Raw genomic sequence first — 72,089 nt, 5'->3', positions numbered from 1 at the left:
GATCGATTGGAAAGGGTAAGGTGTACCCATTCATTTGCAGAAATCAAACACATTTCTGCGTTTTATTATCTGATTACGCTATTGTTTGACCGACACTTTAAAACCCCACGCCACATGAAACAAGCCGCGACAACAAACAAAACACGCCGCGCTTTCGTAAAGAAACACAAAGTCCCGAACAGGTAACGATACAATCTGCCCATTATGCAGGCTTTAAGTGAAGCCATTCTGTCCGCTCTACCTGCGGGGCCCCGGGCCCCGGGCTTGTCAGATGGCTCCGAACCTCGCCTCACAACAAAGAACCCATTCAGCTCCGGGAACAAGAACATTGGCGTCTCTCTAAAAACGTCAAAACCAGCAAATAGCTGTCATTCAGCAGACATTAGGAGCAAAACAAAAAGCATACACCCTTACACAAAACAAAACACGGCCATACACATTATGCTAGCCCATTATAGCCAATGTTTTCCCCATCTCTTAGGCAACTAAAGCGTTGTTTATTCCCTAGAACAGGGCCTGTTGTTGGCGATATGTTCTATAGAGGTATTGTGTTAAGACGGTGAGCAACGGAGTGTGCGCGCGATTGTTTCAATCAGGCTCTATTATTGAAGTGTCAATCATGTCGCGTCTCTATTTTCATAGCTCAAATTGTGTTTTTCCCCTCCTGGTAGTTATGTGGACGAAGTTGTGAGTTTGGCTGGTTTGTCGTGGACGGAAAGAGAAAAGGAATAAGAAATAAGAGATAAAATAAATATAAGGACACATCTTAAGGATCTAGTGTCAATCCACTCATCCAACATCAATCTAATCCGTTCCTCTGATAATAATGGATCCATGCCTTCTATCCCGGTGTTAATTCTCTACATTTGCTGGACTTTGATGAGATCCATGTAATAAAGATGTGAAAGCTGATTGTTTTTCCCCTTCTTTGTTCTCTGAGACACGTATAGCAGAGCGGAGTGACATCAGAAGCATCTCTCCCCTCACCCCTTTGTTGTGAAGGCTCAGCCAACGACCCCTCCATCTAACTACTCTGAAGTCCCCATTATCCTCCCAATGTATCTGCCCATATGCTATTACACCCCCCCCCCCCACACACACACACACACACACAGACGCACAAAACCACACACACGTGTGCACACACACACACACACACACACATACACACAGGCACAAAACCACACACACGTGCACACACAGACAAACACACACACACACACACATTCACACAAACACACGCACACACAAACACACACACACACACACATTATTGCAGACACACACGCAAACACGCACATTTGCCCTCACTGCACACACACACACACCAATGCACCTACTGTATTAGTTTTTTCCAAGAGCTGTCTCGGTGTGAACACGGGTCTACTGGGGGCTGTTTCGGAGGGAGGAGTGTTTCCCCGGGAACGAAGCGGCCGCAGCCAGCCATCGGACAGCGCAGTGTGATTCCACAGCGCTGCTGTTGGGGACAGTAAGGCGTGGACGCTCGTCAGGCCTTGCGGGGCGCAGGCACGGCGTTTCCGCCCATGCCCTCTATCTCTCACTCTCTCTGTGTCCCTTGCTCGCTCTTTCTCCATCGTTGCCTCCTCCTCCCTTCTGAGGTTGTGTGTGTGTGGGTGTGTGTGTGCGTGTGTGCGTGTGTGTGTGTGTGGATGAACCAGAGCACTGTCTCTTTCTGAGGAGGAAAGAGGGATTATGCTAAGCCCCTAACTCTGGGAGACCGGCCTTATCTTGCCTGTAGCAGCTACGGCACCAGAGAGAGAGAGAGAGAGAGAGAGAGAGAGAGAGAGAGAGAGAGAGAGAGAGATGCCTGGAAGAGAGAGCAGCCACAAGCCGAGGAGAGGGTGGTGGTGATGATGGGAGGAGACAGACTGAGCGGGGTGGGAGGGTGCTGGGGACGATGTGGTTATTCTATCCCCCACCCCCCTGCCGCGTCCCAACACATTTGCCTCGCTCCCTTCGTGTTCAGCAGCGTGCCTGTGGAGGGGATGTTGTCTGGGAAAGGCCAGCCCACTGAAACGGCTTCCTCCCCACTTAGACATATTATTTGAGCTCTTCTCGATTCGATTTCTTTCAACCTCCTTTAAGGGTGCTTTGGAGAAAGCTTTAAATGGCTCCAGCCCAAATACCAGAGGTTATTTAACTCGCAGGTGACCCCCCTACCCCCCCCCCCTCCATCGGCAGGCGTCCGCACAGCCGCGGCCTTCGCCCGATCCAGCCCTGCCAGCGAATCTTCTATTACGCCCACATTATACCCAATTATCCCCCCCCCCCCCGCCCACCCACCCCCTAATTAAAGTTCCATCCCCTCCTGCATTTCCTGAATGAAATCATGGCACACCCCCGCCGACGTCCGTTTCCCTGCGTCCTGAAACAATGATCCAGGAGGGAACAAGGCCCCACTGTAAGCAGGCTCGCCGGCCTATTCACCTAGCCTAATTACCCCGACCCTTTGGGGGATAGGCTCCTGGGAAAGGCCCAGGCTTTTTAGAGGGGGGGACTCGTGGCACACTCAAATTTCGTCACAGATGCCGAGGTGGGCCTTCGCTCAGGGCGGATGGGGGGGGGGGGGGGGAGAGGCAATACCAGAAAGGACATAAAGGAAAAGAGTGTCTCCATTTTATGTTTACGAAAGCAAACACAGCTTTCACAGCAGGAGACGCCGTGGCTGAAGTTCATTCAAGGACCGATCCTCTACCCCTCCCTCTCTCTCTCTCTCTCACCCCGTCTCTAGTGTCGGCCACTGTCGGCCTCCAAACCACTCCATTATAGATAAGTGTATCACGGTCTCAGCTTGTTTTAAACTAACCGACAGCCTTCCAGACATTAGACGTCGCCCGGCGCGACAACGCTTTTGACGTCGGACTCCGTTAACTTCAATGTCATCGGAAAAAAATCGCAGCGGAGGCCACGGAGGCAGATTAGCGCAGGGCTTGTGGGACACCAATGCTAACAGAAAATAAGCCTCCCCCATTAAACCAAGAACGCTGCGCAGATAGCAAGCGGAGCCTCCTAGTTAGTCTAAAAGTGCTTCAGTAGGCGCGACTCCCCGGGCCCCGTGAGCCTCTAAGCTCCCCGGACTTGCGTCTCCATTGTACGGGGGGGGGGCCACGGACGACTGTAAGTCTCTGATACCGCAGTATATCGCCGCTCTCCGGCACACACACGCAGCTTGCGGTAAAATGTTGTTCTCTGGTTCTTCCGTTCCCTTCAGGGGATTTGCCCTGCTTACGGATCTGTGATACATATTTGCTAAACAAAGCCGACACATCCTCGGCACACAATGGTGTCGGAGCACACGTGTCGCAAGGCGTATTTCCGTCGTTGAAGACACAACATTCGAATACATGTGAAAGATAATTGAGCTTTATAGGCCTGTTGGTTTATTTCATGTGTAAAAAGGGAGCTGCACGATAGTATATATATTTTCTTTCATATTAAGGTAGATATTTATGAAAGGGCATGGACAAGGAAGAGGAAATTTGATGCCACAGCGAGCCTACCCTGGGTTTATAAAGGTACAACAATAGAGACATAATAGCCGACCGAAAACCGTGACCAAACAGGTTTAAATGAAGCGTAGCGTTGCTCACCCGAACCATGTGGGTACCGTATATTTTAACAGATTTTTCCATCTTACCCGTACAGTGATTTCAGATACGTATCATCAAACCCAGGAACTTAAAGCCTAAAGCTCTTTCAAGTCCAAATTTCACGAACCTTTTAAAAAGAGGTTCTTCACCGTATCAGGGAACGGACATCTTACGGAGACCTCGGTTGCCCCCGGGGTTAGAGAGAGAGAGAGAGAGAGAGAGAGAGAGAGAGAGAGAGAGAGAGAGAGAGAGAGAGAGAGAGAGGGGGATACGAGAGGTTGTGGTGGGAGAGGTAGGGGGGGCGGTTTAAGGAACCACAAAGCTTCTTTCTTCAGTGTTCCTCCTGATCCTATCACTCCATTCCTTGGCCATGGAGATGAAAGACCGGTCTGTAATTGGAGAGAGAGAGGGAGAGAGAGAGGGAGAGAGAGAAGGAGAAAGAGAGGGAGAGAGAGAAGGAGAAAGAGAAGGAGAAAGAGAGGGAGAGGGAGAAAGAGAGGGAGAGAGAGAAGGAGAAAGAGAGGGAGAGAGAGAAGGAGAAAGAGAGGGAGAGGGAGAGGGAGAGAGAGAGAGAGGGCGGAAGAGAGAGAGTAGGGGGGCATGGGGGGGATTGAGTATGGCATTGGAGTAATGAAAAAGATGAAGGAAGAAATAGAATGGGAAAAAGTATAAGAGAAAGAGGGAGTGAGATTGTCGGCGTGAAAGTAGCTTTTCATTCTACAGTAAAAAATTAAAGCCACAGCCGTCACACACACACACAGACACACACGCAGACAAACACACACACACACACACACACACACACACACACACACACACACACACACACACACACACACAGACACACATGCAGACACACCCCCTGCTGTGGGACAGTGTGATCCGGGGCCTTGATTGACAGTGTGCCGGCTTTAATAACTTTCCTTTGTGAGCGGAACTCAACACTTTGTCTTCCTTGTTGACCGGGGCCCTCAGCCCGGGGGCCCGGGGGCCCGGCCTTGACATATAATAACCCCCTTTTGTCCCGTTAGGATCTGTGGGAGCCCCATCTGCCCTCTCCCCCTGCTGTCCCAAGTGGAGACTGTAAACCAAGAGACCCTACACCAGGGGCCCTCCATAAGGGACCCTACACCAGGGGCCCCATAAGGGACCCTACACCAGGGGCCCTCCATAAGGGACCCTACACCAGGGGCCCTCCATAAGGGACCCTACACCAGGGGCCCCATAAGGGACCCTACACCAGGGGCCCTCCATAAGAGACCCTACACCAGGGGCCCTCCATAAGAGACCCTACACCAGGGGCCCTCCATAAGAGACCCTACACCAGGGGCCCTCCATAAGAGACCCTACACCAGGGGCCCTCCATAAGGGACCCTACACCAGGGGCCCCATAAGGGACCCTACACCAGGGGCCCTCCATAAGAGACCCTACACCAGGGGCCCTCCATAAGAGACCCTACACCAGGGGCCCCATAAGGGACCCTACACCAGGGGCCCTCCATAAGGGACCCTACACCAGGGGCCCTCCATAAGAGACCCTACACCAGGGGCCCTCCATAAGAGACCCTACACCAGGGGCCCCATAAGGGACCCTACACCAGGGGCCCTCCATAAGGGACCCTACACCAGGGGCCCCATAAGGGACCCTACACCAGGGGCCCTCCATAAGGGACCCTACACCAGGGGCCCTCCATAAGGGACCCTACCCCAGGGGCCCAACAACAGGGACCCGGCCCACACTAGGGACCCTACAGTAGGGACCCCTACAGATGGGACCCCCTCCTTTTTGCTTACAGTGGAACGTTCCACCATGGACAAGGCTGGAAGGAAGCAACCAACTCAAGGATGTTGGGGGAAAACTCAGACACCAACACATCGAAATACATGGCCCTGTGTAAGCACGTGGGCCCTCATGCACACACACACACACACACACACACACACACACACACACACACACACACACACACACACACACACACACACACACACACACACACACACACACACACACACACACACACACACACACACACACACACACACGCACGCACGCACACACAGAAAGATATAACAGAGAGACACAGGCAGATGCAGAGGAAAGATGACGACACACAGACACAGACAGACAGGCCATTCAGGGATACACATACACACTAAGCAGGTGGATGTGCGGACGGGTAGATTGAATCCTATATCATCCCTAATGATCCGATCCCAATCATAAATTAGCACCTCTCGGTCGACAGATGAATGGCTTCCACCTGAAGGGGTATAAATGGATCCGTCTCTACTGTTTTTTTCCCCGTCCTCCTCTCCTCCATTACCGGGAATGTCTGCCATTATCCCACAGGAATGTCCCGGGCGGTAACGCCGTGCTTATCTCTCGCTTAAATCTGCAATGCTAGGGTCTCCAGACCTCTCCCCACCACCACCACCACCACCACCACCACCACCACCCCATCACTGCTCTGCCGCCATAAAAAAGCGCAATAAAAGAGCTTTTAACCCCCCACCACCATAACCCCCCACCACCATAACCACCACCACCACCACCACCAAGTGCCGCTACACCTGGCCGTCGGCGAGGTCATCAATCTCGGACTGGAGGGGGGTATCAAAGGAGGGGTCACCGGTTTGGAGCGGGAGGGGCGGTGGGAGCTTAAATACAGCGAAGGAGAGAGATGGAGGGCCGACACGGGAGACGGGAGAGGGAGAGGGAGGGATGGGTGGGGGGAGAGGGGAGGGGAGGGGAGGGGGAGGGGAGGCGCAGTGAAAGTTGTTGGGGGAGGGGGTGGAGAGTTTAGGCCAAGGCCGGCCCCCCCCAGCCCTAGGGGGTTGGTGTTGTAACGAGCGTCTCCCATGTTATTCACATTCAGGGCATGTAGCAGACGCTTTTATCGATAAAACGACTTACAATAAGTACATTTGGCAGAAGAAATATATTGTTATATTTACGTTGTATTGGATATCACTAGTGGGGGTGGGAGTCTGTTACATTGTTGTCTACTGGGAGATGGACATTGGACATGGACATTATTTAAGATTTGTATACTAAACTAGCCTTGCTATTGATGTATGCGTTTCGTTTTTACATCGACTCAACATTTACCGTTTTCAGTTATTGTCTATATTAACTTAAACCCTAACCCTTACTTGTAACCTTCAACAATTCCGATCGCTTCCTAACACTGAGTCATTTCCATTTCTTTGTCATTTAAATGTGGCATTCTCAAAAATGTATGATGCATAATAATCTTTGTTGGCTTTATATGCTTATTAGGCTTTGCTGTCAACCTGCAAAGTGTTGACGAGCCGCTGGAGAAAGGATCAAAGAAGCGTTGCTTATTGCACGTCATTTTTGTCATTAATATCCTACTTTGATATCGGCATCAATAGGTTATTCCTGCACAACAGCAAATAAAGGCTGAACAAACCTGCACCGACGCCAAAAAACTGGCAAGCGCACACGCAAACACACCCACAACCCGACACCAAGACACCACTCGCATACAAACGCACACACACACACACACACACATACAGAGACCTAGACACACACACACTCACCCACACAACCACACAGGCATGCACACACACCCAGACACACACCCATACCCGCTCGCACGCACGCACGCACGTGCACACACACACACACACACCATACACACACGGACACACACACACGCATGCATACACCCATACCCGCTCGCACACACACACACACACACACACACCACACACACACACACACACAACCCGGAGACTACTGCTGATATTAATCTCAGGTATACCCTACTTGACTTTAAATGTACCAATTGAATGTAGAAATAAATGAGCGCCCCTGCCCAGAGACTCTCCCCTGCTCCTCCTTGACAACCCAGCAGACCTCCCCACAGCCCTGTCTCACAGGCGGCACTCCTGTTTGGGATCTCATTACGTCTGAACCGGATCAAGTGGACTGGAGGAGAGCAGACAGGCAAGATAGAAAAGAAGAAGAGAAAAACAGAGGCGGAGGGAGGCCGGTAACACAGTCAGGACAGGTGTTCTCTCCAGGGTCCCCGCCAAATGAACACAGGAATGAATTCTAAAAATGCATTCAGGGCCGAGAGAGGCTGAAAGACAAGGGAGGGGGGTGGAGAGAGAGAGAGAGAGAGAGAGAGATAGGGTAGGCGAGAGAGCAAATGAGAGCATGGCAGAGGGAAGGGAGGGAGACAGCCGAAGGGGAAAAGAGAAAAGAGAGAAAAGAGAGAGAGAGAGAAAAAGAGAGAGAGAGAGAGAGAGAGAGAGAAAGAGAAAGAGAGAGAGAGAGAGAAAAAGAGAGAGAGAGAGAGAGAGAGAGAGAGAGAGAAAGAAAAGAGAGAGAGAGAGAGAGAGAGAGAGAGAGAGAGAGAGAGAGAAAGAGAAAGAGAGAGAGAGAGAGAGAACGAGAGGGAGAACGAGAGGGAGAGCAAAAAGAAAGAGAGAAAAGGCGTCGGTGCAGCGGAGGTAATTATTCGCCAGACTCCCTCACCTGTGACAAGAAGCTTAGGGGATTGGTGCGGGAGATTTGGTGGGCTGCCGGGTTGTGGGCAACAAGGGTGTGGTGGTGGAGGGGGTGGAGAAGGAGGGGTGAGAGCGTGAGGGTGGAGGAGGGGGAGGAGGAGGGGGTGAGAGCGTGGTGCTGGAGGGGAGAGGGCTTTACCGTTCCTGAGGAAGTGATTGGCCCAAGACCTTTTGCTGCCACACCACATCCCAAAGAAAAATCTCATACGCCTCTCTTTACCTTTCCCATCGTCTCTCTCGCTTCCTCGCACACTTTCTTTCTTCAAGTCTCTATCAGTATGTTCTCTCTCTCTCTCTCTCTCTCTCTCTCTCTCTCTCTCTCTCTCTCTCTCTCTCTCTCTCTCTCTCTCTCTCTCTCTCTCTCTCCTCTCTCTCTCTCTCTCTCTCTCTCTCTCTCTCTCTCTCTCTCTCTCTCTCTCTCTCTCTCTCTCTCTCTCTCTCTCTCTCTCTCTCTCTCTCAGCACATTATGGTTGGTCTATTTGCTCACAAGAACCTTTACTCTTATCCACACCCCCTCTACCACACACACACACACACACACACACACACACACACACACACACACACACACACACACACACACACACACACACACACACACACACACACACACACACACACACACACACACACACACACACACACACACACACACACACACAGGCTATCTTCACAAAACATAACCCCCCCCCTCGTGTCCTCAAGTACCCTCAGCTCACTCAGGGAAGGAAATTAAAAAACAATTGTGTGCTGGGTTTTGTGAAAGGCTACCACTCCGTGGCAAGGACAAGGGTGTTCTGGAATCTAATGTTGTTCCTCAGCTTTAATCTCACAGGCTAAGGTGAGCCTGTACTTGTGTGAGTTGCTGCCGAGTGGGTTGATGTGAGTGTGTCTGTGTGTGTGTGTGTGGTGCAAGTGTGTGGTCACACACAAGCCACAAAAAGCCACTCCACAGACCTCAATGAAATGCCTTGCCCCTCTCCTCACAAACAATAGCATTTACACCATACATCCGAGCCCACCAACCCCCTTGCCCAGCATCTAGTTTCAGTTTAAGTGTGTCAGTGAGCAATGTGGTCCACTCTCCTCTCTGTAGTAGTAATTATATCGCTTTAGGGGAAGAGAGAGAGAGAGAGGGGAGTTTGTGTGTCTGTGCAGGTTGGTGGAGAGAGTTACGACCAAAAAGGTGAGAGTGTGTGTAAGCTGGTGACCCCCAAGTCATGTTTACAGCACTTGTATTTAATTAAGGGCGGCTGGGGTGGGAGGGTGAGGGGGTGAGGAAGAGGGAGGGGGAGGGGGAGTTCTGGTTACAGCCCCAAGACCAGGGAACCAGTAGATCTTCTTTGCAATTGGAATTTTTGAGTACTTTTACACTCCGGGCCCAAATCCAGACTTGTGTCCTGACGAACATCAACGTGTCACTCTCTCTGCCAGTGGGGGACTGCTCACGTTGCAGGCATATGCGTCTTCTTTTTTAATTAACGGAATTCTGCGGTGTGTCAATATCCAATTATATCCGTGCAGCATGCAGCTGTCTGTGTCTATGATATTCCCTTCATTAAAGAAATTGCATATACTGAGAATATGTTGATTTAGCTTTTTATTTATTTTTTTCGCCAAAAAAAACGGTAGCAAGTCGTGCTTCGTCTCTCCCAGTCGGTTCCATGTTCCCCGCGCGTGTGTTAAATAACCCCCCCCCTATCCGGAGACAGGCCCAGGGGGGGATGTGATGTCATGCTGATATTATCTGACAATTACATTACAGGGGAAATGGCATTTTATTTATTGGCTATTCAAACCGATAAACAGCAGCGGTTGATACCATTAGGGCTCCTGTGGTAAGTGCCCCTAGAATCAAACGACGCTTACGCTTTTAAAAAAACAATAGCAGCTCTTTTTAACATGAGCTCTGAGTGCATCTGTTGTACTGGATGTCTCTCTTTAAAAAAAAAAGAAAACCTGTGAAAATACGGCTCGGGTCTTTCACTTTGTCGAGCGCTACAATAGCAAAGGGAGAAAAAACCCTCGGGCCGAAAAATGAAGTCTAGTCGGAGGCAAGAATGAAGAAAAAGAAAGGTACAGTCTATACAGTTGGCGTGGCGATGAATCAAACCCCCAGTCCGGGGGTCGCCCTGTGATATCGGCGTAAATTACAGTGTCACCTTCTCCTCTGAACACATCTTGTGTTACCGCCATGGCGACCGTACAGGCGGGTCGGGTAGACTGCAGGGATACAAGGAAGGGGGGGGGGGGGGGGGGGGGCAGACAGGACATGACAAGAGAGCAGAGACATACGTCCAGACCGGGACGTGATCGAATGTCCCCAACCTTCCAGAGGGAGCCTCTGAAATAGGCGCTCTGAGACGGCGAAGAGTGGCCGTTGAAGACGGACAGACGGACGGACAGATAGACAGGCCCCGGCGGGCTGAGAATTACGACCTGGGAGAAAAAAGGGGCTCGGCTCGAGAAAGAGGAACGGCTGCGTGTTTTCTGGAGACATGATTGGGGTGGTTGTTGTTGTTGTTTCTTTTTCGGCCGTCATTTGATTATTTCTTTTTATGCGGTTAATCGGAAGACGAAGTCGACGCGGCAGTGTGCTTGGCAGTTTAAACAAGCCCCCGGGCCCCAGACAGTGTTGAGCAACGGGCGGTGGGTCCTCCGCAAAGTGTTGTGAAAGTGGGTTTCTGTGCTGCTAAATTGGCAGTCTGGATTGTATGTGTGTGTTCCTGTGTTGTGTGGGTGTGTTATTTTTTGTGTGGTTGTATGTGAGTGAGCGTGTTTGTCTGCGTGTGTGTGTGTGTGTGTGTGTGTGTGTGTGTGTGTGTGTGTGTGTGTGTGTGTGTGTGTGTGTGTGTGTGTGTGTGTGTGTGTGTGTGTGTGTGTGTGTGTGTGTGTTTGTGTGTGTGTGTGTGTGTGAGTGAGTGCGTGTTTGGTGTTTGTGTATGTGTGCGTGTGTATGTGTTTGTGTAAGTGTGTGTTTGTGTATGAGCATGTGTGAGTGAGTGTATGTTTGTGTATGTGTGTGTGTGTGTGTGTTTGTGTGTGTGTCTGCATGTGTGTGTGTGTGTGTGTGTGTGTGTGTGTGTGTGTTAGCATGTCTAAATAGTTGAAGTGTCAGCACAGAGTGTGACAAAGTGTTCCTTGTGGAGCCGGGCGCCGTGGTAACCAGACTTCAAAGGCGAGCGCAATCTGAATTTTATTCACCGGGATGTTTGTAAGCGTCGACGACGAGCTCACATCTGGAGGTACTCAGTGGATCTGACAAGGAGTGTGTGTGTGTGTGTGTGTGTGTGTGTGTGTGTGTCGGGGGCGTTGCTTGTCTAAATACATGTGAAATATATGCTCGAGTCCCATGCATTCTTTGTGAGATCTGGCCTTTTTCACTACCGAACGGCTGTTTACACTGCCGCGAACGTCGGGTCTCTTGTGTTTGTGTATGTGTGTTTGCGTGTCAAAAATGTGCGTGCACATTTGAAATATTGCACATATGGGGCTCCGTATTTACTGTGTGCGCATGGCCTTATTTAACGTGCAGCCACCATCTCAATGCCCATTGTGATGCATCTGTACACGTGTCACGCTGAGACACAATGTGGCATTTTAAAGATTACATATTTCAAAGGTATTCTCTGTGTTCATTTTCAATGGACAAACCCCTCTTGGCAATTGCCGTTGCATTGTTTCACAAGATAAACACCCAACACAAGTGTTTCCTCCATAATACACTCGATGTTGTTGGAATTGTTAACGGGGATCTCCGAACAAACTGTTAAACCCCTGCAGCACACGTCCATTAACAACCTTGTGGCCTGCGGGGACAATACCCAGAGTAAACAGGAAGGGGTATAGAGGCCGACCCCTGACCCGTACAGGGACAGGAAACGTCCAGGATTTACAACGCCTTGAGTGAGGTTTACTCTGGAGATATTTAACAAGAGAGGCGGGCCCAGGAGCCGGTCCAGGATGGAGTCTGAATGGCCAGAGGGATCTCCTGGACCAACCCCCCCCCCCTGTTTGAGGTCCTAGTTGGGCCTGAATCAGCAGGCAATAACAAGGATGACTTCCCCCTCTTACAACACCCTGGACAGGAAGGACAGAACGGAGATAGACCTGGAGACCGCCCTGCCAAGAGGACCAAGCCACACTATAAATGGAGCGGGAGCCAGGGAGGGACAGACGGAGCCAAGTATAAAAACGCACTTGGAGACGAGGTTTGAATCGACAAAACGTGGATGGAGTGAATGAAGAGATGAGGGATGGACCGGTGTTATTTTTGCCGTTCGTCTGTATAACTGTGGCCGGTCTGAGAGTGTGTTCCCGTGACTCTGCTGGGGCCAAACTCAGCCGTGCAACCGATGAACTGCTTTGCCTGTGTGTTGGCCGAGATACTCGAACTTACACGCAGAAAGAGGCACGTTCACGAGCGTACACAAACTAACACACACAGAGAGAGACGCGTTCACACAAACTAACACAGAATGAGACAATTTCACAAGTGCACACACAAACTAACTCACAGAAAAACAAGTTCACAAGCATACTGACAAAATAACACACAGAAAGAGACGTTCACACATATACTCACAAACTACTAACACACACACACGCACACACACACACACACACACACTCACACATGCAGACACACACACACACTCACACAGGGGTATAATCCAGATAAACACATTAAGAAATTTAGCACAGTAACGCTATTTTCCCTTTCAAAGCACTGTTTGGACCACCAGACTGTCATGCTCAAGTCTCTCATCTAATCAAGTTTGCTTCACAAGTCACCCTCACACCTACACACACACACACACCTACAGACACAAACACACACACACACACACACTCCACGTTGAGATGGGCAGACAGAAGAAGGCAGATGGAGACAAAGGGAGAGACCAAAGCAGACACACACACACAGACGACCACAGAGGACCACAATGAGTCCTCAAAGGCTGCTCTGTGCTTGTGTTTTCTCCTCTGAAGTCGACACGCATGGGTTAGGATGCACGTATCAAACCTGTGCAGCCACAGTGGCCGTGCCTGCCTCTCTGTTACCCCCCACCTCATTAGCAACAGGGAGGAACAAAGCAATCAGCATCCAATTATAATATTTTGTATTGTATATCATGCGGCTATTAAATTGTACTATATAGCCTAATATCCGCTATAAGAGCAGAGAACCTGAAATAAACAAGTCTTCTGTATTTGCTGTTGTGCTGTTTACAAATTAAGCCGATGCTATTATCCAAAGCAATTTTTTTTTTTTTAAATACATGTCATCAATGAGCAGAGGGCGAATTACAGAGTCTTGCTCAAGGATGCCTTTAGGTATGGTAGACATTGGGGATCACACCCAGTAACTGGCTAGGCTGGGGGTCAAACCCCATGAACCATTATCTGAGCCTAGCTGCGGTCCAACAGCTGCATGTGTAGAACTCTATTGATGGGGGGGGCTAGCTTAGATGCTAAACTACCTAAACGTCTCTGAGTAGGTAGGGATGCGTCTTCTCCCTACATAAGCACTAAAGAAGATTTATGCCCCTATGCAAATCGTGTGTGTGTGTGTGTGTGTGTGTGTGTGTGTGTGTGTGTGTGTGTGTGTGTGTGTGTGTGTGTGTGTGTGTGTGTGTGTGTGTGTGTGTGTGTGTGTGTGTGTGTGTGTGTGTGTGTGTGTGTGTGTGTGGACAAGCATATGTACAGTTCAGTATGTTCAAGTCTCATCATTATCATCGCATTAAAGAATGCTGAGACATCTTTGACTGGTATAACAGACCTGGCACTATTATTATAATGATCATACCGTGAGTACGATCAGGGTCCAAATAGCTCAGGACATACCGTCAGGATCATGGGACGTTCTGCGTCATTGACAAAATTAACTCTAAATGAAGACAAACAATTTGTGCTGTAGTTCAGGCTTATCTCCTCATACGGTTCACTGGAAGGCAATTTGAATCCCCACTCAGTTACAGATAGACCACTAGACTGTAAAAAATGTAATAAACATTGAATCAGCCCCCTTTCAGTAATTATACTCGAGGGGCTGCTCGATTTGAAACGCAGGGACATTGTTCCTGGAGCAGATGATCATGTACGTATATTCCCACCACACACCCGTTCCCCGAGGTCATTTCCTTCCTAATCCTTCCCCTCATATGGACGTCTCATCCTTCCTGTCATCCTCTTAAAAGAAAGAACAACACCAGCCTGGAATGCGTCGGAGAGCCAGACGAGCAGACGAACACACTCACACACACACACACGCGCGCACACGCACACATGCGCAGACGCGCAGACTGAGTGGGTGTGTGGTGTATCAGCGGGGTGTCAAGGGGGAAGGCCATCTTTTTCCCCAGCACCCTTCCTGTGTCTCACGAGGTTTGTCTGGAGGTGTTTGGGGACACAGTGCCGCTGCCGGATGACCCACGGCTGTCGTAGGAGTGAAACGTCTTCCTCTGACACCGTCTCTGTGCGCTAAATCCCAGGGGAAGGGCGATACTGAGCATGGAGATAAGATGTTGAAACGCAATGCCTGAAAGCCTGGGCTGTGTTGTAGTCAAGTGAGTCTTCTATTTGGGCTTCAAATGGACTCTGGTTCTCTCTTACTTTCTTTTATTTGTTGTTTTTCTTTAGGTTTGTTATTTTTCTTCCCTCCATGGTTTAGCTGCAATTTCTAAAACGTCTTATATGTGATAAATACTTTCGTTAGCCATATTTAGCTATCTATTATTTAGACCTCGAAAGACATTTTGCACGGCAAATCGCGCACTTTGAACAGGGAGTATCGTGTAGAAAACACAGGAAGTTAAAACAACCGAAGCCCAGACAAATTCCCCGGTGTTTAACGCGTTGAACATCAACCAGTCAAGTAATTAAGTAGTCTCTGATTAATTAGACGCCAATAAACTCTCGTTCACGCCCGTAACGACACAACAATGCTGAGATTCCCCAGTTGAAACAGCTGATAAGGAAGCCTAATGAACAAATGCAATTCACCATAGGAGTTTCACGGAAGAAATTGTGGCTAACAGGAATTTAAATTGCTTCCCTTCCGCTATTAACATTCATTTCATTTTCATAACGCCTTAATTAAGGGAATACCAACAGCAAGGGACCCTTGATATATATCTGCATGAAACATAAACTCACACAAAAACACAATTACACAATTAGTACACAATTTATCCAAAATGCAGATTGACCATTTCTTAGACTTGTTTATGCCTCTGCTTTGCGTGTTGAGGACTGAAGACAAATTGAACGGAATAGAGTGTAATTAGCACAAGATCAACAATGACACAATTGTGTTTTTTTCATAATATTTAGCAGTTTGGGCTGTTTTCAAATCACTCATCTTTAAATGTGAACAACAATTATAAAAAATTGTTTTAGATAAAACCAGATCCCAAACAGAGATAAAACTGAGTTCAGACATGTTGTTCCCTTTATCTAATAACATTTACTCCCATTCAGGGACATTCTCTTAACTGATCAAATTACTTGTGGACCCAGAGACACAGGGACGGGCGATCTGCAGGGTGCTATTAAAATACATTTACTTGTCCGAAAATATAAAAACATAAAAAATAGATTGATTGATTCAACCTGAACGGTACTAAGAGGGACTTTTACATTTCACATCCTGTGGCGAGCAGATATTACATTCCCATTGTTGGACCAGGGGACAAGGGACAAGGAATTGTGGTTGTGTTTAATATATCTTAAATATATTATATAACCTTTAATATGTTAGTTATGGCTACTGCAATACCTTCTAGGAAAATGGGGTTTGGCAAATTATATCCGTGACCTGAGGTGGGGTTTTTGGTAATGTAGCATATATTTTCTGATGCTGCCTAAAATAAAATGGAATCCACCAACTTTGCTAACAATAACTCCTCACTTATTCGTACCCTAGACCCCTACTTTACAAACCCCTATATGTGTGTACACCGCACCTCTGTTATTTCCCTCTCTCTGCGTTCTTCACTATAGCATGTGTCCACCGCGGACAGTGTGTGGGAGAGGGGGGTGTATCTACCACGCATGTACGCTGGCGGAGTCCAATTTATTCGTTCGATACAACTCACGGAGCAACCGAGCGCAATCTTCCCCCCACCGACCTAGAATCTGAGGAGAGAGGCCATCTCCCTGGGCCTCCCGTGACACCGGGCCCCGGAACAGCCCCCGACAGTTTCACGGATCACGGCTTCTGGCATCAAATATACTGTCTCAGATGAAATAACCCCGCTGCTGGCACTCCGTCGATGTGAACCCGACTGTTTCCACAGAGCTGAATTCATCTTTAACTTACAGTCAATAACAGTATGTTCTGGAGTGGCGGTGATAACTGAATATATATCATTTATAAATTTGACGTTTGGTGGACGGCCTCTACTTGTTAATTTGCCATTTATGATTCAGTCTGATAAAGCATAGTGCTTTGGCATTTAGTCACACGTGGTTGTTTCGTACGGAACACAAGGTCAAAGCTAACGCTACAAAATGATGTCAGAATCGTACGCTAAAGGGGCCGACGCAAAGAAAGAAGCCACCGCACTGTCCATCAACTCGACATCAATGAGTCCAACCCCTGCGGAACGGCTCCTCCACAATCCGTCAGACAATACCCGCCTGTTCACATCGGCACGGAGCGCCGGGGCACTGGAGCGGTCGGCGGGGAAGTGGGAAGTCTGCGGGACGTGGCACGGATCCCAGCCCTCCGCGGGCCTGCTGTTCCTGAGAGGCGCCGGGCGCCTTGAAAGATTCCCCACTCGGAGCTGGAGAGAGAGCGAGGGAGATGGGCACCGGAGATACCCATTATCTACGAGCCGATGACCTCCGACTAAAGTCACCGTCCCGGGGGCCAAAATCGCCCCCCGCCAGAACACCGCCGACCACCGCCAACCTCCAGTCCAAACCTCACCGCGTTCCCTTCCACACACACACACACACACACACACACACACACACACACACACACACACACACACACACACACACACACACACACACACACACACACACACACACACACACACACACACACACACACACACACACACACACACACACACACACACACACACACACACAGCCAGAAGAAGGCAGGGGTGGTTGTAGGGGGGGAGGAGGAGGGGAGGGAGCCAGGTTTGAGCCAAAATGGCTGACGTGTGAATGGAGACAGATGCCTGAGCAGAAAAGAACCGTGGCATCGGTGAAGCGGGGCTTTGCCCCGTCCATTCTCACACTGTAGGAGGGGGACGGTGGGAGAGGGGGGGGGGGTGGAGGGAGGGAGGGCGGGAGGGCGGGGGGGGGATGGCAGCGAGAGTCGGGGATGACTGGGGGCAGCCAAGAGCCCAGGTGACGGGCGGGGAGGACAATATCTCAGCGGTGGATTCATGAAAGACGACGGCCTGTTTTGTTGTTCCTCGTCTACCCCGGGACATGAATGTAATTAGAACACAGCTGAAAGGTCACGACTGAGCGTCTGAAGCCACTGGGGCCCTAATGTACCATCGGGGGCAAGATAGCTTGTTCACAACCCCCCCCCCCTAACCCTCCCCCCCTCCACCCTATCCCCTTTCCACCCGCCAAGCTGGGTCAATGGATAAGTGTTGCGGGCGACATTCACGTCTCTCACTAATGCAGCTCCCTACTGGGAACTGGGTCTTGTTGGAGCTGCTGCATGAATCGTGTACAGAATAGACACACTGCGCTTTTAAGTGGCCATGTGTGCATAGAGGAGGCTTTGGAATACACGTTTTTTGGTTATATCGATATTCTGACTGGATGTTGCTGAGTCAGAGTTAATTAGTTGATATTCCCGAATTTCCCGTCCGTGATCAATGGAGTGCTATCTTATCTTTAATCGGTTGTTAACCGTGTCAGGTTTTTCTTTGTTGTATAAATGCGATCATCTAGTACTTTAGATGTGCCAAAATGTGAATGTAAAATAAAAGACAATACCGCAACTTTCAGGACAGTTGGGAAGGACGAAACATGGTTAATATATGCATTTCGCCCTCGCCTTTCGCCTTTTGTCTGAACCACTCATTTGCATCCAATGGCAAGATATGTAAACAACCTAATTTTATCTTTTGGACGTCCCCTATCAGCAGAACACTCTGTCAGAGGGCTCTGCCAGGGAGAGATCTATCTCCCCCCCCCCCCTCATCCATAATTCAAACACTTCTTCCCTGGTTTTCTGGGAGTTTTTTCAGGAGATCCATCTGCTCAGAATGCTATGGGTATTAAACTAATAGTCACTCTGTTTTGGTCGTTGGAACATTTATTGAGAATAAACCTGAGAATGCCATGACTAATAACAGAAGCATCGGTGTTATTGTGAATATAGTTCTTGTAAAATTTTCATGGGCATTTTATGTCATTTTGCAGAATGCACTCGAGATTTTAGGAGGACTTCAGTGTGATGAACCAAAGATTGTAAATGGGAGATATGTGCACAAAATAGTGCACCTAATAAGTAGTCTATGCTTCGACCCATACAGAGTTTTAATTGCTGTTGTCATTTATTCCAAATATCAAAGGTATGGACAGCTATGCAATAAAGTTTCTGGGAAAAAAGTGCTATGCATGCATTTAATGTAATTCAAGAATTTATTTTCAGAATCTTGTCGGCTGAATAACTTCAATAATTGGCGGAACAAGTAACGATGGAGAAAAGTGAAGAAAGGCTTCTACAATGTATGCATTTTCAGAAATAACCTCCACAAAGGTTTTACCTCGTTTGAAATATAGCACTGGTGCTAACAGTTTATGAATCAGGATTCAAATAGAAATACCTTCTCCATCTGAACGGGTGCAGCCATACACTCACCTGCGCACACACCCTCTGTGTGAACAGATTCATATCAAAGGGTTTCTGAATCCAGACACGATCTAGATCCTAAGACCCCATATAAACGGGGGCTATTGTTTCGACGGGAAGAGAAGGGAAAGGTGGTGAGGCAGCAGTTCTGAAACGCCACCTGGATAATATTCAGCCTGCCAATACAGTTTGATCATTACCAGCACAGCAGACATATAAACTTCACTCTGATACAGTGGCTCTATAGGGTTAGGGTGTGTTTGTGGATGGGTGAATGTTTTTTGTGTGTCTATGTGTGTGTGTGTGTGTGTGTGTGTGTGTCTGTGTGTGTGTGTGTGTGTGTGTGTGTATGTATTGGTGTATATGTGTGTGTGTGTGTATGTATTGGTGTATATGTGTGTGTGTGTGTATGTATTGGTGGATCTGTGTGTGTGTGTGTGTGTGTGTGTGTGTGTGTGTGTGTGTGTGTGTGTGTGTGTGTGTGTGTGTGTGTGTGTGTGTGTGTGTGTGTGTGTGTGTGTGTGTGTGTGTGTGTGTGTGTGTGTGTGTGTGTGTATCTATGTGTGTGTGTGTGTGTTTGTGTGTGCGCGTGCTTGCTTGTGCGTATGAAAATGTATAGCTGTGTCTACACGCGTGCGTGCGTACACGTGTGCTTGCGTATGCATGCAGCGTCCGCCTGTGTGTACGTGTGTGTGTATGTGATTTCCTCCCACCGTCTATCCCCGGGGCTATATTGAATTATGTCGCTGTCAGGTCCCTAAGCCCCCCTATATTTCCTCAACTCTCCTCAAGTCCACAGCAGCCCCCTGGATTCAGTATCAAATTCTCCCCACGCTGGCACTCTGTGGATCTCCCCCGGGCCCCTTTAGATCTTTATCCCAGCGTCCACAACCATGGCCCCTGGTCGGACAATGCAGCATTTATAAATATATTTAGGGGGTTGGAGGGGGTTCACCACAGATAAAACATGCAGAGATCCTCATGAACCCTCCACATATAATCAATCAATGGTTTAACACTGCCGGGGTCAAATCGTCTGGCCGCCCCTCCCCGCCCACGCTAAGCAGGCTCACATCCAAAGGCCCGGGGAAACGATGAGGTGACAGTATAATGTGGTAATAAACGCTGTCCTGTTTTTATCATTGCATATTTATATACCTTCACAATATATATATGCATCTTTTTTTTATATCTCTCTGATTAGCAGTGCAGTTCGTTCAAGGCGGCATTCTAAATACCACTTTCCTTAGTTACTTACTATTAATCTCCATGCCCTGGCGCCCTGGCTATCCTAAAAACTATTTGGCTGCTTTCCCTTAGTGATCGAGTTTAATTACGGGAATGGCCAATTAGCTCGGTAAACGTGTAGATTTTCCCATCGTGCGATTGGTGGACCATGGAATGCGGGGACTCGAACCTGAGACGGATTGGCGATAGTGTTTCCGAGCCGGCTCTATTCCATGGATTCTTGTCGGAATCATCAATGGAAAGGGAGCTGGGAATACAGGGGGCAAAGTCTGATTGCTTCCATCTCAAATGAGGCAATTAGGAGGAGAGGCTGAATGTAGATCAGGCTCACTGGGCTACACCCTGCCAAGTTGATGTGTGATGCACAAAGCACTCTAGGGGAGGGAGGGGTGGAGGTGATGGAGGGGGGAGAGCGCTGCACAAAATCTATTGATTTCCTCTTCCACCCGATTGTCAACGAGAGCCCCTGCCAAAATTGATCAGTGAAGGTAGCCTCGTCTGCTATCACTAAAGCAGAGAACCAGCGGGTCTTCGGAGAGTTTCTCCATGGGCTCCGGAGTACTGGTACGAGACGATGATCTTGAAGATGAGGCAGCCCAGCGGTCTCAGCCCAGAGGGTTCAGTCAGGCGTAGAGACGACGATGAGAGGGTTTGAGACCTCTGTCAGACCCGGGACGCTCTCTTCCACCTCCGAGTGCGATCACTCGAGGCACTCGGTATGAAACGGAACAAATCAAAGCCCAAGATCGGAGTGCGATCCCAGCGAAGACAAAAGTGTCTCCGTAGCTCCCGCTAATTAACATTGAGCGTGTGCTACGACTACAAACGCCGGCATGCGTGACTGAAATCTTAAGCTTACTTTTGCTCTGGCTTAGCAGAGGTGAGGCTTCGGGGATGTCAATTATATGCATACTCTTGTGAAGCAGCGAAATTAATTATTATTTTTACTAATTAACATGAGCCGTTATATTGTTTTGTTCTTGTTACATGCGTGTGTTTTGACAAAGGAGAACAATGGTAATTTTTAAATTAATCTTCGAGTGAAAATGTGTAACCTTGAACGCTATCCTCAAAGATTTGGATTTGGTTGAATTGTCAATATCTTACTTAAGCTATTAGAAATTTGATATTCAAAAATCCAAATTAATTTGTATAAAATCATGTATTTTGACCTATATTTCCCTCATTAGCTATTTATAGACGAATACTATGAATTAAAAGTACGTATAAAAAGTCAGAAGTCCTACACTTTAAGGAGTGTAGGAATTCAGACTATTTCTCCTTTTCTTGGAGAGGTAGCAAAGCATATTTTATTCCAGCTCTGATGACTATAGCAGATTAGTCCTCAAGGAACCGTTACCACAAAACCCTTCACCCTTTACACATGGCAATATGAGTGGAACTGGAAGTGTATTTAGGATTTGCTCAATGCCACATTTTAGTACCACTTCATATCATTTTATGGATTAGTTATATTTGTAACTCTGCCATTTTGTCATATTTTAAAGGAACGGGAAATGAAAAATAAGCAATGTGATGACAGCCTTGACCACAAACAAAGATACATGGTAAAGATATCAAAGACAATGCCCTCGGTTGCTTCTGTTTCTTTCATTTAAACATAATGACAAGTTCAGGGAAGGCGGGACTAAACAGTGCACGATTCTCTCCGAGATTAAGCACACCTGCCGTCCAACAGAACATACGACTACTAAATACACGGCAGACAAGATGGTACGGCCCGCTGTAGTGGCAGTCATGGGCTTTGCAAGACCCCATGGAAAACAATACGAGACCAGAAAGTTAATAATCCATAAGGTCTGGCAATACTATTGGATGGAAGGGACATTCCAATAGGTATTAAGTATATGTTTGGTCTTTTCCTGTGTAATAAATCTGAGGGTAAATTTGGTGGAGCTGAGGGGGCTCCGGTAGAACCAGCGACATGTATTATTGCTTTTATGACCCTTTAAAGTGCTTCAACATCAATGGTAGACTAATTCCAAGAACGGGAATCATGGTTAAAAAGTTTGGGAGAAAAAGTGGCCACGTCACAGATTTACCTCATCGACTCATCCGAGCCCTCCCTTTATCCACTTCCCTCTCGGCTGTTTCTCCTTCTTCTTTTCTTTCCAGACTGGGCTGGAATAAAAGCATCCTTTCTTCTCAGGGTAGTCCATTGCTTTTGAATCCATCTCCTCAATCTCTTCCAAGCCACCCTGCTGTGTCTCATTCCTCCTCTCTCATGGCTTGAGACGGATTTTTGGCAGAGAGTGTTTCAGCGCTTCATAAATTGCTGGCTGTGTTATCCCACAGTCTCATTTATTATCTTTTTAGGCCCAGGTGAACTGTAGCCGTGCAGTGTAAGAAGACTCAGGCCCCGTCCCTAGAGGCTTTCCCCGAGCTGAAGGCATCCTCTCGCCTGACAGTCCTCTAAATGATACAACATGTGTGGCATTTACACCAGGAGAAATCCAATGCCCGTAGTTAATTTTGATGGAGGACTCTTATTTTGAAGTTATCCCTAGCCGGCTTCCCTTCACAAGATATTTGGATCATAAAGCCATAAGGGTGCATTTTTTCTACATCTCTGCGTTATAGTTTCCAGATCTAATGCTGGCCTGGTTTCGGGCGGTTGGGTGTGAGGTCATTTATCAGCGCCCCGGCGACGTAACACTGCTTGCAGTGATCTATCGTTTGTGTCAGGTTTTGGGTTTCAACCCCTAATCTAACACAGTGGCCCGTGGTCATCCCATATGGGGACCTGGGAGCAACCAGAGCCCGTAGAGAACCTGGAAGGTCACCAGGAGCAAGGTCGCCCACCCCCGGTTGGGACACTGCTCATTGACCCGAGACTTGCTCTCAGCCTGGCAATGCTAAAAGTGTATGTTTTTTGTAAGCTTAAAAAAGTTTTATTCTTTTGTTTGCATAACTTTTATTATACAAACAAAATCAAAAGAAGATGAAAATTAATAACCATTTCTAAATTTCTAAGGACTCTTTGTTTGTCCTGTGTTGTCAATCGCGGAGAGTTTGGTATTTAGATTACATCCGATTAAGTCTAATAGTCATTCAACTTAAAAGCACGATACGACGAAAAGCATTAAGCATCCAACCACATTCAAAGCAGAATGCGAGTAATGCAAAGGAAAGGCATGGCAGCTTCTACATAGTGTATAACCAGTGCAAAGAAAGAGGTGAGAGCAGGAATGGAGAGGCGAGGACGAAAGGGCAGTACAGTCAGAATGTAAAGCGGTGGGGTGGAGGAACATTACAATTTCATTTCCAAAAAGCAGGACCTAGTCCCAGAGTTCCCACTGTGTCGGAAGCAGAGTGTGATGGGTTTGGCTGCCGGTCGGAACTGTCTCAAGGTGGCGCTGGTGGCGTTGAAAGGGGGAACGCAGATGAAAGAGCCGCCCGGGCATTTCAACGCAGAGAACAAAGGATCTGATATTATATAGGCTTACCCGCGTCTGACACGGTCCTCCACCCCATCCGCTCATTCATTCATTCATGGACTTGGATCAGGTAGAAAAGAAAAGGGAGACGAAAACAGTAGTTGACGGGCACAGCCATGTGTTCGGTGAGGGTGGAGGAAGGTCTTTCCCTTTGGTGGAGGAACACAATATGTGGGGATAAGTTCGCACTAGGAGGTCTGGCAAACGATATTTCTTTTTCGATAAACATTCATCGTTGAGTGTAAGATGCATCATTACTCCCCCGATCGCTGCTATGGTAACCCTCGACTCAACAAGGGATCCAAACAACGTGTCCACCTCCACGTTCTCTCCCCGAAACGGATGAATAATCAATTCGCACAAGGATGTTTACCTTAACTTCTGTTATTTAAACACGTCATATTGCCAAAATGACCAATCCGGGGGAAGAAAAGTGGACCACACTTGATTAGTTTCCAATTCTTTTTCCTTTTCATTTTTTTTTTTTCCTGGGGGCCAAACTTAAAACCCTGGAGCCAGAGCGAAGCCATGCAGGGCTTTCTCACACCCCAGGGCCCTGGAGGGGGAGAGTCATGGAGCCAGGGTACTTGGCAGGGCCACGCGTCTCCCCACTGCTGCCTGAGCGGCGGGGCTCTTGTCTGTAGTGTGTCCAGGACCGCGGCCCCGTCAATACTGTCAGGAACCCCGCTGGCTCCCAACAAAGTGCTGCGCCCGGCGCTTGTGTGTCTTTGTGTTTGGGTTTGTGTGTCTGTGTCTGTGTCTGTGTCTGTGTCTGTGTCTGTGTCTGTGTCTGTGTCTGTGTCGCGCGCGCGTGTGTGTGTGTGTATGTGTGTGTGTGTGTGTGTGTGTGTGTGTCGTGGGTTTGTGTGTCTTTGTGTTTGGATGTGTGTCTAGGTCTGCATCGTGTGTGTGTGTGTGTGTGTGTGTGTGTGTGTGTGTGTGTGTGTGTGTCGTGGGTTTGTGTGTCTTTGTGTTTGGATGTGTTTCTAGGTCTGCATCGTGTGTGTGTGTGTCTGTGTCTGTGTGTGTGTGTGTGTGTGTGCACACGCGCATGCGTGTGTGTGTGTGTGTCAATGTGTTTGTCTTTGTCTGTGTCGTGTGTGTCTGTGTCTTTGTGTGTCTGTGTGTGTCTATGTCTTTGTGTGTCTGTGGGTGTCTATGTGTCTGTCTGTCTGTGTGTGTGTCATTCTGTATGTCTGTCTGTGTGTCTGTCTGTCTGTGTGTGTGAGCACATGTGTGTATGTGTCGGTGTGTTTGTGTCTGTTTTTGCATCTGTGAGTGTGTGTCGGGGTTGATAATCATTGCCCTGTTTCTGTTTGACACACTCGGAAACATGACTTCACTTTCGAGGCTAAATTGTAGTACGTGACAAAATCAAACCCGCGTAAATAAAGAAAATGTGTTTGCAATGCAATGTTATGCATTGTTGCTAATTACTCATGCAATAGTAATTATTTGCCTTCAGCGACTTGCATTAATCATGCTGTTCATATTAATTCAAGAAAGGGTGTGAGAGAAATAGAGGTCTCTGTGCATGTGTGTATATTTCTGAAAGCGCCGTCTGTCTGCCGGTGTAAGTGATGTGTGTGTGTTTGGGTCTGTGTGTGTATGTGTGTCGATGTGTGTGTGTTTGGGTCTGTGTGTGTATATGTGTAGATGTGAGAGTGTGTGGGTCTGTGTGTGTATATGTGTAGATGTGAGAGTGTGCCTGGTTTGGCATGTGTCTGTCTGCGCATGCGAAACTCAATGTGTGTGTGTCTGTGAATGGAAGTCAATGTGTGTATGTGTCTGTGCATGTGAAACTCAATGTGTGTGTGTTAGTGTGTGGAAGTCAATGTGTGTGTGTGTCTGTGTGTGGAAGTCAATGTGTGTGTGTTTTTTGTGTGGAAGTCAGTTTGGTGTGTGTGTGTGTGTGTGTGTGTGTGTGTGTGTGTGTGTGTGTGTGTGTGTGTGTGTGTGTGTGTGTGTGTGCGTGTGTGTGTGTGTGTATGTTCATGTGAAACTCAATTTGTGTGTGCGTGTGTGTGTGCAGAAGTCAATATTGGAGAAGGGGACAGGAGGCCGAGGAAGAGGCAGCAGTGGAGGAGGCAGTGAAAGGGAGTTAAGTATAGAGAGAGGACCTGGATAAGGAGCCGACAAGCCAAGCATTGCAAGTGCCGGGGCTCCTCGCAGCTCCAGGGTCAGTTGTCCCTCATTTCAGATGCAGCCCAGAGCTGGCAGTCCGGTTGGGGCAGCAAATCTAAGGCTTGTACCGTGGATCTATGAGCACAGGAATAACGTGCCACGGCTTTTTCAATGCAGATCAATCCAGAAGACACAATGTCTGGGATAAAAGTAAAGAAAAGCTATTTTGACAAGGTTTGATCGCCTTTGTTATTGAACCGGGATGTTTTAATGAATGTCTGTGCCACAAATAAACACAGACACAACTTTCAATAATTAACCAGCCCAGCAACAGAAACATGCAGGGTTTTTGCCCGTCTGCAAATAAAGGAAACAGCAGGCTTCTAAAATGCGAAGCTAATTCAAAGTTCATCTGTGACCCACTAGTTCAGAGCAGTGGAATTTCCGAACTTTCTTCAAAGGCAAATTTAACCAACTTCAGGCAATGTCTTTTGTACCTTCTAATCATTGCTAAACATACCCGTCTCCCATTGAATTCCAGTAATGTGTGTCTATCAAGGTAAATACTGTCGTGGATTTGCATTGTTTTCTGAGGTGCTCAGTTCAGTTCACATAACAGTCCTCCCAGAGTGCTATTGTTTTGTTTTTCTCAAAAAATTGAGACTTTTTAGGCCATTCATCAGACTTTTTTCCCACAATGATTTTAATTGGATCTTCAACCCAAAAAGCAGGGCTGATAATCTTGTCATTTTGCAGCCACACAAAAGGAGCCTGGGCACAGACAAAAGGCCTCAGGCTGAGCACTTTCAAATGACACACACCAGCATTTTACCAGGGATCAATAATGCTCTTAGCCCTTTTGTAAGACTGCACTCGTCGCTAGACAAAAGACCTGTACATCAAAAAGAGGGGAGAGCGTTGACGGAAAAGTTGGCCGGTAACAACTCCAAAGACATGCAGGGATAAGGGGGAAGAAAGGTGAGGTATTTCAGAGCAAACAATGGCCCCCAGGGGATAGAAAACACAGGGGAAGGGGGCACAGTTGAGACAAGGCCTCGTGGAACGTGGGGTATTTAGGCTGTGTTGTTCTAGGAGCCACACCAACATCCCTCCTGACAATAACGAGCCAAACAATAAGACACCAAATATAAAATGCGAAATTTATCCAACTCGAACTCCAACAAGAAAGTGTATTTACTCGTTTGCAACGACTTCATAATGACTGGCATTGAAGACGCTGAAGGCGTTTTTTTTTTCTCACAACGTACAACTTATTCACTGACCCGCTCCGACACATGCTGACCTTTTCATCAGGTACGCCGAGGCACCAGAGCACGTGTTGTTACTCAATCAGCAACTTGTATCTAATTGTAATTAGCCTGTTTGGAGATGCTATCGGCAGCCTTCAAACGGGCCCTTTGTTAACTCGGAAGGGGAGGACCCCTCTAGAGGTCCCCTGATCGACAACCCTGATTACCCAGAACCTAAAAACCTCTCCCACCTTTCTCAGGGCAGGAACGCTGCGCAAGAACAAGACGAAGGGCCGTGTTCTCAATCACCGAGACCTTTTCGCCGGCTGGTCGACTCCCGGGGGAAAGCTTCTGGGTTCGAACCCTAGCGCCCGCAGCCTAGGCTGTAGTGGGCATCATTCCGCAGGAGGGCCAAACCCCCTAGTGACCCCTACCCCGTCAGAAACAACTCCCTGTAAGTCCCTTTGGATGGAAGCATCTTCAAAACCCCTGAATAGTAAACAGTAACAAAGAGAGCAGGAAATGAGGTCTTAAAGGAGGAGGTAACCATGGCGACCGTTGTCCATCACATCCATCCCCTTGGCACGGGTACCGCTGGTGCCGACGACCCGGTCGGACGTCGGGGCGATCATCGTCTCGGCCCCTGGCGCTTTCTCTCCATCGTGCCCGGGGTTATCTGCCTCATCACACAGCGCCAGGAGAATCGCCCCCGCCCCTGAACCGGGTACCGTTCCAGATGGCATCCAGCCCTTATCTCACACCCACACACACACCCACACCCACACCCCTCCTCCCACCCACACACACACACACACACACCGATTGACTGACGGACTGGTCCTCTCCGCCGGGCAGCTCCGGTGGTGTTTGGCCCCAGTGACCGGTCCAGTCTGCCAGAGAGCACTGCGGGGGCGCAGGGGGGGGACCGCAACATGATAGATGTAATCTCCACCCAGTGGTCTCCAGACTCTGCGCCATTCATCAGCGAAATGAATCCAAACCACGGGGTTGCCTTAACTGGATTTATATTCGGTTGGGGGGTGGGGGGGGGGGGGGGTGGTGTAAGTGGGGGTTGCCGTGTTGTGGTTGAACCTTGTGGAACGACACGAGGAGAAGGCAAAGAGCGAGCCGTCTCCGGTTCCGACGCGATGCCGTGCCTGGAGTCAAATGTAATTTGCGCTAATAGATTTCCACAACACACAAGAACCCTTTTGTGGACAGAACACGCTAAGCATGATTGTATTTTGGCTCCTCAGGCGGAGCCGCGGGGAGGTCAGCGGGGAAAGGGGAAGTGGAACTAAAGAAAAAAAGAAACAGGGACAGATAAGTCAAAAGGAAACCAGCACAGAAGCTCTGTATGGTTGTTCTCGACGGCGAAGCAACGAGGAATGAAGCTCGGTAAGGCCTTTAGAATAATAAGCCAAATGAGAACTATGCTTTCCAAGTACGGACTTTAACGGCTCACAAACCTTTAATGCCGCCGTTAGACACAAAGCCAAATGGAGTTGATCAAATCATAGTCACACCTCGCTTGCCAGCAGATTCACACGAGACATAAAGACATCGTAATCTTTCGTGGGAACTCTAAAACGCTGTCGGTAAGCAGAACAACAACAATGATGGACTTCTTCTTTGAAAATCTTTTGTGTCAGCGTATCGGAATCGGAGCATTATCAAGAACGAGCTTTGATTCACTGTTTCCACTCGGCGATCAAACAGCGCAGAGTAGAAGCAGTCATCGAAAGCCTTTGTCTGCAAGGCCCACAGAGTGTGCACACAATAAACACTCCCCTTGGCTTGGAACCACAGATGTGGTCTGTCAGTGGGAGTCTGCTGTACACTGGCAGGGCCCAGACATTTGTCTGTGTTGGTATGTCTCAGAAGACAGAGAGGGCGTGTGTGAATGGGTGTGTGTTCGTAGGTTGGTGTGTGTGAAAGTTTGTGTGTGAAAGTGTGTGTGTGTGCGTTTATGTGTTCGTTTATGCGTGTGTGTGTGTGTGTATGTGTGCGTTTATGTGTGTGCGTATGCATGTGTTTGCGTTCATGTATACGTTTATTTGTGTGTGTATGCGTGTGTGTGTGCGTTTGTGTGTGTATGTGTATGTCTGCGTTTGTGTGTGTGTGTGTGTGCGCATGCACACCTGTGCGTGCATGTGTGTGTGTGTGCGCGTGTGAATGTGTTTTTGTTCGAGTGTGAGTGTGTGTTTAGTCATAAGTAACTCTATGTGGGTGTGTGGGTGTGTGTATGTGTGTGTGTGTGTGTGTGTGTGTGTGTGTGTGTGTGTGTGTGTGTGTGTGTGTGTGTGTGTGTGTGTGTGTGTGTGTGTGTGTGTGTGTGTGTTTCTGTGTGTGTGTGTGTGTGTCAGGAGGGCAAGTGATGACAAACGATGGCAAATTATATTGAAGGCCCCCTGCTGATCCCTCGCCATGCCAACAGAGGTTCAGAGGTACGGAGACGGCCGTGGTGCTGCCTGTCAAAACACAAACACATGTGTGTGTGGTTTGTGTGTGAGAGAAAGAGCACACACACAAACGCACACACACACACAAAGCACCCTTTCCTCTGCATATACGCGCACATACAAACACACACACAAAGAAACAGACGGACACATCACAGCAAACATATGTGTGTGTGGTGTGTGTGTGTGTGTGAGAAAGAGCAGATACACACGCACACACACAAATCACCCTTTCCTCTGCACACAGAGACACACACACACACACACACACACAAAGAACCCTTTCCTCTGCGCACACACGCATGCGCACACACATGCGCTCAAACACACACGCAAAGAAAGCGACGGACACTTCACAGCTATCACTGGGGCTTTCTTCACAAAGAAAAGCATAATTACAATGTGGAAATGTTTGAGCGAGAGTGAACACATTGTGCAAGCAAATTGAGATGAAACATCTGGAAGAAATATTTTGTCAGACGTAAAAGCACATATTGATATTGTCAGAATATTCAACGGCTGTTAGATGCTTATTTAGGGGCTGATCGCTTCCCTATTATGTGCTTGTAAATAGGCCAATTGAATTACTGTTATTCACAATGTTATTTCTTGTTTTTCTTTATTGCATTTATAAATTGAACATTGACCTTCTGTCAATGTTCTAGCAAGGAAATGTATTAATAAAGACGGAGATGCTTAAATGCAATTCTCTGTGATCTACATCACTGGTAAGATGGTAGACATATTAACGTCTCACTTAAAACCAGAGAGAGAGAAAGAGAAAGAGAGAGAGAGAGAGAGAGAGAGAGAGAGAGAGAGAGAGAGAGAGAGAGAGAGAGAGAGAGAGAGAGAGAGAGAGAGAGAGAGAGAGAGAGAGAGAGAGAGAGAGAGAGAGAGAGAGAGAGAGAGAGGAGAGAGAGAGAGAGAGAGAGAGAGAGAGAGAGAGAGAGAGAGAGAGAGAGAGAGAGAGAGAGAGAGAGAGAGAGAGAGAGAGAGAGAGAGAGAGAGAGATGCACGCACCACGGCCGAGCTACTCTTGGTTCTTCCGGTCACAGCCATTATCCTGCTAACAGGATTATTCTCTGACTCCCTCCTCCTTTCCTCCCCCATGGTGAAATATGTGTCACAGTGCTCCTTCTTCTCGCCATCGTTTTCTGAAAACAGACCCCCCAAACTACAATGGGGGCTCCACAAGGAGAGCGGTGAACCCAGAGTTCATCCATTGTTGGTGTTGCTGCTCCCTAATGATGGGCTGATGGACCCGGGGGTTGAGTGGCATTTCCCCGCATCATTACCGGTATGAAACTCAGCGAACCGCTCAAGGTTAGGATTTCTGGGTCAAAACACGAGAGATCAATGTTTGCTCTGAATATTAGTATCTTTGCCGACATTCCGACTGATGGAATACGTTCAAATTCTGGGTCCAAGGATGCACGTTTGTGAAGCTCTAGTGTAGAGATGTATAATTTAAATCAAAACATTTAAATTATTTAAATCAAATACCTTTCCTCTGACACAAAATCATGAACCTTTGAATATGAGACTATATGCTATCGCAAAACTACTCGTAGGCTCTCAAGGTTTTTCGATGATTTGAGCATTGTTTTAGATTATGAACTTAAATAACTTTGTTTACCTGAGGTCATGTCAGTTGTAATATGTCAACTGATTCTAATTTGTCTGATTCAATCCTGAAATTTCTCATCAAATCAATCACTTTATGGTATAAAGTATGCCTAACCTGCACTGGTATCGAGCTCTCTTTGGAAATAGCTTTAATCAATAGCAGATGCATCTCTGGCTTCAACAATAATTTCCTTTGAGACCGAAAGCTCGATATAAACTTTTGGCTGCTTATTCGCTCTAGTCTTTCTGCATCAATGTGAAATGGCATTTAAAAAAAAAAAACATTAATTGAGACGGTAGGCGAGACTGCTGCAAAATGCAAAGAAATCCTTTCCATGGTTTGCAAGAAGCATATCAAACAATTGAATGCCCAGCACTTCACCTCTTTCCAAAGGGAGAAGTTGGCAGCAGGCTCCGAGGCATTGTCGATTAGACTGGGGAAAGAAAATCCAAAAGAATGATGCAAAGAATTGCAATTGCTGTAGCCTGCTTACTGCCACGCAGTCACCAATTTATCTGTGTTTGTAAGTTATATGTAAATAAAATGGCTGGGTTGTCACACAGGCTCAGAATGCATTATCCGTGATATCCTTCCCAGAAGCGCAATTCATTATTTATAATTTGAATCATTTTTACACCTAACAAGACTTGTCCTACATTATCTTGCCAACCGATTTATGTTACATTTTTTCAGTATTTTCCTGTTTCAATTAGTTAATAAGCTAGTGTCATATTGACAGACAAATCTGACAGGATAAGTTCATTTTGATTACCTGAAGTAACTCACTATCTGTGTTTGAAAACATGAGAATTCGGTTACACAACTTTCTTGAACCTTCCACGAGATGTTGCCTTCCTCGGTCAAACAAGCTGCTAATCTGGCACCAACTGCTCTTGGATTTCAAGGTAAATTCAAGGCTATTTAAAGGCACGTTGACCTCCTCGGGACATTCTTACTCACTTAACTGGCCACGAGGGAACTGTGAATCCATCTTGGCCTAATGGATTTAAGAATCTCACTTCCCGCCTCGGTGACAAATGACTCGGAATGGACAGCTAAAGTATCACTCTCCGTGGCGTGCGCGTGACTATTCATTCCGATAAGAATCGTAAAAGCCCGGGGTAAGTTCGCCTCGCTTGGGTCAATATCCTGTTCGAGCGGCCATTAAAGTGCGCACGACAATGGACGCTAATACCGTCAAGGTGTACTTCCATCCTTCTGTCATTGCTTTCATCTCAAGGTGAATTACAAATTGAGCTCGCTCTGCCGTGTTTGGCCCCGTCCGCCGGTCCTGGGAGATAGCGAGGAGGAAGGAATTACGCCATCAATCAGTGGTCAAAATGACCATGTATGGCCATCTGTCAGAGACGGCCCCGCCATTAAGACACTTCCTGACAGACACAAGATCCCGGCGTTTGAAGTTTTCCATCCAGGGCTGCGATAACACAGAGTCCTCGTTCAGCAGTCAGACGCGGCGTGGTTATAAGATTGCCGTATGGATTGAGTCAGGTAATGGATTGTGTTCCTTCGCTGACGAACCCCATCATCCCGCACAGCGGTGTGCGATGGGTTTACCTGATTAGCGCAGGGACACCTTTTCGAGTGTGCATGTCGAAATGAACATCATGAATTCAGATGCATCACATGGGCTTTTAAACACGATACGATTAGTGAACGATCTTTAAAATGACACACATTATTTTGCATTTCACACATTTTTTTTCAAAGCTATAAATGGTCCTGAGAAAACGACACGTATGCAATTACTTCCTAAGTATAGAGATGTATTACTAATACGAGAATCCCACGCTGTGACCTATGACGCCTTGTTATTCCCCAGCGACCTTCTGAGAAGCTCAGCGGCTCATTCACAGCCGGCGACACGTTATTTGACAGACGAGTTTCGGAGACTTAACCTGGATTTGCCACACAGCGACGGATGTTGTGACATGACCCCGCTTACCTGTGGTGGAGCTCTGTGAGGTCCCCCTGTCTGCTGGAGATACCATCAGCCCACCTGTTCGCCGGGTCAGCGCACCTGTGTGCGGTGGCAGGCCGGTCGCTGTAACAGGAGCCCTGTGTGCATGTGTTTGCATGTGTTCAGCTATCATCTCAACTTTGATGGTTAACACAGTGTGGTTTTAAAACGATACCTGATTGGAGATTACAAACCAAAGTTAATGTTAACAAATACGTGTGGCTACATGTGAAGATAGCCTGTGTAATATTACCCGTGCATATCACACGCTTTAACTATGTGTGTGGCTTGGGAAACCACAGCAAGAACAGGACTACAGGGCTGTTTGGATGGTAGCAGTAACATTCCTGCATCAAACGAAAACGTAGACATCATGAGTTGAATATGAGTTCAAAACCATAACCGGCAGTATGTAATGCTAAACCCGCGCAAATATACGGCCATATACCGTGCATTCATATTCAAATGTGCAGGCTTAGCCCATTCAGGGATCGGCAGCATGCATTCCTGTGTTAGTGGGAAGCCATTGGGGTTCATGGCGAATGCAGCGAGGAGGGGTATTAGTGGGAGAGAAGGTTTTCACCGACAGCGAGACATCTCAGCCAAAGTCGCAATGAAACCCTGCGTCTCTGACCTTATCTGCCCGTGCCATGCCCAGTATCCAATTCAGGGGAATGCAGAGCAAGCCCAGAAGCAGGCATTCATGGTAGTATCCCCCCCCCCCCACCCACCACACACACCCCAACCCCTTCCCCTGATAAACCCACAACCACAGGGCGTCTGCAGGAGGCAATGTGTTGGGATTTGCTCACGTGACGGCGAGGATTAAAAAAGAAAAAAAAAAAAAAAGAGGAAAAAAAAAAAACTCAGTGAGATCAACGTCAAGGAAACGGGCGCCCTGGAGCTATTCCGATTGGCTGCTGGAGCTCCACTGACGTCCCGTCTCCCCCCATACCCCCCCCCCCTAACCCCCCACATTCCCCTACAGCTCGGGTCTGCAGCACCCGATTCCTCGCTGTAGCCTCCATCCCTCCAGCCTCCTTCCTCCTTGACCCCCCCCCCCCCCCCCCTCTCCCTTCCCCCCCCCTCCCCTGGAGTCCATGGGATCTCTTCCCCCTCCCCCCTGCTCCTTCTCCTCCTCCTTCAGTGCTGGAGCACATCTCTAGTGTCATCTCTTGACCTGACCCCCATTACGGCTCCCTTTTGTTGGCGCTACGGCCCCCTTGTCGGGGACCCCTGACTGTCTGTTTTTCTCCGCCCACGTCCCCCTGGTTCCTCCGCCCGCCTCCTCCAGAGTTCCTAATGCAGTTACACGCCACAGTCCGTTGCAGCCAGGGGATAAGTCTGGCCCCGGGCCTTTAGCAGAGCACAAGGGTGTGAATCAATGTGTGTATGTGTCTAAGTGTGTGTGTGTGTGTGTGTGTGTGTGTGTGTGTGTGTGTGTGTGTGTGTGTGTGTGTGTGTGTGTGTGTGTGTGTGTGTGTGTGTGTGTGTGTGTGTCTAGGCCTGTGTCTGTGTGTCTAGGTCCGTTTCCTGACGTGTATGTGTGTCTGTCTAGGTGTGTGTGTATGCGTTTCTAGGTGTGTGTGTGTGTGTGTCTAGGCCTGTGTATGTGTTTGTGTGTTTGTCTGGATGCGTTTCTAGGTGTGTGTGTGTGTGTGTGTGTTTGTGTCTAGGTCCGTTTCTAAGGGATAGTGGGTGTGTTTGTGTATAGGCACGTGTATGTGTGTGTATCAAGGTGTGTGTGTGTGTGTGTGTGTGTGTGTGTGTTTGTGTGGCTAGGTGTGTGTGTGTGTCTACGTGTGTCTGTGTCTAGGCCTATGTGGTGTGTTTACGTGCATGCGTGTTTAAAGCATTTCATTTAAATCCCTTGGACCCCGTACCTCCCTATCTCCCTCCACACTATCTTAAGCCACACTATCTCACTGCAGGGATGGCTCAGGGGGAGAAGCCATGTGTGTGTATGTGTGAGTGAGTCCTCGTGTTTAAAGGCACATTTCTGCCTGCCCGTATGTATATGTATATATGGGTATAGTAGGGACAGGCCTGAAGGTTTCAAGCACAAGTCCGGCTCCCGTATATATCGTGTGATATATGCTGACAAGGGGACTTAATTTGCCCCTCTGAGGTCAGCATTACAACAATGAAAAAGCTTTTAAGGTTGAAGTGAGTGGTAAATCTTCACACAAAAAAAATATCTGGATAGCTTTAATAAATGCAGCAGATGCGCAAGTTGAAAGTTTAAACCAGAAGGGGAGAAGGGGGCCCTCCTGAGACCGCAGCACAGACATCCTGTACCGTGGAAAGCTCATAAGGATCAGTGATGCAGATTACTACCAACAGGTATATGTGCTTTGCAGTTGCCCCTTGACCAGTGCATGATACTCCTCTTTCGCTGGGAGCAGTTGGCTTTATATTAAAGCAGCAAATCTTGTGGAAATACGATCCCAGAGTTGTCAGTCTTGACCAAGTGGCCTTTCTCCTTTTGTTTTTTCCCCTCCGTCCATTTCCTGTCCCTAAGACACGTCATTCGTTCTTTTCATTGCTTTTTGGTTTTACTGAGGCTGAAAGTGTTCCTCCTTTGTAGAAAGCTTTCCGCGACTTTAATTGTTTTTCTTAGTTGGTGGATGTTACCGTGCCTCTTAGCCCGAGATGCCACTTGTGTCTGAGCAACCTCCAGCCGGGAGCACTTAAACCCACGCACACACACACAGACAAATGTACAGAACAAGACCCAAACACCAAAGATACAAAAAACAAATATATACACTCCTACACACACACACACACGCACAAACGTGAAGAAGAAGACCACAACACGAAACCGAAGATACAAAAAACAAATGTATACATTCCCACACACCAACTTACACACACACACACACAGACAAATGTGCAGAAGATGACCACAACACAAAACCAACACCGACTCACACGCATTCAGAGGTAAACACACACACACACACACACACACACACACACACACACACACACACACACACACACACACACACACACACACACACACACACACACACACACACACACACACACACACACACACACACACACACACACACACACACACACATCACACATCACACAGCTGAAAAAGGGAGTTGTTCTCTTCCAGTGGGGAGTGTTTAATCCCTATGATCTCTGGCTCTTCTATGGTATTTTCATACCATACTTTATGTACCATACTACCCCAACTACAATGTAGTCGTCACGGCTTCACTTGTTGGGAAATAACTCAAATGGCCCTGACTCAACCAGTTCGCCTCCAAACCCTGTGAAAGACCTTTTCAGAGAAAGTTTATACTATTCGCAAGGTCCCAAAATACCCTAATAGCGCCACAGATGTCCGCCATCGACGCTGTGCTCCGAAAGCACCGAGTTTAAGTGCGAGACGAGGGAGTCTTCATGCACACGAGAACGAGGCTGTGTTGTTTGACACCGGGATGAGGGGATGGAAGGAGGAGATTTACGGTTGGTCCGGGGGGGGGGGGGTTAGGGTTAGGGTTAGGGTTAGGGGGGGGGGGGAAGCGTCTGAGCCCCTCCCCCCTGTACGACCGCACTGTAGTTTACCGTCCCCCCGTCCGCGGCCCACTAAACAACACAGAAAGACGCATACCAGGGGTTTACGTTACACACCGAAGCGCAGCTACAGTTGCACCGAAATGAAGAGAAGGGAGTTTGTGAGAAAAAAATGGAAAAACTGAAAATCAAAGCACTCCATAACACGCAACACGCAACACGCAACACGCAACACCCAACACACACACACAAGATGGATAGTTGATCTCTTCAATCTGTGTGTTACAACACTTTCCCCTGTAAACAGCCATATTTCTGTCTTGTTTGACCATAACCAGACCTTTTTTTAAGCCACTTGTATAGAGGCTAGAGTGTTGGGAAATTATAAATAAGTAACAAATAAGGATTAACATTTTTGTGTCATTCTTCGTTTTTATAACGCATCACCAGTCTGGGTGGTCGTTCGTTTTGAATCCACATATCGATCGTAAAGCTATCAAAGTTAAATGTATCTTATCTTGGCTTATCTTGGTATAAAACTCTTGGCGGTATCTACCTGTATATAATAAACTCTTGAATGGAATCCAACATCGAAAACATAATGTAAATATTTGTGTGTAATACACAGGCTGCTGACCTATAGGTCCATGACCCTCCCTGTGTTAATGACGGGTGTTGGCGCTCTCTTCCTCCTGTACCACTGCATGTCGATCTCTCCATAAAACCGGGCCCTGGGAATGTTAATCTCCCGCGTTCACAGGGAGTACCGCTCCTAGCCTCATCGCCTAGCCACTGACACTTGCCGGACGGTGCTCTGAACGCTGCCACCGTGTCTGAGTGTCTGCGGATGGCCTCTTTGATTAGGCTCCACCCTGAGACCTTTTTTCAGGCACACCCCAATTCATTACATGTATTTTCTTTCTCTGTTAAAAAAAACATTTGTGCATGTACCCCCTTCCCCCCCGGCTTATTCTGGCGCTTCTCTACGGTACCAGAGGCTGTTAACGTCAAGTTAAGTTATTGATTTGCATAAACCTTTATCACCGCCACACAGTCCCTAATGGCTTTACAAACCCACACTTCACAGAGCAAAACGGTTTGGCCACACCTCCTTACTCTAATATGGACCTGAACTCTGGGAAAGGCACAGTCGCGTAAATCAGAGACGGGGGGGAAAAGAGAAGAAACCTTGGAAAGGGAGACTTAGGAGAAGGGATTTGCACGATGTTTGCCAAGTCGGGAACTGGAAAATATCACCAGACGATATCATGAAAATGTATAATGGCAGTATATTCATCTAGTATTGATTCGAATAGACTTAACAATATAGTGTTGTTTAGTCTATTTATGCTCCATAATCACACATGCTGCTGAGGCATGATTTGCACAATATCTGTCATCATCCTCCACCCGGTATGAGAGCTTCCCTCCCTGAGAAGAGGCAGCGAGCAATCAGTCTTTGGCTCCTTGCTGTTTTTAAACAATGCAGTGTAATTCCCGAGCCAAGGGAGGAAACCTATGCTTTGACTTATTGTAATAGACGTGTTAATGTAAAGAAAATATGCATGTGTTCTGTTACCCGTTAGCGTGATGATGGATATGTAAAGATGAATTAAAACTCAGTAAATGAAGATAACTAGGGGGCTTCCTTAGTCTTTCGGACAGATGCACAAAGTTGGATATGGAAAATTGGAGCAAAGGGACCCATTTGAAGAGTTGGAGGAATATCAGGGCTAGCATATTTAAATATGAGTAATAGGGGGGAATATGGTTCAGTTGACCTTTCATGGACGCTAACTAACAAAGAGGAGAAAACGAGGAGCCTGTGGGACCTTGTCTGGAGGACAGATGGGGAACAGGTGCACAGAACGAATAGGTGTTCCCCTCCATTTTAGCAAACGTTATTTACAGAGATCTCACTGAGGTGGAGGCATCCAGAGTGATCCTCAGGTTCAGCCTGAGTTCGGCTTGTCTTGCACGAGCCGGTCTGGCTTATTTTAAAGCTTTTTAAGGTCTGGTTCGCTGTTCGTCTCAGCCGTGTGTGTGTGTGTACTTCGTCAACGCTAAACCTCACACTGCGTTCATGTGACAGTGTGAAACTTGGCAGGATTCAGCTAACGGATATGTTGGCAGATACGCGTGGAAACAAAGGCAGGTAGATTAGAAAGGCACGATTATGCAAACAACTGCATAACTGGTAAAGTGCCAAAGGTCTTTTCGTTTTTTTCGGTGTTGCAGCATGATGTACGTTTGAATACAGAATTTACCCAGCAGCTGTGAACCCGGTGGCTAAAACACACACACACACACACACACACACACACAGGCAATTGCCCTCCGACCCCTTAATGTGAAGTCAAGCTCTCTGTTCCGCGCTGTACATTCATACTATGGGCGTGCAATGCTCATTGTGCACTGACCCGTTGAGGTTCCGATAGACACACTGCGCCGCAGTGTTTAAACACACTAGGGGAGATTTCACAGACGCATGGACAATTTCTCAGTCCGGTGCACAACCACATATTCCCCCCCATGTGTGTTTGCAAGGCTAATGTCGCCACCCAGCAACCCTCATGGCGCTAGGAGACAGGTTACTTAGCAGGAAAATCCAAAAATAAGGGTTTTGTGAGTGATATATATCGTATGCGTGTTTTTGTGTTCGTGTGCAGACTGGTTTTAAGGTTGCATTGTGTGCTGGTTTTAATTGTATTCCATCGCTCGTTGCTTACCAAGGAATGTTGAATGCCACAAACGTCTGAAATTCAAGGAGACCTTTTACTTTATAGTGGCAATTGCCAGGCGGGAAACCTGATCCAAACAACCTTTTAGGCAGGTAGTAACACATTTGCAACCTGTGTTGTCCTTTTCCCAAGAGCTTGATGGGATTAAAGCCATATGTGTTCGTAGTTAACATACTTTGGCTTGGTCCTATCTACAGTTAAGTGCATTAGGGGCTTTATCCCTGTTGTTTCGTGCCCCAGGGTACAAGCTAGTGTAAATTGCCTAGTAAGTGTTGGCGACCAGACACGGCTGCCTTTAAGAGTCTGGTTTAATCCGCCTCGCGTGTGACACCTGGAGGTTGATGAGCCGCAGGCTTTCATATCCTCAACAAATAACAATGAGAGATGCTCCCTAAACAGCCTAGAGATGAGACTAATCACAGTGTTTGTATGTGATTTAGAAGTGGAGTCAAAGATGCAAATAATTAAATGAATTCGTTTTTCAAATTAAACGACAACTGACAACGACATCATACTACTCCTCAAATCTATCATCAAGATACTTGTTTCGTCAAAAATCAGATATAAAAGTAAGAACACTCAATTATCTACATCAAGTTTCCATAGTTGGCTACAGTCTGTTACAATCAAAGTCAATATTGTCTTCCAACATACATCCACTGTGCATAGTTACTAGCCTACTCCATCAAGAGCATCTCCCATTTTGGCAGGGCTCTCCATTTTCCAGGGTCTCGTTTGTCAATCATTAATGCACGCGCACGCGCACACCCACACGCACACACACACACACACGTCGGCCCCAAGGTGCTTACAGCAGCGAGATGGAAGATTCCACATGGGCTGTGCTTCCGATAAGCTCTAGAGAATTCCCTGTTCATCTTATCTCAACGAGAGACTGGAAATAGCGCAGCGAAGCACACCTCGCAGTGTGTGTGTGTGTGTGTGTGTGTGTGTGTGTGTGTGTGTGTGTGTGTGTGTGTGTGTGTGTGTGTGTGTGTGTGTGTGTGTGTGTGTGTGTGTGTGTGTGTGTGTGTGTGTGTGTGTGTGTGTGTGTGTGTGTGTGTGTGTGTGCACTCATCCCAGTCAGTACGTCAACACAGGTCCATCACAAATGGCACCCCCTTCCTTCACACCGGCTCTCCCCCTGTCTCTCCTGCTCCTCTCCCCCTCCGAATTTCAAACTTGAACTTTTCTAGCTCTGCCCAGCCTTCGCACAAAAAACCGCAAAGCCAGTATTAATAAAGAAGGATGATCTAAAGTGGTTAGTGTTGGACTCCTGCGCATTTATATCGTGGCTGAATTCCCTGTGAGCGTCTTTGGATAAGTGGCTTTAGATAAGAGCTATTTAGCTACCTAGAAAATGTACACATATATGGGATACAAGTCGTTTAGTGTGACGTGTCCAGCAGCATGTGATGCAATGTCTCTTTGATCCTCTGGCCAGGTTTCAGAGGGGATTTTCTCCCGACATAAATCAATAGTCTTGTCCGTCCTGTTCGCTTCCCCCCCGTGTTGTGTTTGGCCGCTGAACGGAGCGGACCGAAGACGGGGTCCAAGAATGTACTACGACTGATTAATCCTGTTAAAGGCCAGTGTTTGCTGCCGCTTCCAACGCACAGCGAACGCTAGGAGTTAATCAAGAAATCATTACAAACATAAAGCAGTCAGCGTGATTTATACAATAAATACCACGTCCCACGTGACTGCCAGGAGCCATTAGCGAAACGCCGTCCCGAGTACTGGGGCTGGGGGTGAGCCTCGATGGCGTCCTCCTACACGAATATGTAATGGACCGCTCTCGACTTTCAATTAAGACGCCGACTCAACAACCCATAATGTGAGGAGGCGAGACGTGTTGAGCAGCACTTGTTTTGTTTCAGTGTGCTGCTCTCAGCAGGACTTAGAGAGACTCATTCCTTTGACGTGTTCTTATAGGGTTTAGATATGTACCCACACATGGATGTATTCATGAAGCATTTACACACCCTATGCTACAGAGCGCCACATTTCTGAGCTAACTGACACTTAGCTCGAAGGTTGGTGTAATCCGTGGAGGGGGGTGTGTTTTTTTTTTCCGAAAGAAGAATGGATCCTTCCATGGTTCTGGTTTCAACCAGAAGCCTCTCTGTTCACCTGATGTAAAAGCAAAAATAAAAGCTAAATGGGAAATTGGCATGACAATTGTAATGCAATGAATTCCATTAACCTGAGCGTAACCGTGGCTTTTCGAGGCCCAGGAGGAGTTTTGCGGGGAAAACTGGTGTTTTCTAGAAACAGAACCTGTTTCCCACCGGCTTCCTGTCACAATAAGGCTGTTTTGACTCTGCCCCGTCTCTGCCTTGACTCCCTGGTGGCGATCACATTTTGCTTTGAAAGCGAGGGATATTTCTGGTTTGAAAAGCATTTGTTGGCGCAGATCTTCTAAAGCGTTAGTCAATGGGACAAATATTCAGTTTGGTTTCATAGGGAAGTTCAACTGGGTGTCAATGTTGAACTTCCCCATGTCTAAGTAGGGTTGGGTAGTTTGAAACATTTTTATTTAGAGTCTAAAAAGTGTTGTAAAAAAACTTTAAAAATCAAAAAATAATACGAGCAATAAATAAAGACTTGGTTTTTTACACCTTGAATCCAAGGTGGCAGGTCGAGGTCCATCCATCACTTCATTCCCAGAAGTAACTTGCCACTCTCTCACACTCGCTCAATATGCATATTATTCTGCTATCAAAATGAACTCAGTGGGGCTGGTGGGAGCTGAGCTTTTTGATGTGTGCGTATTTGCTCAATGCTGTGGAGGCACAGGTGGAGCGCAAGCTGTTTGTTTGCTCAATGCATCCGTCTTCTGGGTGGTATAAAGCAGCAGCATCTCTGTGGATGGTAATTTATTTCCGAGTCTCCTTCTGGTGAAGTCCATCATTTACATATAGGGGCTGTGCTGAACTGTGAAGCACCGGCGATGTTCAAAAGAGTCTAGAGGTTAAAATGGTAATCACAGTTTATATGGGTTGCTGATTTCCTTGACGACTCAAGCATGGCGATGAAATACTCTGATCCTTGCGCCTTTGAAAGTTGTTCTCAGCCGGAGGAGTCGGGGAGAAATTTAGAAATGTAGCATCGTAAATCTCTCCCAACGTTCCCCAGTACCGTGTGTTGTATTAGTTTGACTGAAGATGACCTGTGTGTGAACAAAACACCTTTCTAAGCAAGAGTAATCATATTCGTATTTTAAGACCAGGAGGTATCGTAACAGATTGTGCTGCAAAATAAAAATGCAGAATAAGAAAAAAAAAAAAAGTGACAAAAATGTGCGAGCATATAAACAAATTCAAACATTTTAATTGGAAGCGTCCTCAGCCGTCGTTGCTCATCGAGCAGATGCTCTCTAGCCTCATCAACTCGTAATCCGTAGTATTTTCTTGTAGCACGATTTCCCTGTCCGCAAGCCTGATGAGAAAATGGAGTTCAATCGGGGTGTCAAGACAGTTATTAACAACACACCGTTCCCCTCAGTGCGTCACCCCATCTTTAGCCATACTTGTTTTAAATCAGACGTTCTTGGCAAACATTTAATATTTTTGCGTTGATTCATAAAACAGATGAAGGATTGTTTTATAGACACGACAGAGAAAACTGCACTGGCTCTGAATGGAAAGCACATCTCTCCGGTCCAACAACAAGGATCCATTGTGTCAGTCAGCCTCCGAGACTTGAGTGTCTCCAGGCTCTGTTTTGTGGTGCAGTTAGGACATCCAACAGCAGGTACGGCATATGGGTCAAAGCGCCCCAAATGATGATGGATGGCAGGTTTTCCGTGTAATGTTTCCTATTTTAATAGCAATCTGCCTTCAATCGGCCCCTTGTTCTCGCAGTCCTTTATCACGACAGCACCCCTCCCTCTTCCTGCAGCGAGGGACAAGCGGTGACATTACTCATTATGTGTTTTAGCCGAAGCCACGAGGGCTGCTGGCGTACATTTGCATCGTTCAAAGCGCTCGGCAGATGTAGTAGTCCTGGTTTCAACATGGACGCTCGATAGATTTCGCATTGCGAAATCTATCTATCAGCTGTTTTCATTAGTTAGCATCCGATCTTTCAATGCATTTCTTTAAACAATACTTTTGGAATAAGTCATGTTTGACCTTGTTTTGACATTTTGTTTTTTGCCTACTGCCATGATTTTAAATGTTAGATTATGGGTTCGATCCCAGTATTCAGTATGATTAATTCCCCCTTTCCGAGATGCAATTCTTAAAAATCTCATCAGAGGTGAAGTTGAGGTCACATTGATCTGTGAACGATCGGCGGTCCAAGATGGATATTCTAAATAAATCATTGTTACAAATGTATTTGCTATTGGAACGAGGACTTTGATTAATCCAACAGTTGGACATTCTTTCTTTGCTACAAAAACCTTAAAGTACATCCCTGAGGCCATTCAAATCAGAGACAGATCAAGCCCGCCATTGTGAGCGTCTCAGGGACTTTAGGGGGACAATCAGGATCGTTGAGCCACTTATCCACTCGGTTCCTGCTCTCAAAGCAGACGGGGTCCACAAAAGTAGGGGGCAAAGGTGGATTAGTCTGCATTCCCACCCCATCCACCACCACACCTTACCCCCACCCCCAGGTGCGGACTCCACATCAGGACCAGTCTCTCAGGTCCAGGGATCCCCCCAATTACCTTGTCACTCACTCCCTTCTTTCTTCCACCTGGAGACTCAGTGACTCCGTCTGGGAAAGGGGTTAAGCCCCCCCCCCCCCCGTTGCTATTGAGAGCGCAGGTAGTGTGGCGTGTTACAACCACTGCCTGTGATTACCAATAGCAAAGACTTGAATTCTGAATGAGTTTGTTTGTTTAAAAGCGGATGGTTCTCTAGTGTTCCGGCCCGACTGAACAATGAAATGTGTGCAGGCCACCACTGAACAAAGCAAGCCATCCATTCATCTACCGGACGACACATGTTGCTCTCCAAAGAGACGCATGAATCTTTAATCAATTTGGGACAGATGTTGTCTCAAATCAACGAGGAGAGATGCACGCTTTGTTCCCGGGGAAATACTTTATTTATTATTTCCAATGACGAAACTGGAGTCTGTCTTAAACATTTGGTAATAATCTCCGCCAGAGACGGTAATTACGCCACGATTAATAATCGGGGTAATTAATCATACGTCTCTGACATCTTTGAAGGTCCACCCCCGACTCCCTCTCTCCGTAATGGATATTATACTTCTGAGTGGGCCTAGGTCGTCTAATGAGAGCTATTGTTTCTCATCGTACAAACAGTCTTGGGCACAGCACCCACTCTGAGTCACCCCTTGTTGCTTTCATTAGAGTCTCCCATTAAAACAAATGTAATTGCGGTCAACCCGCCAAGGGTTTGGGAATGTCAACCCCCGCCCCAGTGGGTAAGATGACCCAAAGCGTGACCTGCCCATTTTTCAAATCATCTCAACTTGTTTATGTCATGTAAATATGTGAAAATTCATGTCATGTGTAGTGAATATCTTCCGTGCGCCTTCATGTGGGTTGCTGAGGAGGTAACGCATGAGAAACTAGGAATTCCAAATAATTATATTAGGTTTAGGTTGTTTAGGTTTGACTCTGAATAGAAGAGAAAAGAAATGTCAAGAAATTCCCATTATTCAGCCATACGGAGACGGCTACAGTTTGTCGAAACAGAATAAACTGTACTTTCACATCCAACCACCCGCTTGGGATATTCCACCATTTTATTACATTGTTCCTTCCCCAGTCGCTCCCTGATCAAGCCAAACATTGTTGTATTATTCATTCTGTTCAATAGCATGGCTTTTTCTCCTTCCCTCCGGCTGAGTGCCATGCAACACAATCTGTACATTGGTATATAGACGTGAAATAAAGGTCATCAATAAATGATGGTGTTTGGTAGCAAGGCAAAGGAGAAACAATGGAGAAACCTTTCCTATAGCTCAGCTACGTGCCATGGAGCGAAGTCCCTCAAATCATTCCTTATTAGCGAAGCCTTTTTCCAATCAAGCAATGCTGAATGATTTTGGATTGAACATAGCTCTCATTTGCGTGGCTGCGACTCCGACGTACAAGTTATTTTAGAAACACATTCCCAGTGGTTCACGATGTGCGCACTGGCCTTGTTAAGGGCTTTGCTTTGCCCCGAAAGAGCGGCATTGATAAATAACGTTTGATCTGATCAAAACGCTACAACATACATCGTCTCCAGGTCTCTCTCTCTCTCAGCCTCAGTGTGTTTTTACTCCCAAACAAATACGGAATCGGGAATGATTCCGTCCTCCATTTTCCTGGCTGGCTGTGGGTGGCAGGGGGTGGGCCGGTGGGGGGGGGGGGGGGGGGGCAGTACCTGACCTCACCCCGGCAAGCAGGCAAGGCACTAATATAATTTTGTATTGATTTCTTGTTGACCTACCATGAAGCAGTCATCATTCTGTAATGTGCTTCATGCGTCTTCTTAATGAAATCAATAGCCCCCCCCTCCTACCAGCTTCACCATGCGGGGAGCACCTCTGAGTTGACTGGCTCGAAACTCAATTCTATTACCCAGGGCAAGTATGGGCCCCATTTGGAGGTTGTAGATGAGAGTTTGCCCCGTGCCAGCATCATAGTAAATCAGCACTATATCAGGCGAGGGAAAAAAAAAAACAGGGGGCTAAACTATACAGTCAGTGGTACGCACCGTGTACCTGCGCTGGCTAGGTCAGGGCTCTCCCGTTTTGAGTCAACGCTGCCTGTGGCGGGTGGTCAAATGTGTTGGCAGTCAGGAATATAAACCGCTTCCGCGTCGACGTGGGGCTAGATTCTAAACATTGTTGAACGTCGATCTTTCCACAAGCTTCAAACATTCGAGACGTTTTCCAACAAATCCATTAGTTTGTCATCGTCATGGCGTCAATTGTTGCGGTGACTAATCATTCGTCCGCCATTTTATTTAGACGTCCTATATACAAAGAGTTATGATTTTATGCGTCCAAATTGCCTTTCAGGGGATTGTAAACAGTGATATCTCAAGGCTGCGGCTTCAGGACGATTTATCACAGAATCTGTCTGAGCCGTTGGAGTTAGCTCAACTGCATCACAAGATGACCCCTTCCGTGAGTTCACTGCACCTCACTGCAAACTGGTAATGTTCATAATTGCAGCAGCGCCATTGAAAACAACTGAAAGCTAACGTTTTGAGAGGATTCCTCTCAATGATGAAGGTGAGTCATTAATCCACCATTGCTCTGGTAAATGGTGCATAACAGCTCTGTTTGGCGAGAGAAAGCTAATATTATACCTTTTGATGAATGCTGCGGTAAACCACCTCAGTGTGGGTAAATATGGAGCCAGATCACCACACACGTACGTGTGTACATACACACATACACACAAAATGGACACAAGCACACAAAACCGGGCGCACGTATGCGCACACATATTAACAGGGAGATTAAAATGCGAGGGGTCTGTCTATGGTTCGATGATTGAGGCGATATCTGTTGTTTTTGTTGTTACTGTTTGTCGTGTTTGTTGACTCTCCCGTAACGTTTGCCAGCTGTCCTCTGGATGGCACCCGGTGTCCTTTAATGTGCTTAGCGCCCACTGTCAGTTTGGATGACATCGCTGGCTAGCAGGAGACGACGCTCCTGTCAAGGTGACCTTCTCACTCACGTCTGATCCAATTCCCGCGAGTGGTGGTAGCAGCTAAGCTAATGTTGACTGTTGGGCTTCGCCCGTTTTGCGTTTGAAGAGGGGGTTCTTTTGGAGCTCAACCAAGACATTAGAAAACTTTTTGCCGTGTTTGTCAAAGCCGAAGTTGACGCGGGGACTCCGGTTTCAGGGTTAAGTGGTGTTTAGCAGCGTTTTGCGCTTAGAATTACTACAGTTGAAGTGTTTTCCCCATCCTCGTGTTTCTCTTCAGATGAATAAACTTGTTTTTCAAAAGATGTTCCAGATATTTGTCAGTGTCAGGTTCAGACAACAGCTTCACAAAATTTGAGCATTTGATTCACATAATGCCAAGTTCAGAACCGTTGGAATGAACTAAATAAGAGTGGACATGTTTTTCCCTTCGGAGTGGAAAAAGTGTCCCAATGCTAGAATCAAAACTATTATTCCCCACATTATGTATGTACAGAGGAAAAAGAGGATTCGTCTGATGGAGCCGTTGATGGCGCATTCATTATCAGATGAGGACAGATACTGCCCGCCTTCTGGGTTAAGAACTTCACAATACACCCAAGGCATGGACCCACATTCATCAAGGCTCCTCCCAAAGACATAATGTTTCCCTATCTGCTGGCGTTAAGAAGCTCTCTCGGTCAGCTCAGGTAGCATGGGGGAAGGATTGAGCAATGATTGAATGATTGCTTTGCACTACAGAACAACACATTGAACTCACTCCTTAACCAGTCCTGTCAGACGCATACAAATGGAAGCACAGGCGTGCAAGCACACACACATAAATACATGCACACATACACCGATGACGGGACACACACACACACACAAAAACACACACACACACACACACACACACACACGCAAACACACACACACACCGATGAAGGGACATACACACACACACACACACACACACACACAAAAGTACACACGTACCCGACCAAAACCCAAATGCCACATATGATAACACCTGAAAAATGTATGTAAAGAATTGGTGAGGCACGATGAAGGGCTCTGAAATGAAGGACAGCAGATAGCCAGCGCGTCTGACGCGGGGGCTGATAACACTGTATACGTGTCAGTCACAGTCACGGATGCATGAAACATAAGCGTATGTGTTGCTCTGCTTCAGGAAAAGCTTGATTTATGCAGCGTTACGGGCGAGGGAGGAACTGGGGGGGGGGGGGAGAGGGGTGGAGACTGAGGTCACGGGGAGGGTGGGGGGAGAATGGGCATGAAAAATGAAAAGCATAAACAGTGTTGACAGACGAAAAGTACTAAAGAGGAGACGGGGCCTGGTGCCTGCGCGACTAATAACTCCCCTTCTCCAATGACATAAAAAAACACACACACACACACAAGGTCTTCTCTGATGCCTTGTGTTGCTGCCGAAATGACGCACAAACAAAGCACACACAGTACACACGATGGGAACCAAGCGCTACGCCGATGCCTTTGAGGCGTCGTACACAGGGAACAGGCGGCGTGCGCGTCGAGGTCAGAGGCTTCGCGTGAGGAGATCCAAGCGCCGTATCCCTACAGAGGAACCGATCCTTTATCTCTACCTCTTTGCCTGATCCGGTCTGTTTGTTATTGTCTCTCACCAAGTCTCGCTCCAAGGCGAAGTTCCGCTCCGAGATCTCACGAGAGTTGAGCTGTTGCAGGAAAACGTGTTGTTATTACAAGCCTCAAAACCTCCTGCAGCCTGAATCTTTTAGATCTAAAACCAAGCTACCTTTTCTGTAGCCCGACATCACAAACTCTCCTCGGCACTCCTCTCTCGAACTCTACTTCGAGTTTCCACGGTTAAGCCGAGACTTCTAAGCCAGACTTTTCCTTGAGCGAGAATTGGCCAGATATGATAACAAACACACATGATCGGGCAAAAGATAAAGAAAAAGGATTATATTTGTCTGTATCGATCATTTCCACAATGTTGTCAGATACAATCTGAGGTGGTCAGTGGCCAAAACAAACACTTTTAGAAGACATCCATTTTCAGGGTGCTATCGCACCATACAGTTACACTGCAACCATGATGGAAATAAGCCCATGGGCTTTTTTGTGTCATCCTTTTGTCCTGATGTACATTTCTGCACTTGCCTATGTGTGTCAATAAAGAATTTCAATCAATCAATCAATCAAACCAAAATGGTGGGCAGATAAGGTCCGGTGTGAACAATCCATGACGGCCATAGAAGCTAATCAAAAGGAGATACAATAAGAAGGGCTACACACCAGCTAGTCTACTTTTTTGTCTGTACTTTTTAAGTACAGACAAAAAGCAATTACAACACAGAGCCAGTGAGTTGGTTGGGTGCAAGCCAAATATTCCCCTACGCCAGAGAGTGGGTGAGGCTTTGTGAGTGTGCATACGTGTGCATGTGTCGCTGTCTGTGTCTGTGTGTGTCTATATGTCTGTGTGTCAGGTTAAGAGAGCGAGCGAGAGCGCGCGAGAGAGAGCGCGCGAGAGAGAGAGCGCGCGAGAGAGAGCGATAGGGTGAGGCTTTGTGAGTGTGCATACGTGTGCTTGTGTCTCCGTCTGTGTCTGTGTGTGTGTGTCTGTGTGTCAGGTTAAGAGAGCGAGTGAGAGCAAGCGAGAGAGAGAGAGAGAGAGAGGTTTGTCGGGGGGGATAGAGAGTGAAAGAGACGGAAAAGGGAGTATGAGACAGAGACAGCTGGACGTACGATAGGAGCAAGAGAACCAAGAGTAAAGTATGGCCGGCAAGAAAAGATAATGAAAACTGACGCTATCAATGAAAACTGACGTGCTCAAAAAGAGTGGGGGCAGCAGCACAATACGTCATAATCATTAATTCACGTAAGTATGCATGCACTTCAGGAGGACCGCATTCATCACCAATGTTTCCACAAGCCTTGAAGAGAAACCTGGCGGCATCAGCCAGCGTGGTTTGAGAACGGATAACAAAGTCAACACGGAGGCAGAGCAGTGGTAAAGGAGTCACACTCTTACAAGGGACTCTGTTGGCATCCCATTTAAAAATAGGCAGGCTTTTTAAAATGGGCCAGATTGCAGATAAAGCATCGGCGGCTCTCTTCCGGAGTAATGAGCTTGGACCCACTGGCTCTATTAACATAGATAGAGAGACACGCGCCCCAGCTGTGGCAATTAGATGCTGGCAAGGTGCTGATTATTATTTTTACACATTAGGCCGGTCCAAATCGTCGATATTTCCCTGGTCAAATAGTTGCAGCCTAGTGTTAGTAAAACGTTCTGGCATTGCTGTGTGTGTGTGTGCGCGCGCGCGCGCGGGCGTGTGCGTGCGCGAGTGTGTTTATTGTCGTGTTGCGGTGTGGGTGTACGGGGGTCTGCATTCAAGCACCCCTCGAGACGCAGAGGGGGGATGAGGTAAAGCGGAGGTGAGGGGACGAGGACTACAGAGACTCTTATCCACTTAGCTGTCTCGCTGATCTCTCCTTATTGCCTTATTGCTGTTTACTGTAGTGCGCTGTGAGATGTACACACAAACACACACAGCCCCACTCTCCACGACCATTACGGGAATCTACATAAGTGTGCCATCACAGGCTTTAGATATACAGCGTATAAATATACATATGTGTTGCCTAAGGGCCAAACAATAATCTCCACTCCCCGCTGCACACAACTACACAGCTTGCCCATGGTCTGGGCCCGCATGAAACAAGTACAGCTACGTTACCGACATCATCTCGGGGTCAAAGAACAAGAGAAATTGTTGTTTTCTTCATCTTTTTGTTTGCCAGTGCGGTACGGCTGCTTTAAGAGCCAGAGCTATCTCTGAACAGCAGATACTCCATTCGACTGCTTGATTATCCTCCAGTTGGTGTCTAAATCGGATGCATTTTGCCCCGAAGCCCAAAAGCAGGGTCTGTCACACCATGTGACACTCTGTGTCTGGGAGCGCTCACAAGAAAGTCTCAACAAATTATATTCAAAAGTGTTATTTGCGTTTGTTTATTCAGCCAAAAATAAAATAAGGCAAACACAACAGAGTTTATAATGACGGCGCTCATATCTCAGATCGATCCATAATTAGCCCGATTGCGTCCGACCAATGGGAGCGCATTATAATCCACACAGGAGGGATCATTAGCGAGTCATCGTCCGTCCCCTCTCCCACTTCGGGGAGGATGATGACACACACAGCCTTCCCCGTCTCTCGCGGCTCTGAGTCTGCTCAGCCGCCGAGACCCACTGAGCAGACAGAGGTACATATGTCACATGCGATTACCTGTGTACGTTGCAGACTGCCTGCGCGCTACCGCAGGAGTGTGCAGGATCCATTGAGGTTGATCTTTGGGATGATGTGAAACAGAACAGGGTAGGTGGAGTTTGCGGTGCAGCGGGTAGAGCCGGTGGAGGGGAGGTAGGAGGAGAGGGAGGAGGAGAGGAGGGGAGCCGGGTAAAGGAACATGAGATCAGGGCTCCCCCTATAGGTCGAACGGTGTAAAGCATGCGATGCTCCAGGCTAGGAATAACATAAACTGCATCGCAATTCTTTTGTTCTAATTCTCTCACAGTGGTGGTGCTGTAGCAGGGCTAAAGCTGCCTTGTGTTCAGCCAGATGGTGCCAGATGGTGGAGGTAGCTTATGCAAGTAAGAGTACCTCGAGTCCCTGCACCTTTTCAGGAAAATGAGGTGAGGGCTTTCAGCAAATTGCATTTATGTTTTTCATTTATTTTTGCGCTTTTGTCCAACGCGCCTCTCTGCCTACGTTCCGAACAAGCAAACGTATATAATCACTGTTGGAGCCCCCTTTGAAGTTGTTTGTATCACAAGCCGAACGTGACTGTGAGACCAATCGATTGAGGTGGAACTGACTCTAGTCCCACAGGTGTTGCAGCACTCGAGCAGGGATGTGTCGGCCTCCAGCCAAGGGAATGATCCCCGGAATTCCTCAGAATTTAAAGAAGGATAGAGAGAAGATGGAGACAGAGAGGGATTTGTACTGAGAATACTAACTATACAAAAGCTTTGGTGTTGTTGCATTGTATTCAAACTGCGCTATATATAGATATAGATAGGCTCTAATCATAGAAACCAATGAGCAGAAAGAGTGGACCAGATTAGCGAGAAGCGAAAGCAAAAGGTTATGAATAAAGAACAAGTGCCTGTAGGCCCCTCCTTCACATCATGGGGGGGGGTATTGGTGGTTAATCAACCTTTGATCTCTCGTTGTTCTCCACGGACGCAACCCCAGCCGTGCCCTTTTGGATACTTCCTCTAGACAACAAGGGGGTCGAGTTGGCCAAGTGGGTTTCCATGCCAACGCAGCATCTTCTCCACGACCACTCCTACGCCACCCTCTGTTTATGCATTCAGCCAGCCTCCTGTCCGCTATGCAGTGGTGGAAGGAGGGGGGGGGGGGGGGGGGGGTTGTTTGTGTACTCTGTCACCTCCACCACTGGGAGAGGGTGAAGGTTTGTCGTGGTTCGGGGCCCCCGCCCAGGGGAGTGGGACACGTTGAACCACCTTATCAGGAGAGGTACCCTGCTTTGGCAGAATCATAAGGAACTATTTAATAGTATTCAATAAAGCATTCATTCTCTCCTGCAGCAAGTTCCTCCACGTTTAGCTCTTTGGAATAAGTTTCTCCCCCGAGTGTGGAATTGATGAGTCAACTGTAAAACTTTTAAGTCTTGCTGATTGTCATTGGGATTTTTTTAAAATGGCTTCCTAATGGCTGCCTGCTTCGAACGACTTTCAACCTTGGAGTGGCGAGCTACCAGGTCCAACTGTTCTACTTCATCATTGTTAATCGGTCAAATGAGCAGCTACACAGTAGCAAATCAAAACAAACTATGCAAAAAAAAAAGTATTCTCATTTAATAGAAATAACTCGTGAAGCCGGTGATGCGCGAACAATAACACAGACTTTTCGTGGAGCAGGGATCAGATATTCACCGTTGATGGCGGGGAATCTCTGGGCTACGCAGCGCTGCGTTTCAGACGAGCAGACAGAGCCCTGCCGAGAGACAGACGGACTGCCACGCACATCAGGAAGGCAAATGAAAAGTAGCCTGATTCCTGCGGATCGTTAGGAAGAAACAAAACATAGGAAAACATGAAGAACCGTTGCAGCGTTGGTAGCAGTAGTTCCAGCAGTGCTAGTTGGAGTCTAAATAGAAGTAGAAGTAGAAGTAGTAGTAGTAGTAGCACCATTAGTACTACTAGTAGTAGTAGTAGCAGTACTAATAGTATATGTAGTAGTAGTAGTACCATTAGTACTAGTAGTAGTAGTAGTAGCAGTACTAATAGTATATGTAGTAGTAGCAGTAGTAGTACCATTAGTACTACTAGTAGTAGTAGTAGCAGTACTAATAGTATATGTAGTAGTAGCAGTAGTACTAGAAGCAGTAGTAGCGGGTGGACATCGTGAGGAGGGTGTAGCCCATTGAGGCTTTGCGCTAGAGTTAGCTCGGCCCTGCTGATGAAGTCCAACCACTGGCTAGAGTTAGCTCGGCCCTGCTGATGAAGTCCAACCACTGGCAAGTTGCTCCATGCAGCATCACAGGAAGCCACAGATTTCAAGGGTGTTACATCAATATTGGGCGAGGGATAGAGAGAGAGGGCGAGAGAGAGAGGGAATCTACTGCGCTCTTGTTACATCACTGTGCCGGCCTTAGCGGTTGGTGTAAATGGGATGATTGATCAAAGAGTATGGCGAGGGGAAGAAAAGTCCAAACTTGAACTACAAGTGAAGGGTGAAGCATTGTGATGATGTTGGTGTTTGTAATGAGGTGGGCTGTCTGACGGAGATCCAGCAAGGACAGTGGAGACAAGCAGATAGTACATGATTTACACACAAACACACACATGTACAACCGTGACCTCATATGCAGCATATTGCTAAATCTTTTTCCAAATCGTGTTTCAGGAAACTGCACTGACAGACAGACAGGCAGACATGCACTTGACACAAATACAAACTCTGGAAAGATAACGTGAAGTTCTTCCACTCCTTTGACACGAGTTGTGAGTAGTTCCCCGCGGCGCGAGCATACCTCTCACGAACCACTTCAGGTGAACCTGATGACCTAATCCTGGTCGGATCCATCTGACTTCAGTACCTCCCCGACACCAACCCAGGATATCCATGTCTGCCAACAACAAGGCGAGCTAAGCACCTAGCGCTGGTGTTGTTTGGGGAGGGGGAAGGGGGTTTGTAGCCTTTATTGGACATGTTTTAGAGCCTGAAGGCTGAGCTGGCCAACAACCTGGGCCGTCTTCCCTTGTCTGCTAGCTCAGTGCGAGCGTCTCCCTTATTAATAGCAGCCTTCAGTCTCCCACAATGCACTGATCCCACAGGATTGGGGTGTGTGTGTGTGTGTGTGTGCGTGTGCGTGTGTGGATGAGCCTGCTCTGCTATATAGAGATTGTCTACTATGTGCATGACTTAATGTGTGTGCGTGTGTGTACGCATGCGGGTGCTGTTTATTTGTGGATGAGTGTGCTCTGCTATACAGAGATTGTCTACTATGTGCATGACTTGAATGTGTATGTGTACGCATGTGCATTTTTATGTGCTTGTATTCTTGTTTGTATTTCCGCACATTCGTGTCTGCGTGTGTGTTGGGAGCTGCAGCCCACCAGGCCCCCAAGGCTACGCTGCTAATACTCGGTTCGCCTCACTAGAGGTCTGAAGGTGATGCAATTGAAGTGTTTAAGCACTCATTGTTAGCTAGCCGAAGAACCCCGAAAATAGCTCAAAATGTGTCTCTGGAAGTTTGTGCCGGCACTGTGTTTCCATGGCGAACAAACAAAGTGAGATCATGCTACTGGAGATGATGTAAAACTTTGTGCATAGACAGCACGAAGAAGCAACTTGTAATTGAGTCATTTTCTTGCCCTCCCTACTTATCTTGTGCGAGGCAAATTGCTTCCCCTCTGTTCATTGAATGCAAAAGCAGAAGAATCTCTTAAACATATAGATATACAGATACACAATCTTTCCCAGCTTTTTTCAATTATTGCCAGACTAATCCAGTAATCACTGTGCTAGATCTTAATTAATTTTCTAATTTTGTTCCTCGATCATGCAAAAGGGATATTTTTAAAGGGAAAATTGTCCTCCTTTTCTATGTGTTCCACTGCATACGTCTACACTTCAGTCCGTCTTTTTGAGCATACAAACCCCCTGTTGGACGACCAAATAATTATATTGAAAATGTTCCCACTCCCATCCCAATACAGATCGAGATAAATCAGTTAAGTGTGGATAAGTTCTTAGAGATCACGCCGGCACCTCATTTCGATCATCTTTCATTAAGAAATAATAGAAAATGCACGACTCCTTAATGGACGTTCACTGTGGTCCTCGTTTTCTCATGTCTTCGCTAATTCACCACGGTCATAAAGGGCAGGCACTTGTCTTTCTTGTGGTTTTGGCGGCGACCATAACACTTGCCAGATGTTTCTTTAGTGCGGAGAGCAAATTGTTCGGCGCGAGAAGAGAACTCTGAGTTCGAAGGGCGAGACAGAAAGTGAGGAAAAGGATGAGCTCACTTTTCATTCATGCTAGCCATAAATAAGGAACACATGCTAGCTATCCGTTTGATTCCCCCCCCCTCCACCATCCTCTTCTTCGACAGTGATAAATCAGATCAGGTCGTGGTCTGCACAGATATACGTACGTTCTAAGCAGTTATGGAAAGGAGTGGGAGGGTGGAGGGAGGAAACAGAACAAGAAGAGAAAGTCCAGTCTACTAAATGATTTGATAGATGGCTTTTTGTGCCATTTTTGCTTTGTTTTGGTCTGGAACTATCTTCTTGCTGGGGAGTCTTCAGACTCCCACACATGCCAGATAGGCTACAGCGACAATCAGCGGAGCGGGTTTCCTGGTTGAGGTAGGGCTTACGGAGGATGGGGCCTCTGGTTTGTGTTGAAACGTCAGATTTATCGTTATCATTTAGATAAATCAGCGTATCGTCTGCAAACAGAAGTAACTTAGTTCACAAAGTGTGACCTTTTCCCAAGAACTCCACTGACGATACTGTCAACCTTTAAGGTCTAAGATTAAAATAAATACCCTTGAAAATACAGCATGTGATGTGAGAGTTACCATGAAAAAGTACAGAAAACGGGCAGGTCTTTTTTATTCATTTCAGTGGTTTGTTGTGTGTCATTCAATGTGCAAAAGGAAAAACAAAAAAACGAACTCATGTCCTATTTTATTGCATTTTATCTCCAGGTGGCGTGCATCTTGCTTCTACTTAACTTTATTTTTTTGGTTCTGCATTTTTGTGCGCCATCTATCAAAGTCAGAGTCAGACGCTCGATGGCTGGACATCTGACAGTGGAGGACGGTAGACTGTAAGGATGGAGAAACAAAAAGAGTTGACTGAAGGGTTAACGTGATGACTGAGGGTATTCGGAGGCCGTCTGGATTGGCAGACAGTTTAGAGAGGTGGGTTACGAGCGTCACAGGACCTGTCATTTCCTCCCACCACTCGTTTGGATGAAGGTGTGTTTGTATGTGCGGTTTTGGTCTGCGCCAACACATGTGCCTGTTCATGTGTCTGTCTGTCTGCATGTGTCTGTGTGTGTGTCTGTGTGTGTGTGTGTCTGCACGTGTCTGCATCTGTCTTCATGTTGTAACAAAGAGGTGTGTGTGTGTGTGTGTGTGTGTGTGTGTGTGTGTGTGTGTGTGTGTGTGTGTGTGTCTGTGAATGTTGTGACAAAGAGATTGTGTGTGTGTGTTCGTGTGTGTGTGTTCGTGTGTGTTCGTGTGTGTGTGTGAGGTACTATGTGAGAACATATGCCAGATACATTTTGTTTTTCCCAGCCAGAAGGCTTTACTTGTCTTGTTCAGGGTTGATACGGGGTCTGTAACTGTCCTCTCACTAGGAACAGAGGGAAACTCAGCAGATAGGCATCACACTCGAAGAGGAAAAAATCCAAACAAAGACCCAAGGAAACTGTAAGCCTGAGAAATGGGAAATGTTTTATTTAATCTTTTGGTTATAATGAGTGTTCTTGCTCGTTCAAACCCTTGTAGTGTTATTGTCCAAATAGAACATTGGATTGTCGGGTGAACAATGGAGGTGTGGTTGGGATTATTATACCTTATTATTACACCTTAAACAAAGACATAAAACTAGTACTTCTACGCGTCTACTAGTACTTCTAAAGCTTTAGGTGTTTCTTTGAGAGGCCAATTAGAAACCAGACCTTAAAATATCACATACTATTGTTATAGTAGTAGTATTGCATTATACCATCCAATACACATAACTCAATTCAAACGTAAGATGGTGCTTTGTAGACACTAACTAAAACAAAGAGGATAGTTGCGAATAAGCCGGATAACAGATGAATACATAAAACATTTCTATGTTTTATTCTTGGATGAAACAGGTTATCACTCTTACTCATTATATCAACATCACATGCAAACATAGTTCGGTGAAAGCTATGGCTGTTCACTGAAACATCTCTACAACACAGGTCCGTTTACTGCACGACGGTTGCCCATGTAACATGTTACAACACTTTGGACTAGTCATGAGTCAGTGTCAAGTGTGTGTCAAGTGTAAAGAAAACAATCAATCACTGGGTACCCAAATCACAGGCACAACGTTTCTCAGACCACGCAAACCCCGGACTGTCAAACAGGAATGTTTTCTCTTTATTGCGCTTCTTCATAGTTGCTGAAAGGTGGATGGTTGTCAGAGTGTTCTTGTTGGAATATGTCAGATTAGGTGTTAATGGTGAATGGTAGAATTTCTAGCTGTAGCTCTGCTCTTTGAGTTACTGTCATGCTAAGTAAATGCTTTTGGCTATGAAGTGAATTTAAGCGCCTACTAGACACAACTTTCTCTCCATCGGCTACAAGGAATAGTAACAAATGGGCAATTAGTAAGGCAACCATATAGCTATTGCTATTTATATATTTGTGGGGTTTTGGTTTTTCTGTACTCTTCGAGTTGGCTTTATGCTACCCCCGTCTATTCCCTAGACTAGGGTCGGGACACTATTAAGCAAAAAATAAATAAAGAAAATATTAATGAAAGCATGCAAATTTGTTTTCTCTAAATGAAAGAGACAGGTGTAGAGGAGGTAGTTCATGAAAAAGGTATTCTCTTGTCATCTCCCCCCCCCCCCCATCCCATATTCAGGACATTTCCATGCGACAGAGACACTATTGATAAATGGTTGGGTGGCCCTGTTCCCCAGTTCGGTCCACATCCACCCCGTCTCACACCGCCTCTCAGCAGCAGCAGGGACACTTCATCAAACCGCTCTTCATCTCTGCCTTCCCTCAACTGTCACTTTTATATATGGTTGGGGGGGGGGGGGGGCGGGAGCCATTGAGAAGGGTGTCTGGTCCCAGGACTGCGAGCCGCACAAGACATTTGTTTTATTTTCAGATTAAAATATGCCAGACCGCCCCACCCCAGATAGGTTTCTTCTTCAACTGACGTTGCCAACTCACTTCTAAAAGCAGCACATCAGGGATTTCAAAGTTTCTCAGAGGCAAGCATATGGGAGTGTCTGTTCCTGTACAAGCACTCCGCTGATCGAAGGATGAACTACTGAGGGGTTCCGCAGTATGGAAAACGTTTTTTTGATGTGACCATAAACTGGCGAACACGACTGTGTGCTTTGGGCCTTGGGTCTGTTTTATATCAACGGTGGCCTGGGTCAGGGAGGTGTGTGGCGGTTTGAGGTTGAGCCTTGTTCCAAATTGAATCCTTCCACATCTCTCTGGAAAGCCATTAATCATGCCGCTAATTGAGTCATGGACCAGTAATTAGAGGCGATTGGTGGCACGGCGCTTGGACTGATTCGCTTCGATTTGGCACCTTTCAGGGCCCTCAGGAGAGCGAGCCATCAGCAAATACCAGCACAGCACCACCTGGGGAACCTGTTGGTGTCACAGCAGTGCTGTGTCTATGCTAATGTATGAGCGGCACGGAATAACACGGGGGAGGGCACCTGACAAGACTGCACCTAGCGATGCAGAGAAGATCAACTTGTAAAACTGTACTTCTTTTCTCCAAGATGCCGCCGTCTCATGTCTAGATTTTGATTGAAAAGTTCTGAGCCTTTCGTCTGCAAGATTAAATGTTTGTTCATTTAATCTTTAATTTCCCCCCCCCCCACACACACACACACACCCCTCTTAATCACTTATTGTATGTTGTACGTCCTGGCACTTAATGTAGGCACTTACTGTATGTTGCACGTCATTGCACACTTAAAAATGGTACTTGGCTTTATGTAGCATCTTATCCTAGCTATCTTGGTTGTATACGGGGAATGGGTTAACTTAACAACACATCTTAACTGTACCGACAGCAATATATTGTTTCTCTTACATCCGACAAATGTACTTATTGTAAGTTGCTTTGGATAAAATCGTCCGCTAAATGTCCTCAATGTAAATGTTTGAGGGGCACTTGCCCCTCAAACCCCCTCTGGACAAGACCCTGTGTTCCAGGCCGCTTGGCTTAAAGGGCCAGAAGGGTCAATGTCCTTCACGGTCAAGTAAAGGTCATCGGACGACAAAAAAACAAGCAAATTAATCACAAGTGGGCCGCTGCCGGGGAAAGCCAATTAAAAGATATTAGCCAAAGTAAATGTGCAGAAGGGCGGGATAGCCAGGTGACAGGCAAAACCTGTCCTTGTTCTAATTAATGTGATTACAGTTAATAAGCTTCAGTTCCTCACTCAGATGAGCACAATGGCCACACAATTACCGTAGCACCTTCCTTTACTCCCTACACATGGTTAAGTAGTCTGAACAGAAAGAAAGAAATGGGGAATGAAAAACGCATAATGAACCAATGACCATATCTAAGAAATATATATATATATTCTGAATTAAGATTTAGAAATGGGAAGATCAAGAAACAATTACAGATTCAGTTATCACAATTTATAACCAAACTGTTTATTTGCGTGCAGAGGCATAGCAGAGTTTGCAACATCCAACAAATACTTTTGTTGGATGTGATAGAGGCTTCACGCTGATAAATGATACCAAATGGGGAATTCTGAAAGGTGCTCTGCTGCTTTGAAAAGATTGTCTGATTGGACCTACGGTGGACCTTGTTTGTGTGTGTGTAGGTGAACATGAATTGTTGTCATTTTTTATCCAATCAGCATATACAGTATATGTTGCGTCTAGATATATATTGGGTTTGAGACAGACGGACGGAATGAGAACACATGGATTCAGCAGGGGTAGCAAACCAATCCAGCTCACCTCCTGGCCTCCAGGGTCAAGGGGCACCTCTCAGACTATCGATGCCTGGATTAGTGGGCCGACTTCGGGTTCCTAAAGCCCCCCCCGAGAGTCCCCTACCTGCGAGTACCAGGGGGGGGGGGGGGGGGGGGGGGGTTAGGGATTCATTATATAATGAGAAAACGGCAAGGTGTGATTATTACAGTTATGCTTATCATATTATTACATTACTTGTTCAGTAGTGTCTTTGGATAATGTTTCATGTTTCGATCATTTTTTATCAAATGATGCAGTGCTTTTCTACGTAAAGTAAGAAGAGGAGAGGAGTGAAGGTAGGATGACGTAGTGTATTCTCAAGCAATAACAGAAGATATTTTTTATCAAGGTTGGCTTAGGCTGTAGACATTGGGGATCAAATCCAGACCCCTAGATGGGCAATCCTCCCATCTACTACACCATCCTGACCCCCCGATTATATTATTAAATTACACCTGCTTTCCGTGCGAGTAACTGTTCCAACAGCTGGTCAAACAAAGGCAACATCCGAAAAAGCTCGAAACCCCAGCAGTGTCTGAAGTGATCCGAGGAACCGTCGACGTACAGATCCTTCTTCAGGCAGAAGTGTGCAATAGGGGCATCCACTCTAGATAACAAGACCCGGGAGCAACGGAGAAAGGTAGTGAAAAGTCCGCCTCTTTATTCAGAAGACTGGCATTGATTTCCCGTCGGCCTTAACAGTGACGAGACGGATGACGCCGTCAGGGGTGGGACGTAGCGCTGGAGATGGCGGAGGACGAAGAAGAAGAAGACGAAGAAGAAGAAGATGATAGGGATGGAAGTTCTTTCTAATATTTGAAGTTTGTCTTGGGGTCTACGGCCCCCAGAAAGACGGACAGGAGAGCAATTGTGCAAAGCTGTCTGCTCCTCTACTAATTAAGACACTAGTCGGAGGTCTGTCTGTCCATATGTGATGAAGATCCATGGGTGCAATTACGAGCCAGTACTTCTGTAGGGCCTGTGGAGGAGCTGATGGATCGGGCTGACGACGGAGGGGTCAGTGGGCTCTGCCTGCGCTGCCGAACAACCTCTCGGCCCCAGCCCTTGGGTGGCTCCGCTCCCATGGAGCCCGATGAATATGAATGGAGCACATCTGCTTGTTAATGAAGTAAAAGAGCCATTTCGGTCCCCGTCCACTCCCGGCGGAGCTCAGAGTGTCTCTTTAACGATCGCTCCCCGTGAATCTGGCCCAGTATAGCGATATTTTATCATACGTTAGGCTGTCGGAAAGGCTTATTAGCCAACTTGGAACCTAAAGGGGTGAGCATTTGCAAGGTGGAGAAACACCGCAGGGTAGAATTGTGCTTAATTGTTCATTTACAACGCAAGTACTGGTGTTTGAGCCAAATGAAAAGTGTTGTCATTGGCCTCTATCCCAGTGATAGTCCCCTGGTATCCATAATAACTTATACCAATAGCGCCAGATCACGTCTCATGTGAAACATGTTCTCGAAGGCGGTAGTAGTTCATAGGTCTGCACACATAATACCCCACCAGTAAATGTTTATACTGAAGGAGGAATATAGTGCAATGCGTGCGTGTCAAGACAATGCCATTGTATACAGCGTCTTTGTATGAACGTATAGGGGGTGAGCATCGACATGTATTTGCACATTTACATACCGTAATTATTACTCCTAGCAAACCCCACACATTGCTGTGGCTTTACGTGTGTGTGTGTGTGTGCGCGTGTGTGCGTGTGTGCGTGTGCGCGTGTGCGTGTGTGCGTGCGCGTGCATGTGTGCGTGCTCCCAGCCAAGGCAAAGTCATTCATTCCAAACTATCCAAGGGTTCATCACAGCTCAATATTTCACAGATTAATTTCTTATAATCGACCGCCGGCCAAAAGAAACAGGGTGGCAAATTGTCGTGTAGGCACTTCAATATTCATCTCTAAGTAAGATGAAAACACAGAGCTCTAGAGCGAGAAATTGGATAAAACTTTGCCGCCCATTCAAAGCTTCTGAGCCTCTCGCTTCCTTTTACGATAATGATAATTGAAAGACGGGGGGGGGGGGGGGGGGGTGTGGTGGTGGTTGGGGGGGGGGGGGGGGTTGGGGGGAGGAGGAAGGACCAAATTACAGAAGTGGATTAACAAAATGGCCGCACCGGGTGCTAAATTCTCTCTCGTTACACTTGTTCAATAACAGTTTCCCGGGCAGGGCCGCTGGTTACAGCAGACTGACTTGATTAGCGCCCTCTTAATCAAATTCTTCCTGTTTGACTGCATTAGCAGACAGTTTTAAAATGTGTTTCTCTTCTTCGGCTATTAAGTCTCAGTCTTCTGGGCCTGGCGTGGGCTTTGGCTCGGCTACAGAAGTACTTTTGAGCATTGGAACCGCCATGGGATGTATTGCTTGAATTACCTCTTCTGATTTGTGAGTACATATCCCATTAAACGGTCCCTGGTCTACCACGACTCTTATTCTTTTACCCTGAAGATGTAATCTAATCTTCCAAATCCAATTCAAATCTTTGTGCGTCTCCTCCTACCCCCCACACACACACACACAACGCATTCAAGTCTGAGTCGACCAGTCAAATGTGATGTGACACCACAAAGAGTTTCTGGTTTTTATCTCAGGGACGGATAATTAGTTATCCTGCCTCGGAACAAAATGAGTATTAATAGAGAATCGAAGTCCTAACTGGGCTGGTTAGGGCTGCACGAGACCAGAGGATGAGATTAGATTATCCCGAGACAGAGAATACGCTGTCCCGGGTCGTAAATGTATTTACAGAACCAGAAGCAAACTGCTGCAAAAAATCTCGGCTTCATGTTCATTTTTTAACAGTAAGTTACCGTTAGATGTACTCGGGATTAAAACAACATGCGTTCAACTGACTGAAGAGAGGCTTGTTTATGAAAAAATTAATAAATCGGTCCTTGGTTCAGGGGGAAAATCACAAGCATAAATCACCTACACAACCACAGTACCCATTAAGTTACACACCAAGAGGCCGTTTACCTAAAGATCAAAGTACTACACACTGCAGCTCCAAGCCAGAACCCTTAAAGAGTTGTAAAACAACGACCTGATCTACAACTAGAAAAGCAGTTTGTTCAATCAGAGAACAATTAATTTGATTGAACAAATTCACCATTTGTATTAAAACTGAGCTGACATTTTTTACATACATTCATGCAAGATTCACAAGAATCAATGGCAACAAGTAGTAGACAAACGTAAATATTGCATACCTTTGTGTTCTATATGGTGCATGTTTTCCGTTGGGCTGCTTCAATGTTATTTTCCTGCAAAACAACAACAGTCACCATTTGTAATTCAAATACAATTGCATCTGTTCAAGGATTGTTTGGTTGAATAGGTTACCTTCGGTATAGAATCGAGTTCAGTTTTGATTTCACTTAAATTCTCACAAAGTGCCTTAATGTTTGTTTACCAGCCATCACACTTCATGCTCTAGGTTGGAGGAAATGGAAGAAAGGCCTACTTCTTCTTCTTCTTGAGGTTTTTATTGGCGGTTAGCATAGGAAGAAAGGCCTTCCATTACTCCCCCACCCCTATTCAGGCCTCCTGGTATGCCTCCCAGGTCCTAGTGCCCTCCAGACAAATTTATTTTTTGCACATAGTTATTGTCACAGTTTTCCCTAGTTAAGTTTTTCTCTTTATCGTCCTATCCTGTACTCATAGCATGTCCTGTACTGCTGTGAGACCCAAATTCCCAGTCAGGGATTTAATGAATACATCTCAGTGTATCTTTCTTAATGAATCAATGGAACATTTCAACCCATCTAAATCCTGAAAAGTCGTGGCTCAGCTTGCATTTCTGCCACAGTAAATTACAGGGAGCTGTCCGCATGTACACGTCCAGTATCGGCAGGTACCGGTGACCCTGACATCTGCCAAGTCAAGCGCACGGACATAGTTAGTGACCCGGTTTGAAAGCAGCCCTGGCTAAGTGTTGCCTCTTTGTTGAGCAGCATGTAAGCTTGTTGATCCCCGGAGTCCATGGGTTCGTCGCTCCAAGGACAAAACCGAGACGAGTGCTACTCGTATTTCAAGGTGTGTGGTAACAGCGGAAGCACAGCTGACGGTGCTCTGGGCCGCGGGTTCAATGCCGGGTTTCCGCTGTTCTGATGAAGAATGCGTCCGTGAAATAGTGTGTTCGCATGGCCTCCTCCCCGGCACGTGCCCCGGTGATGTACGAGACAAAAGACAAGAAAAACGTCCTAAAGTGGGGACGGTTGTTTCTTTTTGGGGGTTTGAATCGGATCTGTGTGCTGAATGCGTCCCAGGAGACTGGCAAATCATCAGGTGATGACGGCTGTGCGACACACCCAGCTAGCGGGGTGATTTACGAGGGCAGACATAGCCGCCACGGAACTTCTGTTGATGTTTAAACAGGAGAGAAGAAGGGAGGACGGACGGACAAACAAACAAATAGACTCGATAATGAAAAGAGAATGAAAAGTAATCGGCTGGAGAAAGTAAGCAATTTCCGGCCACAGATTTAGTTGAAAAACATGTTTCAAAGCAGCTTTTAGCTTCTTTCAGAGAAGTTTCAACTTTTACTCAGTCTCATCAGCGTATGGACATCCTAAATGTCAAAAAGACATTTCACGGGAAATCCATTAAAACCTGATATTTCTGATTATCATAGTTTTTATCATCATAAAAGTTACATTCTTGTTTCACAATTGAAAAACGTCCCTCGGCAGGATTTAATAACCTGATGGGTCTAGACGGCAAGGGGACTCTTCACGTGGGTTCTGGAAATGAAAAGAGCGAGATTTATCAACAGATAACACACCAAGACGACAAAGACCACGCATTTTGCTGATTGTGTTTTGCCATCTGAAAAGTGACCTCAGACAAAGCCGGAGAGGTGAAGGAGAAGTAAAGAACAGCACTAAGATTGCTTCGCAATAAGGTGGAGAGGAAAACAGAGACTTATTTTGTTGTCACAGACAAGGTTCTCTACTCAGTCGACCACAGCAGCGGAGCCCGACACAAAGCCAAAATGAACCTGAATGACAAGGAGTACATCAACAAAGATTTTTGTACTCTTTCAGTACGAGTTGATTCTCATTTACCACTAAGGGACTCGAAAAGTTTAGCAGTAAGGGTTTCTCCGAGCCAAAAGGTTCTGGGCTCGAACCCCAGTGTCCAGGTTCTAGTTGAAAGCGTCTCTGAGCACGATGATCATTAGTGACTTACAGGTCACTTTGGATTAACGCGTCCGCTGAAAACACAACAGTAATAGTCGACAGTTAAAACCAGGAATGTAAAACAGCACGTATTTCATCACGTCATCAAAACCATATTAAAATACAAAAAAAAATCGCCATCAAACACACACACACTACACACACCACAGCCATTCCAATGAACGAGCTGCTGCGTTGAATTGAGTGTTAAATAAACACATTAGCTGGAGCGCCTCGACAAACCGATCGCCGTCTGCGTCAGCCATTCATTACATCAGAGGCGTTCATTAGCCCTACATCATAATCCCGCGGCGGCTTCGGGCAGCAGCGAGTGATGAGGTAGCTCACGCCGCTCACACTGTTGGCGTGGCAACGGCCCCCACCACCGCCCCCCCCCCCCCCCCCCCCCCCCCTCCCCCCTTCGTCTGTGTTGGATCCTCCTGCCAAGCGCTTAACATGATTATGAATCCATATTTTATGGGCGCACAATGCATGGCGGGGATTATCAATGCGTCGTGGACGATGTGGGAGCCGTTGTGTGTTGCCGTAGGAACACAGGCAGTTGACTCCAAGTGGGTGGGGATTTCTTGGGTCGAGGCTACGTCTCTGTCATCTCCGTCTCCTCCGCACACACACACACACACACAAACACACACATGGGCGCGTGCACACACACACACAGAGCGCATACGAAAACACGCCTACACACACACACATACACCCACACACACAGACACACGCATACTCAACCAAACACACACACAGGCACACACACACAGGCACATACACATGCACGCTCAAAGATACACACACAAGGACACGCCCAGACGCTAACACTGTTAGAGACAGACATATGCTCACAGAAACCCGAACGCTCACTCAGAGACATACACTCACACGGTTGTGGTCCAGAAGTCATTTATCAAGGGAACTGCAGTGCGTTGTGATGTTAAATGATTCCTGACTTGCAATAAAGCTGTTACATTGTTTTACAAAGACCCATGCGAAGAGAGCGAGAGACCAAGAGAGCGAGAGGGCGAGAGAACTGCCGATGCAAGGGGAATACTTTTTATATGTTCCCTAGTTAATGTATAAATCCCTGTTGTTCAGGCAATGGCAATGGTCGGTTGTTTGTGTGTGTGAGTGAATGGTGTGTGTTAATGTATGTGTGTGAGTGTATGAGTGTGTATGTGTGTGTGTCTTTGAGTGTGTCTGTGTGTGCGTGCGGGGGGTGTGCGTAGGCATGTGTGTGTGTGTTTCTCTGTGTGTGTGTGTGTGTGTGTGTGTGTGTGTGTGTGTGTGTGTGTGTGTGTGTGTGTGTGTGTGTGTGTGTGTGCGTGCATTGTGTGCATGTGAGTATATGAGGGCACGGTGTGTGTTAGTGTCCATGTTTGTGTCGAGTGCTCTGCGTAGGCATTTGCGTGTGTGTGTATGCCTGTGTTTGTTTGAGTGTGTTCAAGAGTGTGTGTGATTGTGTGTGTGTGTGTGTGTGTGCATTTGTGTGTATTTATGCCTGTGTGTCTGTGTATGCCTGAGTGTGCGTGGGGGGGGGGGGTTGGAGACAGAAGGACCCTCAGGCACCTTGTCGCTGGAGGGCTCTGACCTACCTTGACTGTGGGAGGGCCTCTTTGTGGCGCGGCCTAGTTGTCTTTCGAGGCTGCTTACAAGGGCTTGTGTTCCCAGCCCTTTAAAAGGAAAAGCTTGTTTGCAGAGGTTTACGGTGAAGGATCACTTTGAGCAAAGACACTGAAGCGGTTGCGTCGTGAAACCACGATCCCAGCCATCCACTGCGGCAGATGTCGTTAGGCTCGTTATGGTTATTAGAATTCGACTTGTTCCCAAATAGGCTGCGATTTTGGTAATTTCTTCGTTTTTTAATTGTCTGGTTTCTTCCGCTCTGCCAGCCTGGCTCCCTCTTAACGTCTTAATTTGATCATTTGTTCACCGGGGCGTGTCTCTTCGGCATGTGCTTACAACTGTTGTGGAAGACGCCGAGAACTAAATGCTTAACTCAATCGTCTCCACCGTATGACATCAGCCGTTCACATCAGGAGAAAGTGTAGCCGCGCATGTGTGTGTAGCCGCGCATGTGTGTGTGAGCGTGTGCGTCAGGATAAAACAGCAAGGTCTGTCTAGACCGAAACATACTTCAGATCACTTGAAGAGGCTGCTGCCAAACGCACCAGCCAGCGAAAGCAACGGGACTCTGCTATAACCCAATACACACTGATTGGTGTGCAAACACGCTTCCACCGTGTCGGGCCAGACTGAGATTACCTTTAAGTGCATCCTCCGACACCTAACACCGCACACTGCGACACAATAGCGCACCGAATGTTGCAGATTTCATAGTACACCGACCTGCCAATCAATGTCTGCATCCCAGGTGTAACTTAGCCCCCCCACCCCCCCCCCCCCCCCCCCACCCCCAACTCCCCCCCACTGCCTGACAAGACCCAGAACACCTGTCTCCCTAATCCCAGCGCCTCACCTGGGGAGCGGACGGAGGCTTGGGTTACTTCAACCGCGGCTCGCCGGCTCTTTATCCCGGCGCGTCATCCCGTGCAATCTCCCTAATCAGCGTAACCCTATAGCCGGCACTTCTGTCCCCTTTCCAGCTGGAAACACTGGGAGACTTGGGGGGGAGGGGGGGGGAGGGAGAGAGGGTGGAGGGGAAGGGGGAAGACAGTCGCAGTCTGACTGCCAGACGTAGCTGCTTCGCCCGGTCTGCCTCCCGGAACTGCAGGCTTTCTCCTCCGCCCTCCTCCGTCTGTCTTTTTCCACCTACGTATACATTTAGGCGTTAAGCAGACGCTTTTATCCGAGGGGAGCACTGAGAGCAATCGCATTTTCTAAATTGGAGTCGGCGCAAGAAAGAGGTATAAAAGTGCTTGACAGCACAACAACATTTCTGAAGCAAGCAACTGCACAGAGAGCAAAAGGAATAGAGAAGGCACCGGGATGAGGAAGGTGTTCATAGCGGTAACGTCTCGGCTACAGAGATAGCGCGCTCTTTATCTCCGTGTTTTTACGGCGGTAACACGGGCTCTCCGCTCCGTCCCTGGGCCCCCCCGAGACGTTCCCCGGTCCACTGATGTAGCGGCGGACGTTATACGGGACAGGTGTTCAACTGTGATTTATTTATCTGAGATTGGAACCAGCTCTGGCCCCGCTCGGTTGGCTGTAGCCCTCCCCACCCCCCCCCCACCCCACGAAGGTGGGGTGGGGGGGGGGTGGGGGGGGCTACAGCCAACCGAGCGGCCTCTCCGTATGACGGCCGCGACGGAGGAGGAGGCAGCAGCAGCAGCTGGGGGCCGAGCGGGGAACGCCATCAAGCCCCTGAGTGACCACAGTGGTCGATATTGATTTATAATCGCTCATCTTTGGAGGAAAAAGAGCAAAAAAAAAAGGTTTATATTGAGAGAGGAGTAGACCAGCTCCTGGGGGGGGGGGGGGGGGGGGGGGGGGGGCGGGGGCGACTTATGAGAGAAAAAGAACACAAGGTCGGGTTTAATAGGGACAGAATTCACTAATAATAAACTACCTATACCGGAAGCGCCTGGGGACAAGTTGCAGTGGGCCATTAAGGTATTTAAATGGATTAAACCCATCGATTAAAAAGACACCGCATTGATTTGTGTTTCATCGATTTTCTTCTCGCTCTTTCCGATGCCATAGCAACGGCGGCGGCATAAACAGGAAGACAATTGAAAAGGGATGAAAAAGGAACCAGGTAAACACGTCTCAGGGGAAAAGCTATTACATGTTGTGGAGCAACATTGCCAGGGGGGGGCCCGCCTAAATAGGGAGGTTTTATTGATCAATCGTTCTCTTCTCTTCAATTTAAAAGGTTTGTTGTGGACGGCGGGGGCGAAGGGATGGATTCACTGCAAGCAACATCATCTGTGCTGGCCTTGGCTTTCCGAAGCGTTATACAAATTCTCGCCCAAAGTTAAACGTTTGAGTGTATGTGAATCAGTGTGTGTGTGTGTGTGTTTGGAAACACAAGGCGAGGAAAAAAAGGTGTACTCGCAAAATGGAAACAGCCCAGCTCCCTTGTCTCTAGTTCTCATTGTCCTACAGCTTGTTAAACTACAGATCCAGGGAAAAGGCTTCCGGGATGGTGACGACACCGGCTTCTCCCCTCTTTGGGGTCTTATAAAACCCACCGGGTTTATGCTCTTCATCATAACAGGATGCTGTTAAAAACGGGAGGGTTTTCAGCTCCTTGGTGAATGTAGAGGGCTGGCCGTCTAATGCTACCCCTTCCTCACTTTCCTTCTTCAAAGTGCGGCGACTCAGAAACATGAGATCACCGATGGAATCGAAAGAAGGAGCACACACACACTGGTGAACAGTGAACTGTGGTCCAGCGGCCGGGGGCAGTTGTCCTCCTGTTGAGACGCATCTGCCCCCCTGTAAACGCTGGGAAATCCCCCTGTTGAGTGTGTGCGATCCCATGGTTTTAACAGCATACCGAGAGCGCCGTGGCGAACCGTATCGTCACTGTCTACACTCGCGCACGGAAACCGCATTGAACCCGAGACGGGGGAGGAGGAAACGCGATGCTCCACGCGGACAGGTTACAAGTCGACCGAGGACTGTAAGCGCCTATAGACAGGAGGAGGAGTTTATGAGGGGATGCAGGGTTTCGTTGTACGGTGAAGGGATGCGTATGTGGAGATGGACTGTTGCAGGGGCCTGCAGGGATCATTTGTTATATGGGAGCTTGGGTGTCCCACGTAAACGCGGTGTGTTTACCATCTGCTCTCCTCCTGCTCATTAACCCCCAGGGACGGTAGGCTTAGAGGCACGCCTGTGATCCACCCGCAGAGAAACTGCTGTCATAACATTGGTCACCTACCTTATCTTCTCCGTTCCCTCTCACCCACACACACACACACACACACATCCCCCTTCCTGCGCTGAACCGATTCCCATCAAAGAGTTTCCCAGGAGTTGCGCTCACACACACATCACTCTCGCCGGTCACACGAATAAGAGCAGTTGCCTCGGTCAATGACACACCGGAGTTGCTTATCAGTGACCACAGATTGACTTGACCTGATAGTAAGTACAGATATATTGAGTGTGTTGATGTGTGTGTGTGTGTGTGTGTCTAACTGGGAGTGTTGGCCAACACAATAAGGTCATCCTAAGAGCATAGCGCAAATTGTACTGCTGTGAAAAGATATCAAGTTTGCAGAAAGCCTTCTTGTTTGAATTAAGCAAACATAGATTGTTAACCTTTAGCGACCATGACCGAGTATGTGAGAGAGTGGCTAAGTGGCCTTTTTCCCCCGCTGTCAGATGACACAGATAACATTGACGCCAGAGGCTTTAGAGGACATCTGATAGGTGCGGAGACGGAGGAGAATTAAAGCACAGGCTCCCCCTTATGTTAAGGAAAGTGTGCATTAACTACGTCGGCTCTCGTTCCACCACAATAAGGCATGTTTTCTATGATAACTTACGTGGTTGAAGAACCACACTGCTGCAATTACAGCTGAGAACACATACCGCTCATTCACCACGCCAGATCGTTCAATACACACGATACACTATACCCCGCGTATATATATATATATGAAATATGGGCCAAGACAACACACATGCACTCAGACACACACTCGCACTCACACACAGGGGACCTGAGTCAGCCGCTTGTTCTGGATCCAAGCCTTGCTCCACTGCATGCTGATCTGGTGTGAAGCTCAGGAGGGCATAGAGCACTTCAGCCACCCGATATAATGAGCTCCGGTTGTCTCCCTGCAAAAGGCTGCAGCATCGCTGGGGTAGAGTGGGTGCTGGAGAGCCTGGGCGGTGAGTGGTAGGGAAGGATGAGAGCAGCGAGAGAGTGGTAGAAACAGAGTAATGCTTAGGATTTGAGGAAAGGGAACATGAGTTTGGATGAAGTACGGGGACAGAGTTTTCCTGAGGCCAGTGGGTTCCTGTGGCCAGTGGGTTCTCGGAACAAACAGAAATGGTTCTAGGTTTGATACCCTGATGTCTCATGACTTTCTGGAAGGCGTCCATGGACAAAATGTTAACCTCCTGCCTGCTCATTCACTGTAAGTTGCTGTGGATGAAAGTGATTGCTAAGTGACTTAATAGTGAATTATAGAGGGATCGGAAACACGGAATTACGTGTAGGAGGACAAGGGGCCATCTTGCGGTTAATTGAAACGTGATGACACGTGTGTGTTTGTGTGTGTCTGTGTGTGTGTGTGTGTGTGTGTGTTATTCTGGGTTTGTGTGCATGCATGTGTGAAACTTTGCTCCAGGGCGTGTCATGAACTTTGACTGACTGCAGTCACACGGCACAGATCAGGCATGGATGCTCGGGAGGGAAACAGGACGAGCACACATGCTCTATTCATGACGCGGTGCATCCATGCATGCAGCGTCTCGTGTAAATGACATGTAGGATTTAATGCACCAACGCCAGATGCAGCTCTTCCATATCGACGGGCATCAGCCCACACGTGTGGTGTGTGTGTGTGTGTGTCAAATCCCAAGAATCATTTCCTTTTCCTAGGATTAGCTTTATCCACATACAAACTCAACT

The 72,089-nt window shown here is 47.3% G+C and overlaps 1 long non-coding RNA gene across 2 annotated transcripts; it reads right to left on the bottom strand.

Moving 5' to 3' along the window:
- Positions 1 to 42,721: 42,721 nt before the first annotated feature.
- On the bottom strand, positions 42,722 to 63,828 carry LOC130393730 (uncharacterized). Of its 2 annotated transcripts, none has more exons than XR_008897139.1 (3): positions 63,684 to 63,828; positions 63,551 to 63,604; positions 42,722 to 42,863 (listed from the first exon to the last, which is right to left on the bottom strand). It is a non-coding gene; the product is annotated as an uncharacterized LOC130393730 (long non-coding RNA). The 2 variants fall into 2 exon arrangements; XR_008897138.1 differs by lacking the exon at positions 42,722 to 42,863 and adding an exon at positions 60,068 to 60,411.
- Positions 63,829 to 72,089: the final 8,261 nt, after the last annotated feature.

This window comes from Gadus chalcogrammus, chromosome 12 (assembly GCF_026213295.1).
Source record: "Gadus chalcogrammus isolate NIFS_2021 chromosome 12, NIFS_Gcha_1.0, whole genome shotgun sequence".
NCBI lineage: Eukaryota > Metazoa > Chordata > Actinopteri > Gadiformes > Gadidae > Gadus > Gadus chalcogrammus.
The sequence above is the reverse complement of the archived record's forward strand: the minus strand, read 5'-3'. Positions and strand labels throughout refer to the sequence as shown.